Genomic DNA, 69,047 nt, shown 5'->3' with positions numbered 1-69,047 from the left:
GTCAATGTCATTTGCGCCGAGGAGTCTATCATTGATCCGGCTTCCTTCATATGTGCTGTGGAATCCGAAGAACCCTATGTCTGGAAATTTGAAGAAGAAGATCAGTGGGCAGAATCCGAAAGGCCGTATGTTTTATCCTGGAACGACCTTGATGTGGCTGGGCCATCAAACCAGTCATATGTTTTCCAGTGTGAGGATGAAGAGAAAGAATCCGAATCTCTGTACGTCTTAAGGGTGAGTGATGATGAGGAAGAAGAGATACAAACCCCATACATCCTTAAGATAGATGATGAAGATCTGTTACTCTTAAACGATCAATGTGATGAGCTCCGCCACGTCACACGGGGTGGACGAGTCTTTAAGCCAGCTGAACTCAGAGTTGATAATCCCGCTGAAGTTGCAAGAGGGGTTGACAATCAGAAACAGAAACAGAGGCTTGAGGAAGAAGAAGACAATTTGTTGAATCAGCTCAAGAAGACACAAGCTAATGTGTCCATTTGGGGTTTATTGATGGCATCGCCGAAGCACAGACAGGTTGTACTTCGTGAGCTGAACTCGTCCCAAGTATCTGTTGAAATTACTCCAGATGAGTTAGTCGGCCTGGTAGCCATGACCAAAGCTTCAAAAGCTTTGTCTTTCTCAGACGAAGATTTGCCGTCAGAAGGGAAGGACCATACTCGTCCTCTCAAAATTACCCTGCTTTGCAACCAGAAGAAAGTCTCCGAAGTACTGGTAGACAATGGGTCAGCTTTGAACGTGTGTCCTTTGAGCACTGCCACTACTCTGGGTTTTGGGCCTGAAGACTTTATTCCGTCTGAGCAAGGCATACTGGCATATGATGGGACTCGAAGAGATGTTATTGGAACATTGGCTACTGAGATTGTCATTGGAGGAGAAACCTTTGACATTGAATTTCAGGTGTTAGATATCAAGACTTCCTTTTGTCTCTTGCTTGGTCGACCTTGGTTGCATAAGGTTGGAGTTATCCCTTCCACACTTCATCAAAAACTGAAATTCATTCGAAGCAACCGGGTGATCACAGTCAAGGGAGATCCCGAGCCAGAAGTCGGACAAATATCTCAAGAGCTTGTTACTGAAAACACAAGAGATATCAGTCTGACAGGATTTTCAGTGGAGGTTTCGGCTATCACCATGAAAGAGGCTATGAGTGAAGAAATTATGTTTCTCTCTAGCACCAATACTCGGGTAGTCAAAATGATGCGCCGATTTGGATATCTCCCAGGGGCAGGTTTAGGGAAGAATATGCAGGGTCCGACTGAGCGGCCTGAGTTGAAAGCGGTTGACGGATTATTTGGGTTGGGATACAAGCCAACTCGCAAGGAGATGCAAGAAATGAGAGCTTACATGTTCAAATGGGCTGAGTGTCGCCGCAAGGGTTTGGAATTTCCAATGGGACCCTTCAGTATGATCATGAATGGCAGATTCCGGAAAGAAGGAGCTGATTGCCCTTATTACGGTTTTTCAGAGCCGTGGTATGATGAGAGCGGGCTAAAGCTGCCTGGTCTTGAGATCTTCTTCGCAGATGAGCTGCCAGCAGAATTTTACAGTGAGCAGATTGTAGAGGCAGTAGTGACAGAGGAACCAGGCTCAGACTGGGTTGAAAACTTCGAACCGGAACTCTTGAATTCTTTGTTTCAGACCGAGGCACCAGTCATTGCTATGATTGGAAGAGATGCACCTTTTCTGAACCCAGAGGACTATATCACCCCAGCCGAGGGACCTCTGGATAACTGGACCTCACAGGTTATACCCCAAGTAATCCCTCAGTACATTCCAGTCCCTTCAAAAGAGTCAGTTATTTCAAAGTATGTGTCAGTTTCTGAGTCCATCCCAGAGTCTGTCATTTCTAACTTTTCTTTTGATGCAGGTACTGTAGAAGTCGGGTCTACCTCTGGAATGGGTGACGAGTCTGTCCTTGGTGGTGTCGAGTCTGAGTCTGAGGGCGTATTCATTGATTCTTTGGCTGTACATGTTTCTCATCACGTCGATACTGATGTCGGCTTATTTTTTCATTCTGTTTCAAAATCTGTAACGCCTGATGTGGGCAAGTCATCTGATGTAATCATTCATTCTGATGAAATAAAAGATTCTTTTGCTTACATTCCTGTACTTGTCTCTTCTACTGATCCTGCTTCTAAACCTGATCAAGTAACTAATAATGATAATCAAGACTCCCCCTCTAATGAGGTAGTCGACGAAACTCCCCTTGAAATCAAGCATATGATTCAACAAGAGGAGAGTCGCCGCGCTAAACCACTTGAAGAGGAAATTGAAACCGTAAATATAGGTGATGAAACCTTAATTCGGGAAATACGAATTGGCAAAATTTTATCTCCTGAGGAGCGTGAAGAATTAATCACCTTGCTAAAAGAGTTTAAGGAGGTTTTTGCTTGGTCTTACGACGACATGCCAGGATTGAGTGAGGACATTGTCCAACACAAATTACCTCTAATCCCTGGCATCAAGCCTAAGAAGCAAAAACTCCGGAAGCTTAAAACAGAATGGGAGTTGAAAGTTCATGACGAGGTTAAGAAACTACTCGAAGTGAAATTCATTGAAGTAGTCGAGTACCCTGAATGGCTTGCAAATATTGTACCTGTGCCCAAGAAAGATGGAAAAGTCAGGATGTGTGTCGATTTCAGAGATCTGAACAAGGCAAGTCCAAAAGATGATTTTCCGCTTCCGAATATTGATCTCCTGGTTGACAATACTGCTGGACATGCACTCTTATCCTTTATGGATGGATTCTCAGGGTATAACCAGATCAAAATGGCGCCTGAGGACATGATGAAGACGGCATTTATTACTCAGTGGGGGACATATTGCTACAGAGTGATGCCATTTGGTCTCAAGAATGCTGGTGCCACCTATCAGAGGGCCGCGACTACTCTTCTTCATGACATGATTCATAAGGAGGTCGAGGTCTATGTAGATGACATGATTGTCAAAGGCAGGACTCGGCCAGAGCATACAGTCGCTTTGAGAAAGTTCTTTGAGCGAATCCGAAAGTTTCAGCTTCGCTTGAACCCTAATAAATGTGTATTTGGAGTCACGTCAGGGAAGTTGCTTGGATTCATGGTCAGTGAAAGAGGAATCGAAGTGGACCCTCAGAAGATCAAGGCTATCCAAGAAATGCAACCACCAAAAACAGAAAAGCAGATTCGTGGATTTCTTGGTAAAGTGCAATACTTGAGGAGATTCATATCTCATTTAACTATGACATGTGAACCAATCTTCAAGTTATTAAAAAAGAATTCCTCCAAGAAATGGAATGAAGAATGTCAGGAAGCGTTTGAAAAGGTCAAGCAGTGTTTGTCTTTGCCTCCTGTCTTATCCCCAGTCATTCCTGGTCAACCGTTGTTGATGTATTTGTCCATCACGGATACAGCAATGGGTTGTATGCTTGCTCAGCAGGAGGCAGGGTCTAAGAAAGAAAAGCCCATCTACTACATCAGTAAGAAAATGTTGGAATATGAAATCAAATACACTGTCTTGGAAAAGACGTGTTTAGCATTGGTCTGGGCGACTCAAAGGCTTAGACATTATCTTCTGTCGAACAAGATATTTTTGCTCTCACGGATGGATCCGTTGAAGTATTTGTTCGAAAAACCCGCTCTTACTGGAAGAACAGCCAGATGGTTGCTATTGCTGTCTGAGTTTGACATCACTTATGTTACTCAGAAATCAATTAAGGGGCGGGTCATCGCTGAGCAGCTAGCTGATGCTCCTATTGAAGAGAATGCTTTTCTGAAGGCTGATTTTCCTGATGAAGAGATTATGGACATTGAAGAAGAGATTCCGAGTTCCAAATGGCTTATGTACTTTGACGGAGCTGTCAATAATCACGGTCAAGGAATAGGGGCAGTTTTGGTATCTCCAAAGAAGGAGTACATTCCATTATCCATCAAGTTGCAATTTGAGTGCACCAATAACATGGCAGAATATGAAGCATGCATCGCAGGACTTGAGGCAGCTTTGGCTTTGCGAATTCAAGACATCGACGTATTCGGAGATTCAATCCTGATCATTTGTCAAATAAATGGGGATTGGAAGACAAAGGAGGCGAGGTTGATCTCATATCATACTTATCTCGAATCTCTGGTCAAAAAGTTCAGGAATGTCACCTTCACTCATCTGTCAAGGATGAGGAATCACTTTGCTGATGCTTTAGCCACCCTGGCATCAATGTTGGACATTTCTGCTACAATGGAGGTTCAACCTTTAGCTGTAAGGTTGCAATGGGCTCCAGCACATGTGAATGCCATTGAAATATCTGCCAGGTGTCCAGATGGAAAGCCATGGTATACAGATATCAGAAATTTCATTTCAGGCAAGGGGCATCCGCCTGAAGCTTCCAGCAAAGAGAGGAAAACTCTTCAGAAGTTCGCTGCCAACTTCATCATTTGTGGTGAAGAGTTGTACAGAAGGTCATTTGACGGTATTCAGCTTCTGTGTGTTGATGAAGATCAGGCTGCAGAGCTCATAGAACAAACACATGAAGGTGTTTGTGGTCCTCACATGAATGGAAAAATGCTGTCAAGGAAAATCCTTAGACTTGGTTTCTATTGGCCCTCAATGGAAACAGATTGTTTCGCATTCGTGAAGAAATGTCATAAATGCCAAGTATATGCGAATCTTATTCATGTGCCTCCGTCAGAGCTGCATTCTATGACCTCGCCATGGCCATTCTCAGTATGGGGAATTGATATCATTGGCAAAGTCTATCCCAAATCGTCAAGTGGACACGAGTACATCTTGGTGGCCATTGATTATTTCACGAAGTGGATAGAAGCTGCTTCATATGCTTCCATAACTTCCAATACAGTTGCGAAGTTCATCCGTGCAAACATCATTTGCAGATATGGAGTACCTCATGAATTGATTTCTGATAATGGATCTCATTTCAAGAAAGAAGTAGTGCACCTGTGCGAAGAGTTTAAAATCAAGCATCACAAGTCATCTCCTTACAGACCGCAGACAAACGGGGCTGTAGAAGCAGCGAATAAGAATATCAAGGTCATAATCAGTAAGATGACCGAGACTTATAAGGACTGGTCGAACAAGCTTCCTTTTGCTTTGTGGGCTTACAGGACATCGATCAGATCTTCTACAGGTGTAACTCCATACTCTCTGGTGTATGGAATGGAAGCAGTCCTCCCTGTTGAAGTGAGAATCCCGTCTCTAAGAGTTATGATGGAAACAAATCTGCCAGAGTCTGAGTGGGCCAAAGCCAGACATCAGGAATTGCAGATGATTGATGAAAAAAGGCTGAGAGCCTTGTATCACATCCAAGGGTATCAGAGAAGAATTGAAAGAGCCTTTAACAAGAAAGTCAAGGTCCGAGACCTGAAACCAGGAGATCTCGTTTTGAAGTCTTACAGGGCACCGGTGTTTGATCCCAGAGGGAAGTTCAGGCCAAATTGGTCTGGTCCTTACATTGTTGATGAAGTCCTGCCTGGAAAAGCCGTAAGACTCCTCAATGAAAATGGAGAAAAATTAACAGAACCTACAAACCTGGACCAACTAAAGAAGTATTATGCTTAAATACATCAGGAGGTCGTCTTTGATCGATCAGAGCTTAAAAGCCAACAACCACAAAGTCAAAAATCATTTGCAAACACTTTGAGCCTAAAAATAAAAACATTCTTTCTTTGATAAACTTAAACCAGGGGCATCTTTTATGACTTGTGTCATAAAAGATATTGAACCTGAACTACGTCATGACCTGATCCCTCTCTACAGGGTACGTAGGTAGCCTGATTAATTCGGGTTCGGTCAAATCCTTCAAACCTTTCAAATCCTTAAAAAAAAAAGGAAAGAAAGAAAGAAACAAAACAAACAATTTTTGAAACCCAAATGGGCGAACTACGCGGACCTGATTCTCATTTCTTTGGGGATACGTAGGCAGTCTGGAGGGCCAGATTCGGTCAAATACATGAAAACTTACCAAATGTTAACCTGTTTGAACCCAAGCCTACCTAAAAGTCCTTCTGGTGTACTTAGGCCCAGGTTTGTAGAGAAACAGAAAGAAAATAAAAAAAATATAATGGAGTCTTAGACCCGCTAGACTGAAAACCCGCAAGGGCGGTCTAGGCAAAAGTTAGGGTCATTTGCCCGCTAAGCTGAAAACCTGAAAGGGCGGCTTAGGCAAAAATTAAGGCATGCGGTCCGCCAAATCGAAAACCTGAAAAAGCAATTTGGTCATGGCAGTGACTTCATAAAGGACAGAACCTCTGAAAGCCAGCAAGACTTTCATTTCTTCGGCGGCACTACTTCAAAAGTCTGAGTAAGCACCGACAGAAATTCTTCTGACACTCTCAAGGCTAAGGGGTTAAGACTAAGCAATCCAAGGGAATAATAACCATGATGGAAATACTGGAAAAAGGAATGAAACACCTTTAAATACGGTTTTCAAAAGATTTTAAGAGTGGTAGACTGTACCATTTTAAAAATACTTATCAGACTAAGAAGCAGATTCAGTCTCTCTTAGAGTTTAAGTCATTGTGCCCGTCGAAGCTCTCATTTGCTGGTTGTCCAAGTCTTTTTCTATGTCGAGTCAAGTTTAAACTCCAAAGTCCTGTGTATTTAGTATCTTTCCCAAGGCTGGGGTGATAAAAAAATAAAAATGAGGAATTTGTATCCCCTCAAGGGTGATGCGCAGCAGAGTGAAGTTCAGAAAATGATTGATTCTCCAGTCCATATGGCAGGCTTTCAAGCCCATATGAAATGGCAGAGATCGTCAGAATTGAAAGGCAATTGTCGGGCAGATACAGCCTGTTGTAAATCTGAAAGCTTTGTAACCTCAGATGTTCAATGAAATGAAATTTTTTTTAACCATTTCCTATGTTTTGCTCTCTTATGAATCCGTTATGGAAGTATTTCATACTAGGGGCATCTTTTATGACTTACGTCATAAAAGATATCAAGCGTGATAATAACTAGGATAGCTATTCTCAGCAAATGAAAACCAGAGAAGCTTGAGCATAATCTTTGAGTCAGGCTCTTCAATCAAATTGTTTTCTTTTGAAGTCTAGTTTTCAGAAAATTTTATCCCTAATAGAGTTTAGAATTTGCTCCTGCAATCGTCAAACCCTCAGCAAAATGCTTTTCACTCATTTTAAAAGGGTTAATACCTGAAATTTTCTTCAAGTTCTTTGAGTTTTATCTTCAGCAAAGATCATGCATTTTCAATCATTCTTGGCAAAGAATGACTTATTCACCTTGTGAAATCGATCAAAATTGGTCATTTCTTTCACCATTTGAAAGATTTTAAAAGTTGTTTTCGCCAATGGCTCCGCGATTTGGAGTTTGGTCTTTTCTTTCACCATTTGAAAGATTTTAAAAGCTGTTTTTGCCAATGGCTCCTCGATTTGGAGTTTGGTCTTTTCTTTCACCATTTGAAAGATTTTAAAAGCTGTTTTCGCCAATGGCTCCGCGATTTGGAGTTTGGTCTTTTCTTTCACCATTTGAAAGATTTTAAAAGCTGTTTTTGCCAATGGCTCCTCGATTTGGAGTTTGGTCTTTTCTTTCACCATTTGACAGATTTTAAAAGCTGTTTTCGCCAATGGCTCCGCGATTTGGAGTTTGGTCTTTTCTTTCACCATTTGAAAGATTTTAAAAGCTGTTTTTGCCAATGGCTCCGCGATTTGGAGTTTGGTCATTTCTTTCACCATTTGAAAGATTTTAAAAGTTGTTTTCGCCAATGGCTCCGTGATTTGGAGTTTGGTCTGTTTCTTTCACCATTTGAAAGATTTTAAAAGCTGTTTTCGCCAATGGCTCCGCGATTTGGAGTTTGGTCATTTCTCTCACCATTTGAAAGATTTTAAAAGTTAAAAAATATTTTCATGGCATTCAAAGTCCGTTTTCACACGGCATTCAAAGTCATTTCAAGTCCATTTTCACATGGCATTCAAGTCCATTTTCACATGGCATTCAAAGTCCGTTTTCACACGGCATCCAAAGTCATTTGAAGTCCATTTTCACATGGCATTCAAGTCCATTTTCACATGGCATTCAAGTCCATTTTCACATGGCATTCAAAGTCCGTTTCTACACGGCATTCAAATCCATTTTCTCTCCAAATTTCAATATCATTTACAATCAAATTTGTCATTTAATGTTTTGCAAAAGAAGCTATCTCGTCAATATGTACTGAGTTAAGAGTTGGAGAGAGGCTATCTCACCAACGTCTGCATAGTCAGAGTCTGGTGAAAGGCTATTTCACCATGTTATCTTGTGGATATCATTTTCAAAAATAAATAAAAAATTTAAACTCTTTAATCTTGGGCCAGTCAAAATGTGCTGTCAGTTCAGCTTTGGCATTCGCGTGACAAGTACGCTCTGCCAAAGAGGGGCATCTGTAGACACCCCATTTTGACCGTACCCTGAGCCATCCAATTTTGTGCAAAAAACCCATCAAATCTTTGAGCTAGGGTCTCTAACTTCACCCTAGGCTAGCTTAGGGTCCCACTAAGGTCCCTGCAAAATTTCGTCGAAATCCGAGCGCGTTTGCCTAGCAAACGAGTCGAGCAATGTCGTAGGTCAAGTTCGCAGAAGGGGGGTAGATTATCCTGGATGAGACGTACCCAAGTCGAATAAGACAAGAATTACGGGCGCGCTATATCAAGTTTTTCGCGCGCTTTATCCACTTGGAGTGCGGATATCAACCACCAATTTGTCTTTAAATATCGATTTTCACTCGTTTTTGAAAAAAAAAAAAAGAGAGAGAGACAGAGAGAGAGAGAGAGAGAGAGAGAGAGAGAAAGAACGGAAAAAGGAAAGCAAGGGTTTCTTCTCCGATCGCTTTTTCCGGTGAAATCACCGGAGATCCGGTCATTATCTGGTTTTCTCCCATAATCAGATCCAGCTTTTTCATCTCCTCATTTTCCTTCTCCGGCAAACTCGCCGGTGCTCCGATCTGTATATTCTTCTTTTTTTTTAGAAACCCTAGATTTAGCTTAGGAAACCTTGTGTTCGAGGTTCTAATACTCAAATCTGAGCATCTCACTTTTAGATCGAAGATTTTCCCTATTTTTTAGAAAGAGAAGGCAGATCTAAACCCTAACCCTCTATGTCATCTTCTCCGATCATTTCCGGTTAAATTCCGGCTGTTCTCTGGCTAATCCGCAGTCAAATTCCAAGCTTCGGTCAAGATCTGGTCTCAGCAAATGCTTATTTGTCTCTGTAATTTCTTTGTTGGCTGAAAGAGAATAGAGAGGAGCTTCTCGGGTATAACGAGGTAGGATCTCATTTGATTGTAAAAGATCGTATAATGATTTTCTATTCGCAAATTTCATAAATGTTATTTGTGTATTTTATTTTTTGCTTTTGATTTTTATTGAGTGAAGGCTATGATATTTACAAACCAAAGGAGATTTTATTTTGAGTATGTGCTAGCATAAGACATAAAAATATATATATAAATATTTTCTGCAGGGAATGTGAAAAATTATTTAAAGTTAAAGACTAGATTATTTAAAAATATGCTTTGTTGAAATTGCTGGTTTGCCTTGTTGAAATTTAATTATGTCCCTGTTTAGCTATGCTGGTTTGCCTTGTTGAAATTTAATTATGTCCCTGTTTAGCTATGCTGGTTTGCCTTGTTGAAATTTAATTATGTCTCTGTTTAGCTATGAGTCCTTGTAACCAATAATAAATTTTTTTTTATTGTTCATTTCTGCATGGTTCCTATTGATCGGCATTGCTATGTTGAAGGTCATGTTTTTGAATTGTAATTTTGGTTCGTTGTATCGTTAAAGTGTATTTCAAATTTGGACCATGCATACAATCACGGCTACATGTTTATATACGCATCTAAACCAAGAAGTCATATTTTGTACATTATTGGTGGACCTTTAGTTTCTTAATCCCATATTTTTATAGTTAGTATATTGGTGGTGGGAATGGGAATTATTGGTTTGTTGACGACATGTAGAGATGTTGATGTGAGAGGGTTTTTATAGCTTAACTTGGACATTGATGGTCTTGGCTAATTGTGTTGTTTCATTTTTATCTTTGGAGCATGATTAAGTCAGATGATTTAGTGGTTGAAGGGAGGGCTGAAATCTTACTCTTATAGAAGTTTTGGTTTCGTTATTAAAAGGAAGAAAATAATGCTAATCACCTACCTGGAAATATTGAGAAGATGTCAAACTACTATTTCATTTGAGCTTATTCATGTTAGTTCAAATTGACCTTTCATAATAGGATTTTTTTTTTTTTTTTTTTAGTTGTGGTTTGCCTCAGTTTTATTGTGTGTTGGTTCGAAAGTCAAGTCACTTTTGATATGTGATTTGAAGTGCAGTGAATTCATATGAATGTTCCCTTGTATAGATTGATTTTAGTAGTACGTAATTGAAGCCCCTTCTTTTGTATAAGCAGCCTTTTTCCATAGTTGCTGAGTTTGAGTCATAGAGATGACAATAGAAGCCCTCAAATCACATTTTGATATTGGGAGCCATCCCCTTTATAGTAGCAGCCCTCACATTTTGATATTGGCAGCCATCCCCTTGATAGCAGCAGCCCTCATATTTTGATATTGGCAGCCATCCCCTTGATGGTAGCAGCCCTCACATTTTGATATTGATAGCCCCCATACCTTCGTGACAATAGCACCCCCCATTGTATCGCCTTCAACACCACCACCTGTTCCAAGCAAACCCATGATTCTACCCCTGTTTTACACATAATTTGTCCATAAATTCTAGCTTACATTTGGCAGCCACTCTCACTTTCAAAATATGTAACCCCTACTTCACTTAAGCATTTGGCAGCCACCTTTTCACTTTAAAAAAAAAGAAAGAAAGTATAGTCTGCATTTCATTTTGGCATTTGGAATCATTCTTTTGCTTAGGATATGTACAATACTCTTACACTCCTTAATATTTGCAGCCCTCATGGTGCTTTTACACGTGTATCTCTCTTTTACTTTGATATATGCAACTCTCATTTTACATTGCTCATGTGTTAGCTGAATAGGGTGAAGGGTTTTGAGTATTCTACATGTTTAGCATGTTTAGTATGCTCATGTTTTTCATGATTTTTGAGATAGTATTTTCCAATTCATAACTGATGGACAAATTTAACACAAGGATAAGCTTTAATCTTTGTCAAGCAAATGCGCGTCCCATATTCATTGTCTATTCGTTCAGTCCTATACATGTTTGAACCACTATAAACCATGTGTATATTGTACTTTGAGTATATGTGTTGAATTGTTTTGAAGAGGTTTATTTTTAGACATATAGCAATGAAGATTTATTTCTTGAAATCAACAGAAATTTTGGGATAACAATTCTTGCATGATTACTTGATTGCTTCGTATATTGTTATGAGCATTATATTCATTTTATAGTAAGGGTGATGAAGGAGTTATCCCAAGCCCATCTTTTAGGGCGATGTAGATATCATTTAATATGTTTCATTTAACCTACTGAATATTTAATATTTGTCTTTTATACTAAGCTTTGAGTTAGGGTTTGAAGACAATAATAAATGGATTGTTCAGGTGAGAATGTCTTGAGGCTTATAATACTTATTTATTTATTTATTTAAATAAATTGTTAATAGGAAGAAGGAGATCAGATGACTACTCTGATCGATAGTATCGACATGAGTACTGTCTGATCTCAAGGCGGGATTAGAAATATTATCATGTGTATTTGATATCAGATGATTACTTTGGCATCATCTGATTTCATTGGAGTCCCTGTATTGGGGTTTGTGGTTGGTTTTGAAGTGTTTGATATTGTTTTTACTTTATTAGGCTATCCAGCGGCTGGTCTGGACTAATTAATGTTATTTATCATTTTATGATTGCTATTAAATTGTATATTCTCCTTTGCTTAGAACTTGATTTGTTTTTAGAATAAAATTTGCGATTATCTGGTAGCATTTTCTTCTCTTTTTGATAGACTAACACAGTCTTATAGATTTCTGTTAAATCTCTTTAGATATTAGAATTCCCTCTCGTTGCAAGGGCGATGAAGGCGCTAGCCCAAGCCCATCCTTAGGGGACTTGCTCAGTCCAAGTTGCATACCTCTCCTTTGTATATAGGAGACTTGCCTAGTCTCATTCTCTTACTAACCCTCCTCTTTGTGCGTCGTTTGGTTTTGGGAGAACACCCTACTCGGCTTGGCTTCATACCCCTATCCTATATGGGTATCTGGTTGCACATTTGTTGCACCCTAGGGCTAGGTAGCTGTCCGGCCCGGCTGGGTGTTTTACCTTTGCCAAATATGCACAAAGTCTTTTTTTTTCCTTGTTAATATTTTTCTCTATCCTACCTCTGTGTCTAAGAGACTTACCTAGTCTCATTTTCTTGCTAAACCTCCTCTTTGTGTATCATTTGGTTTTGGGAGAACATCCTACTCGGCTTGGCTTCATACCCCTATCCTATATGGGTATCTGGTTGCACATTTGTTGCACCCTAGGGCTAGGTAGCTGTCCGGCCCGGCTGGATGTTTTACCTTTGCTAAATATGCACAAGGTCTTCCCTTATTACTTGTGAGTTTTATCTCAGCTTGATAGTCTCACTAGCACCCTTCTTTATCTCTTTTTCTTTTAGGAGACAGGCTTTGTCTCATTAGCACCTCCTTCTTAAGAATCCTATTTTCAGAGTCAGTCCTTAGCCTAGGAGTCTGTCCTTAGCTAGAGAGTCTGTTTTTTTTCTTTCAGGAGTCAGTCCTATCATCATAGGGGTTAGGATTTTATCCAACCTCTCATCAAATCTTGTGTTTTTTCTATCCGCTCTCGTAAGGTATAGGATGCTGTCCAACCCTTGCAGAGTTGTTATTCTGTTCATTTTCCCTCCGCAAAGCATAGGATGCTGTCCAACCTTTGCGGGATATCAGGAGTCTGTCTTCCCCTTATGATGATAGGATTTGTCTCCCTTGAGTCAAAAACACTTAAAAACAACAAAAACATCTGAAAAACCAAAAATCTCAAAAATCTTGAGTCATTAGGAGTAGTTAGGAAATCTGTTCCGAACTACGTTGGCTTGATCCCTTTCAACAGGGTACGTAGTGCAGCTTGGGATCCATATCCCAAGTCCAGCCAAACTTTTTAAAAATAAGCATTTTAAAATCCTTCAAAATTATAAAAATCTTTTCAAAATATTGTTTTCTTCGAAAGGATCTTCCTCTAGAGTTAAGAAGTTGTCCTAGTTAGAGAGTTTTTTTGAGTCGGGAGTTGCTCCCCCGTTCATTTGTTTGTTTGTTGTGTGTTTTATTTGTTTGTGTTAGAGTTAGGAGTGAGTCCTAGCTAGGAGTTTTTACGCCTCCGTCCGGTCAGTTGGCAATCCACATCGCCAATTGATGACTAGGTCTAAGATGCGATAGATCCTACTGTTTTCCTTAGGATATACAGCCTAGCTACACATAGATTATAGGAACCACCTGCATTAGCTTAGGGCTAACCTGCATTTAGTTAAGACATATAGGGTGTCCTAAAATCTACAATCCATTGGAATTTAAATAATCACACAAAAAGCTTTAAGAACTAGTCCGGTCTTTTAGATCGAGTCTAGGATAGAGGTCTAGATGTCTTAGGCATCACAGCTTAGAATAGGTGCGAAGAACTACGTTGCCTTGATTCTCGTGGAGGCGGGGATACGTAGGCTTCTTTGGATGAACATCAGATCATCTAAAGACTCGGGCCTAGGTATAGATTAGAGTTTTAGGGTTGTATGGTATCGAGTCATTTTCTATGTTTTGCAGTGTTTTCTTACTTTATTGCGCAGACCTTATATTTTTTTGGTGTGTCATGCATGTGTTTGTTCACCAGAACTTAGACACCCATTAGGCATGTCACTTATAACCTAGTTATTCTCAGGTGACACTTTTATTTCTTTTATGTGTGTTTATTATTCCTCCGAGACATGCATGATTAGATAGACGTCTTCTCGGAGATTTGTGTTCCCATTTCATATGATTTTCGCCTAAAACTCTTCAAAATTATTAAGTAAATGGCATAAGAGACCAGGTGTTTACACTTGGGCGGATGAGGTGCTCTTTAGACCTTCCGAATTCGTAACCAGGCACGAACCCTATTTTATATCTTTGGTTATCCGTTGCAACAGAGCATAGTATGGGATCCTTGGCCCACTTTCCTTGGATGGCGACTCTTCTTTGTTTAAGGTACGCCTCGAATCTGGGCTAGTCCCCGAATCGAGAGGTATCTCACCTTTGTATCGCCACTCATACTGTGAGAGGCACTTTCTTTCGAGAGTTCCTTGGTAGAGCTCTCCATTCACGTGGATGATCCAGTGAGACTTAGTGTGGGGCCCGTTCCCCGCCTCTCTCTCGGATCGGGGTCCACACCTGGGACCTAAGGTCCAAAGGCCAACGCGAGAAGTGTGTACAGCCTTTCGTTGGCAAACCATCCAAAGGGATAGTATCCCCGAATCGGCTCGGCATTAAATGCTAGACCGAAATCCGAGTCCATAACGCCACTACGTTTAGACATGGGTAGTGGGTAGTCGTGCGGCAAGGACACCAGCAAAAATGAGAAAGTCAGAAAAGAACTGACAGTAAAGTAAACTGGGGAAAAGCCGGATGTACCTGGGGAATGTGCTGTCTCAATTTACATAATCATTGCATACATAGTATAAACTTGCATCATTGTCACTCTTTTTATTTATATTGCCATGTATAGTGTAATTCACTTCAGTCTTTATTATTGTTTCTAGATATTGTTAAGGATTTGGATTATATTGTATACACTGTTTATATTGTCTCTCTTACTCTGCTCGGTCTCTGGAGGACCCTGCTCTAACGTTGTTTCCTCCACCACAGGGGTTGAAGCGTTAAATGGCGAATCATTTACAAATGAAGAAACCAGGGGATAAGGGACCGTGTGATCAGAGAGTTCGCTTCTGGGATTTTTGCACTTTGACGTCTTGCGTCATTTGCCTTTTTAATTTTGTCAAGACTTTCTTTAGTTTGGACTTTGGTGATTTAAAACTTTACTTTTCTTTTGAAGTATGAGTATTGAAATTGTTATGGTAAGACTTATTTAATTTGGAATAAGAGTTTGTCGTGGTTGCTGATTATCAAACAAAAAAAAAATATTTCCATAATTTTCGCGTTGTTCTTTTGCTCGTAGCGACTTGACGGAATCGGTTCGTTACACTACAAGAAAAGAATAGCCTTAAAAAGAGCTTTTCAATATTGGTTTTTGTACTTTTTTTGTATTTTTTGTGAAAGGATATGGAGGACTTATGGTTGGATTTGTTGTTTTCAGGATGCCATCATCATAATGTATGCTTTTGGGACCGCAAGTGCTGCAAATGCTTATTTGGCTAGTTTTGCGTTCGTTGTTGCAAGCCTGGCGAAGAGCTCCAATATCCCTACGTATTTTTTGGATATGTAAATGGTGGTTGTGGACAAGCAGTAGCACTCTTTTTATCCATTAATCATTCCTTGCTTACCATTGAAATGGGATTATGATATAATAAAATGTAATAAGGAATGACCGTTTCCGCTTATCTTTGTTCTTTTCTTCATTGTTTTTGTTGTTTACCTTTCTTCTACTTTTTCATTTGGATTTTGTGTGTTAGAGAGAGAGAGAGAGAGAGAGAGAGAGAGAGAGAGAGAGAGGGATCGAGGTAGGAGTTCATTTCTTTTACACTAGAGAGGGGAGTCCCAAGTAAAAAAAAGGTGGATATATCACTTCCCTTAATTTTACACAACTATATAAAAAATAAAATGCAACAAAATGGGAAAGAGCAAAGGGAAATGATTTTTTCACCCTCTTTTCAGCTTTTCAACTCCCACTTGTCTGTCTTTTCTAAAACAAAATGCCTACATTTCCACCCTATTTTCTTTCTCTTTTCTTAAAAATGATTTCGTATGGGAAATAGCTCCCCATTAGAATGAGACGCTCATGGGAGTGGATGGACGATCCACACAACTTGCAAATAAGCAAGGATATTGTGAGAGCTATCTCATCCAGAGTGAGGGAAGATTTTTCGAAGTTTTCTTATGATTAACTCTAAATTTGCTATTTTGCTTCTTTTTCTAAAAGTACAAATAAAAATAAATAAATAAAAGAAACAACTAATCTAGTTTGGACATGAAGTTAGCATAGGCACGATTATAGGAGATTTCCTTCCATACGATTTTAGGAAGTGAGATGGTAGGGCAGCTAGTTTTTAGGGAGCCTCTCATTTCGTTGTTAGAGAGAGAGAGAGGAAGGGATCTTGTGAAATTTAATTTATTTTAATTTGGAAACAAGACCCGCCAAAAGGGATAAGATTCTCTTCTTAATTCTTATAAGGGAAAGATTTCTAATCTATGGTGAAGACGTCCAAGTGCCAGTTTTGTTTTAGTATCATTTTGATTGCAAATTCTACATGATTTTGACTTATACATATTTCTTTGTAAATAACATAACATCTTCATAATTGGATGATCTGGGTGATTAGAGAGAGGCTTGTATGAGCTAAGAAATAAAGTAATTTCTTTAGAATAGAGTATACTTGGGTTGTAAAAGTAAAACAATCTTCTTGCCATGTTATGACTTTTGTAGAGAAAGAAAGAGAGTGTTAAGATCCTGAGTGGGGGCCCGCCTAGGTATAGGACTGGATGGGACCCAGCCTATTATGGGACAAGTTTAAAGGGCCTTGACTAACATGTTCCATCAGCTTTGGAGCTTTGGCGTATTGGTAAGGTACCTAACATTTTGAATTAGAGCAGCCACTACGTCCCTTGTTCAAGTCCCGGATCCAACCAGATGATATGTGAGTGCGACTGAGATTGATCACCCCGGATACCACCACTAACATCTCTGGATGATAAGGTCCCTCCTTAGAAGGACGGGCCGGCCAGTCAACTTCGAACTAATCAGTTGGAGGATGACGACCGACGCGCACTACCACAAAGGGAATACCCGAGAAGTTGTAGCCTTGATAAAAAGGCCCAATGGAGTGTATACCCTCTCAAACATAGGAAAAAAGGAAAAGGACCGAACGTCTGTCCAATCCCTAGAGCGAGTTCCATCCTCTTATCTTAGAGAAGGTAGGGCGGAAGGAACCCCCAGCACTAACCAAAGTAAGAGAGGTTCCACCTCTTTAAAAAGGAACGGACACATGGGTATGGTATAAACATAAGAGTATTCTTAAAAGAAACTAAAAGTATTCATAAATACTTGAGACGCCAATTAAGGCGAGAGTTTCACAAAAGTTATAGTCCAAAATGAACAAAATATACAACCCATCGAAACCAAATGTTTTAACATCCAAAAAACCGTGAGAATTTTTATTTATTTTTATTTTTTTTTGAGAAGAAAGACTTAAGGATCTAAGTCAGTAACCAGAGGAGAATCAGTAACAACTTCGTCGGCCTTAGGAGCAATAAATCGATCCACGGGGAAACTTGACATGATATCTAGGACCTACCGCTTGCACTCAGCAAACCCTCGCACTTCAAAGTCAAGCGCGTAGAAGGCCAGTTCGAACCCGAACTCATCACTTCCCTTAAATTTCTCGATCGCTTGGGCCTCTAATTCCGCCCAATCTTCAGCAGACTTACGAATAGCCTCCCTGGACTCATCGAGCTTCTTCTCAGCCTCTTCCAAACTTTTTGTTCAAAGATATGGTGGCCTCTTCGTCGGCCTTCCCTCTTCCCTCCAATTCCTTAACCCTAGTCAACAAAGACTTGTTCTTACCCCCAAGAGTATCAATCACGCCCTTGAGATTTACGTTCTGAGCAAGGCTATCCATGATGGGGTTTGAGGCCATAGTACTAAGGTCATTGGCCTGTAAAAAAAAGGGGGAAAAGAAAAGGGAGCAAAGTAAGGCCATATAGTTACAAAAGAAGAAAACCCGATAGATGTTTACCTTCTTTTGTGCACGAAGGATGGAACGGCTCAAGGCACCAGCACTTAACCGCCTCAATTCATCCCTATCTCTCGGATGTATGCCCGCTAAACACATCTCTACACCAACTCTTTGATTATGAAATGTTGAATCCTTATTCCTGACCTTCCAAGAAGGATTGAAAGGTTCGCCTTGCACCCAATAGGGTGGCAACGGGGCGGGTCGGGGCCGGATGTTGGGGTCCCCTTCCCCTTCCCCTCTGCGGGGAATTTTCCCCCTCCCCTTCCCCTTCCCCTCTGCGGGGATGGTGGGGAATCCCCCTCCCCTCCCCGCGGGGAATATCTAATCCCCTTCCCCTTCCCCTCCCCGCATCCTTCGGGGACAAAATCCCCGCCCCGCCCCCTCTTTGGAACCCAACCAAACCAGCAAACAGAGCTTCTTTCTTCTACGTCCATTACAGACAATATTGTGATGAATGCTATGATTCTATTCATGTGATCAACAAACAGATGGACAAAATCAGAAATGCATGGATGAGACAACAAACATAAATAACAACAGGACCTCATCTTTCAGCAATTTTCTGCATAAATTATGGAATGATAAATAGGAAATGAGCACCAGGATTACCTTCATTAACAGGCAGCCAATGTGCAAAAAGTAACTATTTCAGTAGTCACAATGAACTTTAAAAGTCCATAAGTGGGCGCTCACACACGCAAAATAATGTTCATTAGTTCATTCTGTATAGCATGTTAACCCCCAGATGAGCATGAGAAATGAGAATGGAGAAGAGAACAAAATCAACAAATGACTTATTTCTTTAACTGCAATTCAGTCTAGTGCTGACATGAAACAAATTTCTAGTAGCTAAAGTTTTCTTGTTGAAAATTAAAACTTGCAATCCAACCCTAAAATTCTGTTGGCACTACGATTTTTTGATAATTGCATACACTCAGCATCTCAGGCTCTCAGCTTGTCTTTATTATTTCAACATCTGTGAAAAGGTTATTATAGTTCCCAAAATGCTCTCAGAAGCTAATTAAAAGGAAAAGACAAGCTAAGTTTATGTTTGGGGGAATCTTGTAGCCGATCCACAGAGTTTCTAGTAGTTTTCCTTAAAAAAAACACTTAAAAATTTACAAAAAAATGGCATTGATTAGCGGGGCGGGGCGGGGCGGGGCGGGGACAACTCCAATCCCTTCCCCTTCCCCTTTCAAATCAGGGAATCCCCTCCCCAAACGGGGCGGGGCGGGGCGGATCCCCGCTTTTTCGGGTGGAATTGCCAGCCCTAGGCCACCCATGCGTCTTCCTCCGATATTTCGACATGGTGAAAAATAAGTTGTGCCCTTCGGCACCCATCTACCGTGAAAAGAGATGGAGCAGTACTAGAAGCACCTTCGGTCGAAGAGGGAACTGGAGTTTCCTTAAGCCTCTTCCCCAATCTAGGTTGATCCTCGCCAACCAAGCGTTTTGGTTTTTGTAAAAGGACCTTCGAAGGCCTAGGACGATGGAAATATCGGTCCCCGACTTAACTTTTCAAGCCTTTTCCAATACTGCAGCAGATATAACTACGGTCGGTTTGGTAGGAGCTTCAGGTTTTTTAGGGGCCACACCTGCACAAAGGCAAGGAAATTAATCTTCCTATGATAGATAATAAGTCGGGACAAATGAGAAGATCAGACCAAAAGAATTACCGCTTGATACGGCTCCGATCTATGAGCTTCTCCTCGGTTCTGAACTCTAGAGTGTCAATTTTGAAAACCGTCGAAACAGACTTAAATATTTTGTCCCCCATCACACCCAGGGTCGGAAGGACATCCATCTTAGTAGCGGAGGGTTTTCTCCAGTCAAAAGGAAACTTCCATCCCGCGGAGGGGGGAGAGATTTGGGAACTGAGATTTCCTCTTTCATGACCTTCTTCCCCATGGAGGCCCGCTTGGTTCTCTTAGCCACTGGTTCTTCGGCGTACGTTCGGGAAGGTTCTCCCTCGGATAGTGAATCCACGTCTACAATCTGAGTAAAAAAAAAGGCCGGGGGTGGAGAGATCAAGGTCTTGTGCCATTGCTGATTGGTAAAGAACACAAAAAACTACTGACGAAAGAAAAACGTAATATGTGAATGGAAATAAAGGAGAAAGTATCCTATAAATAGGATACAGAACGAGAAACGAAAAGCCAATAAGATGACAATTCGACTTTGCCACCTTCAAGAGATGTGGCAAAATCTTACTTGCCACAGAAAACAACGCCTTATTATGAAAAGGTCCTTTCCCATTACGCCATTATTCATATTGCCGTCACTCCTTTTACAAAACTAATTTGATGGTTCCCCATGACACGTGGCTAACTACAAAAAGACTCCCCAAATTCTCGCTTCTCGAATACTTTCTCCGTATGTTCATCAGAAGAGTGTTATCTGACTATACCCATCATCTCCATCGGTATTGGATTATCATTCAAGAGCTTGGATCACGCCGAGCGAGGGCGATGATTCCTTTGAATATAAAAGCTCACTTAAATGATTCATGAATATCCAATAGGCTCGGGTACACTAACAACAGACTCCACGCCATAAAGCCTCATATTGCCGAGTCTTAGCAAGCTCGGCTGAGCATATGAAAAGCTACGCCATTAAAGGTCGGTACCGAGAGATCTTAAAAGATCTCCATAGCTCAGAGCTACTTCCTCAATCCAAATATGGCTCAAGGAAGTGGGGGGCAATATGTTGGGGGTAAAATCGGCACCTCCCGTTGATTGGCGGCACGTGGTGCTACCTATAATTAGAAACCGACCCAGTAATATTATGAGTAAAGATTTCCATCGATCTTTCTCTACCCCCTGAAATTAGCAACGTCTCCAGAAGGGAAACTATCCCCAAGGAAGATACCTTGAGAGGTGGCAACCTTTCGTATTGGATGGATCTCCATTAAGGAAACCGGCTTGTTAAGGGAAACATAATACCTATCGAGAAAAGAAGAAACTTATCTCCGGGGAAAGTCGACCAATTGAGTAAGAATCCCAAAACAGTATGTTTCCTATAATGTTATGGACTCCTCTCTATAAAAAGGGACCCCACGCTCATAACAGGGACGTTCACACCCATTGGTAACACATCTTAGCTCATCTCTTTCCTTTCACCTTCAATGTGTTAACGATTTCTGACTTGAGTGTCGAAGTGGCCGCCCGGAGCCACAACTCCGGGCCCGCTAACACTTTTTTTGTGAGTGCAGTATTCTTACAGGACTATCTTTACTACCGCTAGATCGTGTAAGCAGATTTCGGCATCATCAGGCCCCACTAGTATACAATTCATTACCGTACATGAACCCATGGGTATTTGTCATTGGGCTCTCAATATATACCCACTATCAGACGAGTGATTAGTATACATGCATGTGAGGTCCATTCATTTTTTTGGCCATTATGCAGTTTATATGGCCCCGATGGTTGGATGCAACTCATCGCTATATATGGGGTTTTTTATATGTGGAGCATCCATCATAGCCTAAACAATAGATTAGTTATTAGGATACACATGCACGGGGTGCTTTACTTTTTTTAGTCATTAAGCCCTGCATGTAGGCCCCGCTAATTTATAACTAACTAATATATATGTGGGCCTCATTCCTTTTTGGTAGGGCTGCAACTCGGGTCGGGCGGGTCGGGTTTTGGAGAACCCAACCCTACCCAAGAAATATCTTGGGTCGGGTCGGGTCGGGTTTTTTTTCGGAAAACCCACGATTCCCAAACCCGGCCCTACCCATGATAAATCTCGGGTCGGGTCGGGTCGGGTCGGGTTTTTTCACGTTGACGCAATTTTTAAAGGAAAATTCTTGTTTGGCAAGGCAACTCAACTCATAAAAGCAGAAATTACACTCACATTACACTTGAATCAAACAATGATGTAATTACACTCACATTACACTTGAATCAAACAATGCTGTAATCAAACAATGTTGTAATTACAATCAAACAATGCTGAATCAAACACTTGAATCAACTCAACTCATAGAAGCAGAAATTACACTCACATACAATAACAGTGGGTTTTCACTTTTAACTTTTAACTAACAATATAAAAAAATGTACATACTATAACTTATGTAACTCGGTTCGGGTCGGATCGGGCCCCTTCAAACCCGGCTCGACCCGAGATTCATGCGGGCTTTTGAATGCTCAACCCGGCTCGACCCGAAACCCACGAAACCTGAACCCAACCCAGGCTATTTTCGGGTCGGGTCGATGCGGGTCGGGTAAAACCAGGCTCGAGTTGCAGCCCTACTTTTTGGCCGAATGGGACTACATATTACGCCCATTAGCGTATCATTGGTTAGCATACATGTGTGATCCGTTGTCTTTTTTGCCTTTAGGCACTCAATATAGACCCCAACAGCACATAACCAAGTACTTTATATACTTTACATGTTGGTCCCATTAGTGTTTGGATGTTAGTCCTCTATCTCAGCCCCACTAGGAGATAATTTGTCAGGTAGATGATAATTCCCCCCGCATAACGTGAACAGTGGGCAAGCTTTAACTCTTGTTGATGTCAAATCACGTAAATAGGGGCGGATGTGTACTGCAGGGAGGTGAAAATATCATCGTCCAAAATTTATTATCTTTTTGGCTATTAGGCATTCTACATATGGCTCACTATTATAACATATAGCTCGTTAGCATACATGTGGAGGCCTCAGTGTGTCACTGAGTCTAAATGATGTGATCATTTTATTCTTTTCCATTAAACTAGCATCCGAATAGGAAAATTAATTCTCCCTCCATCTTGCATTTGTTGAACCAAACAGTTAAAACCGTATTCTAGGAAAGTAATTAACAAAAAGGAGAAGGCATTGCAAGGAAAGTCCTTTATATATGGAATGACCTTTCCTTCAAATTAAACCAAACAGGCTGAAAGGAAAATATTTTGTTTAAGGCAACACCCATATGTGACTGGACTTGGTTATTTTATAAGTCCCTTTTAAGAGAATACTTTAGTTTGTTCTATGTGGATAGCAGTGTGGATACTATATAGAGAAGACTTTTATTCAAAATTAACATTGTAGGAGGGGATACTTTGTTCCATGTAGATAGTGTTTAGTAGAGTTTTTGCTTATTTAAACATTGTTAGATACGGAAAGTCAGGCCTGAAAATCTTTCAAATAATTAATATCTTTGCATGCAGTTGGAGAATCTTAGCTTTATTTCTAAGACTGAAGAACTCCACTTTTGTCCTCTCTTCGTTAAGAAAAAAGAAAGAAATCATGTCACGTGAGCCCTCCAAGTTGTTTCCAGTCAAAGATAGAAACATTCAACTCTAGAAAACATAATTAAAAAACCATGGGAGTGAGGTGGTTATCTCTGCAAAAATAAATAAATTATGTAGGTCTCTATAGATGAAAGCTGATTTTACTTCATTCATTATATTATAATATAGTTTTGGAGCTATGATGGCAACCTCAAGTCCCCTTAAAAGGTTGTTGATTACTTGATTAAGTTTGTTATATCAAGTAGGCTACAAAGCCTTGGGATATGATTTCAGCCTTGAAATCTTTCAAGAGGAATCAAGGAACCATTAGAATTTTCTTTCCAAACAAGATTTCTGGAAGCAATTCATAGAGATGAGATAGAGAGGGAAAAGGGATATCTCTAGAAATAAGAGTTTGATGTTGGGTAGAAGGGTGTCCAAGGATTTTGATTGCAACTAGGGGTGCAATTTGCGTTGGGTCGGGTCGGGTCGGGTCAGATTGGACTTTTACTAAAATAAATGGGAAGTGATATTTACGCCCCTTTTGATTACCAGGGACACCCAGCTCCAATTTAGTGGCAATCAAATATTCTTCTACATTAGCCCCCCTTTAGTCATTGATACACTGGTGTTGGGTGTCCCTACTAATCAAAAGGGGTGTAAATATCACTTCCCAGATAAATGAATTGGAATAAACCCAAATTGGACCCGATCCGAATTCCGAAAAATCAACCGCAGTTACACCCCAAATTGCAACCACTTCCAACGTCAGACCATAAATTTCACTTATTTTTCACTCCTAGGTCGACGTTTTTGTCTTTCTCTTAAAACTTAAGAGCCTATTTGGCAACCATGAAAAATTATCCCATGAAATATTCATGTGCCCAAGTGTACGTAAAAGAGGAGGTGAGAAGGAGGGGGGAAGACTTGACACGGCACAAGTAGAGAGGGAATAGAGATAGCATGAGAAATCACGAAAAAAACTGTGGGGAAATAATAGATAGACTTTTTCGGGTCCTATTGGAATGACAAACTCCAATGAAGCTAAAGTGAGGGCGGTTCTCCAAGTTATAAGGTTGATTGAGATAGAGACTTAGATAGCTTAGTGAAGGGCGATTGTCGCAATAGTATTAGGGTAGAAAGCCTTATCCATGGAGATTTGCTCACTTTATCGAGGAGATCGATTTTGGATCATTGGCAGATTTTGATGTATCCTTTTTGCATGTCAGATGGCCAGCAAATAACAAGGCGGATAGACTTAATAGGCGCGTTAAAGTATAAAAGATTAAATAACGGCATCTCCAACAGCTTAAGCTTTTGGAGCAACTGGTCGTTTGACATGGTATCAGAGTTAAAGGTCCTGAGTTCAAACCTCTTGGATAGCAAAAATCCACATGCAATGGCCAAACCCAAAAGAGGGTTCACATGTGTCACATGTAGGCCAAACCCAAAAGAAGGGCCACACGTGAGGGGGAGTGTTAAAGTATAAAAGATTAAATAATGCCATCTCCAACTGCTTCATCTTTTGGAGATCGTTTGACAGAGCGGGAGTCCAAAAAGATAGTTTGGAGGTTTTTGATTTTGTACCTCCTTAAAGAAATTTATTTGTGTTTATTGCATGCAGTTTGTCTGTGTGCATTTCCTTACCCCGTCTCAGTTGGTCTTTCTGTATTTTGTTTAAATTTTTAATAGATTCCATCATTAAAATAAAATCGATCACTAAAAACAGTGAAAAATAATGCGCTACTTCAGATTTTTTTTCCTATTTTTCATGGGCTTTTCATGCTCCCCTCACACCTACCCTCTCAAGTCTCTCCCTATCCACCCATCTCTCACAACTGGCCCCAGTAATATTAAGTGAAATATTTTTTTCATGGTTTGCCAAACATGAGCTCTAAATTTGCACTAATACCTGAGGCCACCACATTCCTTTTCTTATATTTCGTAGTGAACGATGAATCTATCAAAAGTTGCTAAAAAACCATAATTCAAAGAGAGAAAAGGTGGTAAAGAAGCATGTGGGAGGTTTAATTCAAGTCGATAAAAAGGAGGAGAGAAGCATGTGGGAGATTATCATCATTACCACAGGGTGTATGTGAAAGAGGTTCCTTTGCGTAGGGTAGAACTCATTTATGTACCTACTGCTGTAAGAATGCAACAACTTTTCATCCCATACCACTTAATTTATGTATTATTAGGTATGTAGCAAATTGCTTGTGTATGCATGCATTCACAAACTGGTCTCGAGCACATACTATTCTTGTATGGGACCCAATGTTGGCTGTTAGGATCAATCCTAAAAGTGATCATCCGGGTAGTATGTCATCACACACGTGTGTCTAAGCATAGTATATCGTATTATTTCATAGCGCACATACTTGTTTACACATGCATCATAGAAGGAGCACAACATTAGTTACATGAAATTGCATTTTGTGTGTGTATATGTTGCACAATGTCCTCCAAAGTTTAATTTACACGTGTGCACGTGTCTACCCACATGCCTAGAAAGTCACATATGCACATGGAGGAGTATCAACTTAGGCTATGAGGTTCGAGGAATACATCTATGAGTTGCCAGTTCTAGAATTAGGGTTTCTTCTCTAAAACCATGAGATTGGTCTTCAAGTCAACAGGTTTGAATCCCAAACTCTGTTTTCACCTAGGGTTAAATTTTTATCATTATAAAACCCTAAAAAAGAAGATGAGGATTCCTAGGGTTTGCTTAAGGATTGGTTTGGGATAGGAGAAGCGACAGTCACAGACAGGCATGCATTAAACTAATCAAAGCCCAAATCCCACATCCATAAATTAAAACACCTCCCCCCCCCCACCTTTCTTATCTCGAACACCCCTTTCCAAATTCATGTTTCTTTAATCCTCTCTCGACCTTCGTGCATGGCAATATTCACCTATTCTTTCCGAGGAGGCACGGGCGCTCCGCCAATTTCTCCAAGGCAAAGTCAGTTTCTAGGGTTTGAATAATCTCATTTAATGGTTTAGCGTGCAAAAAATCCTCCTCTATCTTTTTTACTGTAAATTGCTAGGCAATTTCGTGGAAAGACATTTCTCGGCTGACTTTTGTATGAGAACAACCACATCAAATGAATTAAATTAATAGGGATTTGCTAGGCAATTTCTTGAAAAGACATTTCACGGCTGGCTTTTGCACGTGAGAACAGCCACACAGTTTGGTTTTTTGGCAGATACTGTCTTATTCATTTAATTCATATGAGGTGGCTATTCTCACATGCAAAAGCTAGCTGCGAAATGTCTTTCTGCAAAATTGCCTAGCAAATCCCTATTAATTAATAGGGATTTGCTAGGGACCATCACAGAACGCATTTCGTGGAACAGCTGTTGCATAAGAGTGCAGCTACATACAATAAATTAAATGAATAAGACAAAATCTGATGATAAGTGAGCCTATGTGGCTGCACTCTCATGCAAACGATTGTTTTGAAATGCCTTCTGTAATGGTCCCTAGCAAATCCCAAATTAATAGGATAGAGGAATGCTAATGAAAATTTTATAAAGGATTCATTAGCCGACCCAACTAGTTCAGGACAAAGACTTGGTTGAGTTGAGTTGAGAGAAATGCTAGATTCACGGCTGCCCGTGCAAAAAAATTGGGTAAAGGGCGCCCCCACTAGTTAAATTCCATTTAAGACGGTGTCATCTTAAATGGAATTTGATCAATGGGGAGACTTTACCCCTTTATTTGCAAGGACATGCACCTGTGAGTCTAGCATTCCTCAATCAGATAAAATATGTTGAAAAGTGAGCCTATGTGGCTGTTCTCTCATGCGAAAGTCATCCCATAAATTGCCTAGCAAATCCTTTTTTGTTTTTTTTTTTAGAAACTCTTAATCAATAAAAATAGGGATTTGCTAGGAATTTAATAGAAAGACATTTTGTGGCTAACTTTTGTTGGAGAGAACAGCCACTTCAGATGAATTAAATGAATAGGACAAAATCTGCTAAAAAGTGAGCCCATGTGGCTATTCTCTCGTGCAAAAGTCAGCCACGAATTGGCTTGCCGCGAAATTGCCTAGCAAATCTCATAAAAATAACACCAATAATCTCATTTAATCAATAAAAAATCCTCCTCTACCTGTCTACCATTTTACCTCCTCTATCTGCTTGAATAAAATAAAAATAACATAAAAATATATTCTAATTATAGTAAATGGGACAAAACCCAAAATCCCTTCAACTCCTCCCTATATTATTATTTATTTAAAAATTTTAAATATTTTTTATTTTATTTTATTTTATTTTTTAAAACTTTTCTTACTCTTCACTCTCCTTTGAAGCAACGTTGTTCTCTCCCAGGCGCCAACGGTTGGCCACTTACAATTTACCGGTATTTTTAAATCTGACAACCGGAAGGAATCCAAGACCAGGAACCGACATACCTCCACCTGCCGGTCACCAGTCGCCCCTCTCCACCAACCAAACCCTTTTCTCCCTTTGTTTTTTTTCACCCCAACCCCAAAACCGCTCACCCCACGAAACCCTAACCGAAAAAAAAAAACCACCTTTCTTACTCAAAACCCACCTCCTAAAACCGCCACTAAAGTTAACCTCGTTTTCTTAAACCGGGTTTTCTTAAACCGGGTTTTTGCATCAAAAGATGGAGAAAAAAGGGTAGTTTTCGTAAAAGTATGCCTGTCCATGTTGCATTTGGATTTTAGTAAAAGGAATTTGGAGTCTATCTATTCTAATTTTAATTTTTTTTTTCTTGGGAATTGGAGAGGAGTGCTTAACTGGAGTGAAGCACGTGTGCTTTTGTACCGTCCTACGAAATCACGTGTGGTGTACGCGTGCATGCATTGCATTGCATGCCCTTATAAGATAGGTTCATGCATCTATTGGGCACCATACGTGTCTCTTAGGGCAAAACTGATAGGTTTAGAAGGGCTGCTGATATGGGCACTGTCATGTTTTAATAATTGCACAAACTCAGCTTGTCTTTTATTTTTTAACCGGCTTCTTTAAGTTTTTTGGGAACTTCAATAATCTTTAACATCTGTTTAAGTAATGAAAGATAAGAAGAGTTAGTGCAATTATCAAAACATGGTAGTGCCAATATCATTAGGCTATAGAAAATATCATACAATGGCACTGGGTTTCTAAAACTACACCCCTTTTGGGTTACTACACGTCATTACTAAGCACAATGCGTATTGTAGCGTATTGTAGTAAGGCAGATTTACTACGATAAGAATGAAAGCGGTTTGAATACTTAGAAAGTAGTTTTGAGGGTAAAAAAGTCGTCTCTCTCTTTCTCTCTCTCTCTCAGTTGGGATGATTATGATGAGATTACCGAGAACATTTATTTTTACAGTGGTGCAGGCTTTAATTATATAAAAACTAGGAAGCCATGTGTTTTACCCTCTTTGATTCCTTTCTTGACGGTCAAACTTACACGGAGGATTACACTCACCGAGGTGAATTTTCTCTCTCTCCCTTCTGAAACCCTCTCTTTAAACAATCAAATATACTTAACAGCCGTACTATGATAGGAAGCAAAAGATATTGAGAATGAAAAGAAAAATGGGGAGGGTGTGAGAGGAAAAAAAGGGCAGAAGGAATTGTTAATGCCTGAATCTAAAGTAATTCCTTTGGAATCCTTAGATTTTCGATTTCCTTACAATCTGTCTCCAAAGGTTGAGAATGAAATAACACTCTAGACCCGGAAGACAAGGGTTTGTGTCCTCATATAGGGGTGCAGGTAGAGAACCCTTCTCTTTCACACTGATTTATTTTTTGGGAAATGATATATTAGCCCCCATTTTTACTTGGTAAAGACCCATCTAGTGTAAAAGAATAGTGATAAATATATTAGAGGGGGCTGTCCCAAGTACAAGGGGGGCAAATATATCACTTCCTTTTTAAAAAAATTTGCCTACATTTCCTTTTCAGGTTCTAAGGTGGTGAGTGGTTTTTATTTTCTCGTGAAAATCGAAGAGATGCATGCATGATGGTTACTTACTATGGTATAGTGGGCCCCACCCATATATATACCATTTTAGCACATCTTTAGCAATGAAGGTTGTAGAGAGAGGCCGGGTGAAGCGGGGGGACTTTGATGGTTAGGAGGGGATAAGAGTAAAATAATGAGAGAGATGGAAAGGTGGAATGGGAGAAAGTGATGGGTTTAAAGGGTGATTGAAGGGTGTAGCAGAGCAAGAAGCCAATGAGAAGGTGTTTGTTAGGAGAGTAGTGGGGGCCATATTGCTGACATGAAATGACTTGTGGCCAACTGTGTTTGAATTAATGGGCGTGGGCGAGGGACTGCTTGTGGGCTTTTTGTCACACATTGTCAGACACCAGCTTATAAAAGTTTGCATGTAGGGTAGAGAGAGAGAGAGTTTTGGGTAATTGGGTCTCTTTGGATTGCAAGAAAAATATTTCTTACGAAATTTTTGTTTCAATGATTTAGAGGAAATTAATATTTTTATGGCTTATTTAGAGGGATATCAATATAGATTGGAGGACTTTGTAAATAAAACTTGAACAGTGGTGGTTCAAGTTGCATTTTCTATGAGTAATTAAACATTAAAAAACAAGAAATTCAAGAGAAGTTTTTCTTTTCCAAACTTTTCCACAATCCAAACAGGGCGAGGGAGATGATAATTTAAAGTTGATCAGTTTAACTTTAATAGGGTTAAGGGTGATGATAATTGAAGAATGGTTAGTCAGAGAAAGAATTTCCCACCACTAGTAGAGAGAGAGAGAGAGTCGAAGTATAGGTAGTGAAAGAAAGAAGTTCCTAACTCTGGTAGAGAGAGAGAGAGAGAGCTCTTAGCTTAAGGGATATGAAAATTTCAAGTGGGAGCTTATCTCTAAACGGGGTTAAGGGTGATGATAATTGATGTATAGGTAGTGAGTGAAAGAAGTTCCTGACTCTAGTATAGTTAGTGAGAGAAAGAAGTTCCAAACTCTAGAGAGAGAGGAGAGAGAAATCAGTACATATAAATTGTAAATTTATTACATACTCTATTTTTATCTCATACAAGTTCTATTTTGTTAATTTTAGCCTTTTGAAAAATCTGTCATTAGTTATTTTGAGAGAGAGAGAGAGATGCTTATATATAAGCCTACCGTATGCTTAGGTTGAAATGTTTCCTTCTCTTATTTTCTGACCTTTCCTCTTCTCTTCCGAACCCCAAGGCACCTCTCTCTGCAACTTACCTCTCACTGCATCACAACCACCTCTTTGTTCTTCTTTCTTAATAACACTCATGTATTCTCTTTCACCTTGCTGCAGGGATTGAACCCACAACCCTTTTCTTCTCTTTGATTTACATTAAACCTTCAAAAGACCTCTCCCCCTCTCTTTATCCAAATCTCTTCAATGTCCTCCATGAACAATTGGTTGGCTTTCTCTCTTTCACCTCAAGAGTTACCTATTCAGTCTCAAACCCTAAGACAAGATGGTGGTTCCGGCCATGGTTTCAACACCGACGAAGTCTCCGGCGACTGCTTCGATATGGCCTCAAACTCAACGGTTCCACCACTAAACATTCCAACCCTAAGACCAGATGGCCCTTTTGGTATTCTTGAAGCTTTCAACCGATCACATCAACAACAAGGTCTGCAAAACAAACTCAACCCTCATCTTTTTCTCTTCATTATTTTTTGAATGGGAAAGCATAATATTAACAAATAAGAGATACATGGGTAAGACCCGGCTATAGAGATGATCAAAGCAAAACAAACAAGAAACACAACAAACAAAAACCTTATGGAAATAGAGGCATCTCTTCTGACATGATGAAAGGAGATGGGTATTGCTTTATTGATTCTCCTAACTATTTTCTTCTTCTATGTTTTTTTTTTGCCAGATTGGAATATGAAGGCCATGGGAATGAACTGTGAAACCAACTTCAAAACAAGCTCTGAGCTTTCCATGCTTGTTGGGTCGAGTAGTAACCAAACCCTAGATCCCGATGAGCCGAAACTTGAGGATTTCCTCGGCGGGCATTCGTTCTCCGATCATGACCAGAAGCTCTCCCCGTGTAATGGGATTCCGGCTGGTTACGATAATTCAGGAGACTACATGTTCTCTAACTGTTCTCTACAGCTTCCTGCCTCAATGCCGGAAAATACAACGAATGGCGGCGGAGTCACCGGAAACGGAATCAACAACAATAACTCAATTGGGTTGTCAATGATCAAGACATGGCTGAGGAATCAGCCCGCACCGGGGGAGAACAAGAATGAGAGCAATTGTGGGTCAGCCATGAATGTTGGAACCCTAACTAATGCTCAAACATTGTCTCTATCTATGAGCACTGGGTCACAGTCAAGCTCTCCTTTGCCACTTATTTCAGTGAGTGGGGGTGATGGTTCATCCTCTGAGAATAAGCAGAAGAATAGTACTACTACTCTTGATAGTCAAACTGGTGCTATAGAAGCAGTACCCAGAAAATCTATTGATACTTTTGGGCAGAGAACCTCTATCTATCGTGGTGTAACAAGGTGTTTTTTTCTTACTGTTCATCATGCAGGCATAAAATGCATTTTGTTTTTAATCATTTTGTAATTTTTACTTGGTTTCTTGTTTGTGATACAGTCTGGGACAATTTTACTAGACTTGTAGAACTCATTGGTTTTCAGTTTTAGTTTTTAGGGTTTTATTTAAACTCAGCATTCTTTCTTTTTTTTGAAATGGTAATATTTTAAATGACGGAAAAACTTTAAACTCAGCATTCTGACCCAAATCATATGTAGTTTTTTTATCTACTTCTAAATATTTTTGGGATTTGAGTAGGTTTTGTAGAAATCATTGATTTTCAGTCTTATTGGCTTTCTTTTCAGTCACCATTCTTAGCCCAATAGATAAGGTTTTTAGTTTTCTGATCTACTTATATTCTAAATATTATGGGGATTTGGCTATGTCTTTTAGGGCTTTGTTAGCTTTCATTTTTTTAATTTTCTGATTTTTCTTATACAAATTAAAACCCTATATTTATTTTGGGGTTTCTTTTATTCCTTGTACTAACTATGCTTGATTTGCTTATCTTCTAACTGATTATGAATTTTTTACAGGCATAGATGGACTGGTAGATATGAAGCTCATTTATGGGATAATAGTTGTAGAAGGGAAGGACAAACTCGTAAGGGTCGTCAAGGTACGCTTGCATAGTATGAAGGAAATTTTATTAAAATTCTGTTATTTTTAAACTTAGCTATCTGTGACTGTACTTCCATTAACTTTTCTCTTTTCTGCTTCCTGGCATACCCTTTATTCTGGAAATGGGTCTTATTCAACTTTGGTGGATGCAGTGTATTTGGGTAAGCAAAATGTTTTGCCTTTTCTTCTCCTATTTAGGAATGCCTTTTTGCCTAATTTGAATTTTTTTAAGTCTTCTTTTTCTAGTACTGTTTAAAATACTCCTTTTTGAATAGGTGGATATGACAAAGAAGAAAAGGCTGCTAGAGCATATGATTTGGCTGCTCTCAAGTATTGGGGTTCAACTACAACAACAAACTTCCCCGTATAATTTTTTCCACTTTTCTATAGGAAGGGAAAATTAGGGTCTTTTAAACTGGTTACTATTTATTTATGTTGATTCGGTGTACAGCTCATGTGAAATGGAACTCGTTAAGTAAGGTATGGCTAAAGAGTTTCCTTTTCTTTGCTTAGGTATGTAATTATGAGAAAGAGCTGGAGGAAATGAAGAACATGACCAGGCAGGAGTATGTTGCATCTCTTAGGAGGTAATACATGAAGTTTTCATGTTGCGTAAATGTTACATAATTTGGAGAAAGTGATGAAAATATATGCATGAAGTTAACTGCATTTGTAGTACTTCTTTGAATGCAGAAAAAGCAGTGGTTTTTCTCGGGGCGCATCAATTTATCGCGGTGTAACAAGGTATTTTGTTACAAATTGTATGCAGATAGTAACACAGGGTTAACAAGCATGATGATGAAATTTCATGTGATTGAGTAATAAGCTATATTTGCCTACATGATTTCTGATGACATTTAAACAAAAGAATAATGGAGTTAGTCACTAGAAGAAAAAGCATCTTAGAGAGTAATAGCCACAATGACTTATTGCATCTGGGCTGGGATATTAGAAAACTCATAATAGAGAAGGTTTGCATGGAACTGTGGTGAATGATGAAATGTGATGACAATAACAGTACAAGGTGAAAAGCTTATGAGATTTAATGTGTCACATCTGTTGATATATTTCAAAAATCATAAATAATTGTTAGAGGAATTATAGATGCAAGGGACCTCTTTATGCAAAGTCTAGAGAAGCGCCCTTGAATAGATCCACGTCATTTTTAAAGTCGGTTGAGAAACTGAATTCGGTTGCACTTAATGATGTGGATCTATTCTAGGGCCCTTCTTTAGCCCTTGCATAAGGAGGGCCCTTGTCTCTATCACTCCTCTAATTGTTAACATGGAACGATGGTAGATATGGTGAAGAATACTTGTTGAATTATGATTTACACCAAAACCCTTCTGTGATCTGCAAGCACATAACAAGTTTATATACATGAAAGATTTAATATTCCTGGAGTGGAGGATTTAATCTGTAAAGTATTTTAAATCCAATTGGGGTAAAGGATTTTGTTATTTCTTTGATATGTTGCAGACACCATCAACATGGAAGGTGGCAAGCTAGGATTGGAAGGGTTGCTGGGAACAAAGATCTCTACTTGGGCACTTTCAGTAAGTTGAACACCCATTTAACCAAAAGAGAAAATAACTACTTCACATGAGTCTACTCAGGCACAGTATAAAATCTCTCATGAATGTACAAAAATAAATATACAAAAAAGGCCCTGTTTTGAGAGCAAGAAATATATTTCTGATGGAAATTTTCTTTCCATGATTTAGAGGGAAATGATAAGATTATTTTTTAATTTAGAGGGATAACATAGTAAATAAAAGGCCCCTCTAAATAAAAATTGGACTGGGTTAGTTCCAATTATCTTTTTCATGTGTAAAAAACGTACGGAATTTTAGAAATGTTTTTCCATTCCAAACTTTTCTACAAAATTCTTTCAATCCATACAGGGCGAAAATGAATCATACACAAAATTAAAACTTGCAAGTTTATTTTGTATTCTCAAATTTGTTTATTTTCTATAGGCACCCAGGAAGAAGCAGCAGAGGCTTATGACATTGCTGCCATAAAATTCCGAGGCCTAAATGCTGTAACGAACTTTGACATGAGTAGATACGACGTCAACAGCATAATAGAAAGCAGTACATTGCCGATCGGAGGAGCTTCAAAACGTTTGAAAGAAGCTGAGCAGACTGAAACCAGTGTGGAGGGACTTAGCACAGACAATAACAGCATAACTTCGCAACTGACCGATGGAATTAGCAGCTATGGATCACACCATCACGGATGGCCCACCATCGCATTTCAACAAGCACAACCATTAAGCATGCATTACCCATATGGTCAACAGAGAGGATGGTGTAAGCAAGAACAAGATGCTGTCACGGTCCATGGTTTGCAAGATCTCCATCAATTGCATTTGGGAAACACCAACAATTTTTACCAGCCTTCAGTGATACAAAATTTGATGGGCTTGGACTCGTCGTTGGAACATAGTTCTGGGTCTAATTCAGTGATGTATAGTGGAGGGGCCAATGGGAGTTATCAAGGAGTTCTAGTTGGAAACAATGGGTATGTGATGCCTATGGGTAATGTGATGGCTGATCAGAACCAACAGTGTCAAGGTGGGTTTGGAGAGAACATGTTGGCTGATCCATATGAAGGGAGAAATGTTTATTACCTCTCACAACAGTCACCACAAGGGATTGTTAAGGCTCATAATAGTTATGATCAAAGCTCTGCTAGTAACGACTGGATGCCAACCTCAGTGCAAAGTCTTGCACCTAGGTCAAACAATTTGGGAGCTCCTGTCTTCAGCATATGGAATGATAGTTAGATTGGGTTTAGAAGGTAAGAAAAATGGGAGGAATAGAAAGAAAAGAAGGGTAAGAATGGTGGGTCAAAGGGAAAGAGATGTATACAACTTAGTTCCTGATTTTGATTTTCTTTCTTTTTTTGTTCTCAGGAAACTGACAAGGGTTTTGCAGGAAAATATTTTTACATAAGGGCTTTAGCTGAAGTACCTCACTTGCTGTGAATTTTGGAACTTCGGATGGATGTGTCCTCGGAAGTCTTATGTAAATTCGAATAATATATGCATGATTATACAAAAAATCGGATTTTTTGTATAGATTTTGGACGACATGGTTGCAGTTTTTTTTTTACTTAAGAGTTGGGATTAAAGCAAATGAGTATTAGGTGTCTTTTCTTTTTTTAGTGGCTTCTTAGAGCTTTTTGGGTATATATGGCAGCTGTTTAAAAAGGAAAAGACAAACTAGGTTTGTGCAATTATTAAAACATGGTAGTGCCAGCATCAGTAGTAATATTTCAAGGTAAACCATATCTACACTCCCTTGTTTTGATAATGATACTTCCCTTTTAGCTAAACCCTTTTTTATTGACCGTCAATACTTGATAGTCTTTGGAAATTGCAATAAATATTTAACGAGTGTTGTAAGAGAAGCTAGTGAGTGGCTAACGATCCTAAACAACTTGTCCTATTTGTAGCTTTTAAGGCCTAATTTGTAACAAAAAATATCCTATTTGTATCTACTTAATAACAACAATATGCTTCTCAAAGGTCAAACCAGTTAGCCATTTTCTCGATTCTTGATGCAGGACCGATCGAGTAGCAACACAGGGAATCACGCAGTAACCAAAACTACCGTAACTTCTTGTATCTACTTAATATTATCAAAATGATGGGACCCGTATCATGGCTGCATTTTAAGCAGTCTCTGAAGATCCACTTTGGTACAACAGACACGGATGATCCAGGAGGTACCTTATCCAAACTTTGTCAAACAACCAATGCCCGTGATTATCAAACCTAGTTTGAATAATTAGCAAACCAAGTATCTTGCCTTTCAGAGGAATATCTCATCAAACCTAGTTTGAATAATTAGCAAACCAAGTCTCTTGCCTTTCAGAGGAATATCTCATCAAACCTAGTTTGAATAATTAGCAAACCAAGTCTCTTGCCTTTCAGAGGAATATCTCATCAAACCTAGTTTGAATAATTAGAAAACCAAGTCTCTTGCCTTTCAGAGGAATATCTCATGAGTTGCTTCATTTCTAATTCTGCCCTTTACCTTTCAACAAACCTTTATTCTTTTTGTTCACCAAGAAGAAGCTTAAGAAGAAAGGACAAAAAATAGCTGCCACACATCTACCCGAGCCATTCTTTTCAACCTAAATCCATCGACCACTATATTACTCCATAACTAGAAACCATCATCCCACACCAATGAAGCACCTCTAGTTAAGCAACTTACCTATGCTGAAATGTTGAAGAGGCACCACAATGGTCTTTGTTTCAATTGTGACAAAAACTTATGTCCGGGACATCGTTCCATGGCACAACTAGCACTCATTGATAGAGATGATCAGTGATGGAGCCAAAATTTTGCTCAAGGGGGCAGAGAGTGGTTGTTATAGCATGATGGGATTGACCGGTTTACACTTCATGTTTTGATAGTTGGGGCCCTATTAGAGTATGTGCCTTAAAAGCCAGTTCTACTTGTATTGAAACCATGTGGGAGAACTGGTCACAATTCCAACAGTGTTTTTTTCTGATTTCGCCCTTGCAACTTTGGTTCCGTGTGGTGGAGTGGTTGGCGGTTCTTGGCTCCTGGCCAACTCGGAACCGTGAAGTGGTCTTCCTGCTACACGTATCTCACGTGTCCTTACGCTATTGGTAGCCTGATTTTGAGCCGACAACAATCAATAAAGGTTTAGATAATTTCTGCTACTCTCGAATTTAGACGACTTATTTATCTTTCTTCTTGGGCAGTGATATCTCCCCCCCTCCTCTTCTACTCTACAGCCAGTACAACACCTCTCTCTCTCTCTCTCTCTCTCTCTCTCTCTCTCTCTCTCTCTCTCTCTCTCTCTGCAACATGAACGGTTGGTGGGCCCAACGATTAATTTACTTAAATATCTGAGGAGGGTAGGCTCCCCCATGCATGTTTTTCAAGATGAACCGTACGGCTCACACCATACGATAATCCAAGCCGTCCATTTGATGGGCCACAACGTAAATAGGTTGTGCCCTCAAAATCATTTCCATAGGATGATCGCAACCCTCCAATCTATAAGGTTTCCATAATACGCAGTTTCTCTTTAAATCGGAGGGCTAGGATCATCCTGTCGAAATGATTTTTTGGGACACATCCTATTTAGGATGTGGCCCATCAAATGGACTGCTTGGATCATCCTATGGTGTGGACCGTATACTTCATTTTGAAAAATATGCATGGGGCTTACAATTGGGCCTTAATGTTACTGTACGACCCACACCATAGGATGATCCAAACCATCCATTTGATGGGCCACATTGTAAATAGGTAATGCCCAATAAATCATTTATCATTTCCGTGGGATGATTGCAGCCCTCCAATCTATAGAATTTTCCATAATATGCAGTTTATGTTTAGATCAGAGGGCTAGGATCATCCTGTGGAAATGAGATTTTGAGGCGCAACCTATTTAGGTTGTGGCCCATCAAATGCACGGTTTGGATCATCCTATGGTGTGGGCCGTACAGTTTATTTTGAAAAATATGGGGGGAGCCTACTTTGTTCAAACAAGAAATTAATTGTTAGGGCCCACTAACTGAGAGAGAGACCGTTTGTAGTGGAGTTGTATCGGTTGAGAATCAACAGCCGGTAGAGGAGGTAGGGGATTTATCCTCGAATTAGAGGGGAAATATCACTGCCCTTCTTTTTTGTTATTTTAATCTTCAAATTTTTGTTATTTTCCCCTTCAAAATCCTGCATGTTGTCGAACCAAAGGGGTCGAAAATCCTAGGGAGATGATTTTTTCACCCCTAGGATGGTACACCCTCCTTTCACATGAATTGTGGGCAGACTTTAATGCTTTTTGACACGTTACAAGGGGGTGTATTCATCCTAAAGTAGGGTGAAAAAATCATCTCCCCAAAATGTTTTCTAGTTTAATTTTCAAGTTTTATAAGATAAATGAGGAAATTGGAGTGTTGCGACTCACGAAGCTGATTCCTTGGTGCTGAACAGAAGACACAGAAATCGCAGTTGTTAGTGTTTTGATATTTTCAGGGGATATTTTGGAGGCAGTCGACACCCCCACTTTTGCCTCGGGAATATGATATGTGATTTAACCTCGAACGTAGCGATTCAGGCGCGTTATAAAATTCTTTCCGCTGCCACAGAAAAGGACGAGAATTCCTCGGCCATGAAAATTTTTGTGGCGTGGACGGTGGACAGGATAGTGGGCCCGCCATAAATAGAAGAGGACTATGTTTCCAATTAACAAGCCCATGCATGTTTCAGAGGAAAATATTACTCTCTTTTGTTTTTTTCTTTGAAAAGGCAATAATTATATATCATAACAAATTAAGGACGCCGAGATGGACCACCCATATCCAAGGTTTTAAATTTCGGTTTCGGTACCGGTTTTGAACCTTGAAATTTCGAAATTGCGGTCGAAATATGGTACAAAACCCAAATTCAATATTAAATTTCGGTGAAATATTAAATTAATATTTTTTAAAAAAATATTTTTTGGGTCAAATTTCGGAAAAACCAATTTCGACCGAAATTTCGGCTTAAATAAATGACTGTTTCGTATCTACAATAGGAAGCAAGAAAGAAACAGGAACGAAGAAAAAACAAAATACAGAGAAAACCCCTTCTCAGGAAGGAAGGTGGTCGAACCACATAATAGAACCACCGGAAATACCACGCTTAGCTATCACATCCGCCTTATCATTTGCCGATCTTTTAACATGCTGAAAGTCGATAGCGGACCCCGCAGTTAAGTCCTCAATCTCATAAAAAATGGAAAGAAATCTCCACGGAGGAGCTACCCAACCTTTCAGCCAACGAATCACATTTAACGAATCTCCCTCAACAATTGTCTGATCCATCAACCTTCTATCAATATTCAAAATGCCAAAATGTGCCGCCCTCACTTCCGCATCTGAGGAATCAGACATACCAATAGAGCCGTAGTATGCCCACACAACATCTCCCTTATCATTGTGACAAACCCCTCCCACTCCTGCCGGACCCGAATTGTCGGAACTTGCACCATCGAAATTAACCTTATACATGTTTTGAGCACGGGGCTTCCACCTTTACAAAATAAGATCTCTATGCTCAACAGTAAAGCACACCTCCCGCCATCCTTCCCAAAGATCAAAAGCCGATACAAACCGGAATTATGAGAGGCATTTCACCTAAGATATAATCAAGGTGATGGTCTTCAAGTAAATCCAATGAGGATTCTTGGCTTTCCCCTCAAAGACTCTAGAGTTCCTCTCCTTCCATATAGACCACCACGTATCTGGTAAACAAAAATTTCACAAGGTTTTTCCTTTTTCCTTCCAAGGAACCCCTCCCCATCGGTGCAATAGCGACGGAGTAGATTTTAGGAAAACCTTTTTCCTCTCTTTTGTTGCTCTCTTCCTTTTGATTTTCTTCTATTATCATGGTCATTGGGTCTTTGGTCTTTGATGGGTTTTTTTTTAGGGCTGTAGCCATTACCTTCTTAGGGTGCAACCCATAGCTTCATGCTTAGAAAAAAGGGGCAAAAATATGATTATCCCACACTATTTTGACAGGATTTGAAGAATCAGGCTTTGTGAGCCGTGCTTACCGAACATTGATTTTCTTTTTTCATTTTTCACATAGAAAAACAAAAGAACTAAGGCAAAGAATGATTGCCAAACCCGAATTTTTTGTAAAAAAATCTTCTCAGTCTTCACATAGAAAACAAAAGAATTGCAGTAGAGAATAATCTTCAAACTTAAGCTTGGTTATTAATGCTTCATTACTTTGATTGCTAGACTTCTAATTTTGGTAAGAAGACGTTAACTTGTGTGCTTTGTGTTGCTGCTTTAATCTGGACTGAATCTCTCGAGTGGCAAGCGGTGCTGAGATGGCTATGGGAACAAAGATCTGCAACCTGCGAGCACATAAGAACGTCAAAAAACCGTCGAAGTTTGCACTATGGGGAGGCTCTCCGATGCCTAAATCAAAATGGGCAACAGATAAGAATTGAGCTTTCTGCGGGCTCTGTAAAATGTACTTCTCATCAAGGAAAATGTGATTCCCACATTTAGAACTACGATTCTAAAATTTCTGGGAATCACCACGAATTATGCTGCTTTGTCTCAAGTACTCCTTTTTTGCTTGTTAGAAAATAAAACTGAGAGCATGAGTTGATTTATTATTTATTATTATTCCAATTATAATGGTTTTTGCTTTCAAAATTAGGAGGAGACAGAGAAGGTGGGAGGTCGAGGGCACTTTGTCGTTTGTAAACTATGGGAGAATAATTTTAGGGAAGTGATGTATTTGCCCCCTTTTCTTTCCTTGGACAGCCCCCTCTAGTATATTTATGACTGCGATTTGACACTACAAGGGGTTGTCCCAGGGAAGAAAGGGGGCAAATATATCATTTCCCTAATTTTACAAAGGGAAGTGATATATTTCACCTCCTCTAGTGTATTTATGGCCACTCTATACTAGAGGGGGGCTGTCCCAAGTACGTGGTCTAAGTCTTCTTCTAGATCGTGGATCCCACCTATGGATGGTTCGCTGAACTTCAATGGAGTGAAGTTTACTTCAGTGGGGAACATAGGCAATCAATATTGCTGAGTCATTGGTGTCGCCTATGAAGGGTTACTATTAGCTAGGGAATCCTAGGCTGGCGGGAGTAGGTGGTCTTCTTCAAGATCAAAGAGGCAGACAGGCTGGGTGTTTTCAGGCCCCCATTGGGATTGCAGACTGCAATGAGGCAGTGATGAGAGCTGATCATCAAGGAATAATGTTGAGGTTGAGATGTGAGCTGTTCACCAAGGAATAATGTTGGCTGATTTTAATATCCTTGATCAACTTATAGTGGAAGGGGATTCCCTAAATGTTATTAAGTGGTTGAAGGGTAGTCTACCTCATCCTTGGCAGTTTGCACATTGGATGGACGGGATTTCGGATCAAGTAGAGGGATCATCCATCTCTTTCTAACATATGAGAAGGTCAATAAACGGTGAGGTAGATCGGCTAGCAAGGAGGGAACCTCAAGGATGGCTTTGGAAATGTTAGATTTCCTCCCCCCTTGATGTTTATTGTCTTTTATTCCTTGTTTTTCTTTTCCTCTTCTTGGTTGTAACTTGATCATATCGATTGCCGCGTTGATCCCTAGTTATCTATTTTTTCTTATACAATTATTTATCATTCAAGAAAAAAAAACCTAGAGGGGGGCTGTCCCAAGTAAAAAAAAGGTGAATGTATCATTTCCCTTTTACAAGTAGTCAGTGGTTTTGCGTATGTGATTAAGATCCTTTATTGGGCCCCTTTTGTGAATAACATCTCGAATTTAATTAATATGAAATGATATTTGCACTCTTGTTTTGATAGTGCCACTTCTTTCTTTATTAAACATTTTTCCTTATTTGATGCCGATTGCTTTGTGGGAATTTTTACTTCTTTTAATAGCCAGCTAGAAAAGTGCAAAAATGAAAAGAAGAGTTCTATTCCTAAAACAAGGGAGTGCATATATAAAGAAAATATTCGAGGAACTGCTACTATTTCTCTCTCATTTTCCTATGGCACCCCTTCCCATCATATTTTTTAACTATTCATAGTGACCTCATGGTTATTCAGGGTAAAGACAAAGATAGAGGGGGCGTAGGGAAAGACAGAGACAAATATATGAGGTGCCTAAGAAAAAAGAGGGAGTGTCAATAGCAGTTCCTTACAAGACCACTTAAATTTTGTATTTTTTAATTGATACCTCAGGGAAAACCTGAAAAAATTATCTCATGGCCATGTCTGGTAGCCAGGATTTTAATTTTTTCATGATAAATAGGTATCTTCAAGTGGAGACAGAGTGGGTAGGGCGGTGGGAAAAGGAGAGTGATGAGAAAATCCACTGGCAAATCCGATCTGATCTTGAACAATTAAACGGAAAAGTAAAACAATAAAACAAGCCACAAGATGAACACCAAGATTTACGTGGTTCGGCCAAGCCTACTTATACGGGCAAGAAACACAACCTTCCACTATGAAAAAAAATACAATATATAAGGATTACAATAGATTTAACCCAAAACCTGCAACCCAAAATCCTTTCCTTACTTCTCAACCCATTACCATACACAAGAGATAACCCAAGAGATAAACCAGAGAAGAAAACCCGTGAGGAACCCGAGAAGAAGAGCAAAGAAGAAACCCTCTCTCTCTCTCTCTCTCTCTCTCTCTCTCTCTCTCTCTCTCTCTCTCTCTCTCTCTCTCTCTCTCTCTCTCTCTCTCTCTCATATCAATTTTTCTTCTTTATACCTTGAGGTAGCCGAACGCACCTCCCATCTTGCTTTGCCGCACCCACAAGAGAAGCCGAGAGCCCTTTTTATTCCTTAGGGTATCTAAAAACCCACTTTGCTAATTTGCCTTAACCAACATTTCACCCATGGGAAATAAGGCAACTTTCCCAACTGAGAGAGATTTGAGAGGGCACATTGAGATGGGGGTGAGAAGTAGCTAAAAATAGAGAAAAAGTAGATCATATTTTGAGGAGAGTTTTTTGTTTCCTGATTTTTAGCCACTTTTCAACACTTGACACTAGTTTACTGATTTTGTTTTCTGATTTTTAGCCACTTCACCCGCCCTAAACCTCTCTCATCACATGGAGACACCGATTTATCATGAAAAAAAAATCTTGGTTTTCGTACATGCCCGGAAGGATTTGCTAGGCAATTTCACCTAAAGCCATTTTGCAGCTCACTTTTGCAGGTGAGAACAGCCATGCTGGCTCACTTTTTAGTAGATTTTGTCTTATTCAATTAGTTCATATGAGGTTGTCGTTCACTCCTACAAAAGTGAGTGGTGAAATTGCTTTCCCCAAAATTGCCTAGCAAATCCCTTCATGAAATATTTGTGGACCCAATTGCAAAATAGTGGTTGAGTAGGAGGGAGGGGGAGAGACTTGAGATGGCACAGGTCCATAAAGATAGGAGAGTATGAGACACCCATAAAGGGGCAGCCGAGTGCACAAGGCTCCCGCCATTGTGAGATTTGGGGAGGGATAGATGTGCGCAGCCTTACGCCTGAGGGCTAGTTGTACGCAGCCTTACCCCTACTTTGTAGAGAGGCTGTTTATGAGAAACCTATAAAGAGTGGAAAAATTGCACTACTTCAAATTGGATATTCTTTTCATGTTTCTCAAGGGCTTTTTATGCTCCTTTCTCTCGCACCCTCTCAAATATCTCCCTCTCTGCCCATGTCTCACAAGATGGCCCTACTAATGTTCCGAGAAATAAATTTTCATGGTTGGACAAACATGCCATAAATGTTAGTCACCAAGTTAGTGGCATGGATGTTAGTGTTAATTGAAGTTTTAAAGGCAATAAAATAAGCACCCATTTCATATATAAAAAGCCACTTTATTTTGAACATAAAGAAAATGTAATTATCCCTAACACCCATCTAGCTCCAATCTCATCTCTCTATGCATCTCAAGTATAAACTGAAACTTCACTACATAGACTGGAGCATTCTCCATAGATATAACATACAAAAAGAAATGGAAACCCTCAAACCCATGTCTCAACTCTCAAGATGAGTGACCTATTTGTACACTTCTTATGAGTGACTTTGAAGATGAAATAGTTCCTACCACCCCAAACAAAAACCCAATTGCTATGAGGATTGAATTGAGTACTAAAGTGGGCTTTGAAATTTGATACCAACAAATCTTCATGTAGAAAGCACAAGGAAAAATTATTGAAATGCTGATACTAACAAGGGAACCAGTGAGGCCAAGAACATGTTGGAAGTAAGGGATTGTGAGAGCTAAACTTAAGATCCCTATAAGCAGAAATGACCCAATTGTGGCCCTAATTACCATCCTTAACCTAGAACTCATTGAAAGAGGAAGGTTATGCTCAAGTTGCATGGCGATGGGAGCGAACTCCAACGCATACTTTGTCATCGGCGTGAGCACTGTCGCCCAAAGTGCAATCTTTGTAACGAGGAGATGGCGAGGCATGCTGAGAGTAATTTGAGAGTTCACTTCAGGGCCAAACAACTTGGCTCCCATGAAAGCAAGAGATGTATAAAGTACAGTAACTAAAGTGAAGCTTACAATTGATACCTGAAAAAAAAAAAAAAAAAAAAAAGGAATCAAGATGTCGTAATGAGATTAAAAACTAAAGTGAAATAATGTACTCAATGAAAACAAATAAAAATAATAAACATGATAAAAAATGGAAACTGGTATTAACACCTTGTTCGGAGAGATTCATTCGTTTCTTTCTTTTTGAACTTTTTTTACTAGGGCTTTGCTTATTTCGACATAAAATGGGCATAAAACAAATTTTACACTACTTTCAAAGTGGAAAAATGGGTGTAAATTTATTTTACAACCATCAGTAACCATTGGAGGGAGTTTAAAGGAAGGGATTTTTACCTATGGTTCCTTATGGCTCTGTTTCTTTGGACATAAAATGGGCTTAAATTTTGTTTTACTCTCATTTTGAAGTGGAAAATGAGCATTAAATTTATTTTACGCCCATTTTACATCAAAAGAAATGGAGCCTAAATGTTAAAATATATAACAATTGGTCATCAATAACCATGATTTAGCCAAAAATTAGAATTCTTAAAATATTTCCTAAAAGTCCCTAAATGCTATTTATGTTATCATATATTAGATACCAAGCTTTTCTTCTTTGAAAAGAAAAATGCCCTTCGAATGACTCTACAAGCATGACATTTAGCCCAAGACTCTTTTGCTTTTATATCACTGCAGTTGTTTTCAATATGAGAAATACCAAGGCCAAAAGGCTAAAAAATACATGGTTCTAGAAGTGATTGACGGGAATTTTCATAATATTTAGTGAATATTCGGAATTTTAGAAAAAGTCAAGTTCATTCAATATTTTAAATGGCTAATGGTGAAATATTTTGAAGAATAGGGATTTATTGTCAAAAATCCCTTATGGCTCTGTTTCTTTCGACGTAAAATGGGCGTAAAACAAATTTAATTTACACTCATTTTGAAGTTGAAAAATGGGAGTTAAATTTGTTTTACAGCCATTTTATTCCGAAAGAAGCGGAGGCTATAAGAAAGGCAGGGAGTGTAAATATCAGCTACCTAAATAAATTGAATATAACAAAATAAATTACCTTAGTGAACTTGGAAGGGTCCTTCATGGCTTTATAGATGTTAGGGAAAACAATATGCCCAGCATAACTAAAGATGTAAAGCCCTGATATCCCGGGAATCTTGTGGAGTTGAAGAACAGGTATTTTTTTGTTAACTTTAACACCACTAAAAGCTGCAGTCCAGCCAACTGTTGTGAATATGAGAAGTGACATGAGAATGCCCCCAGATGAAAGGAATGATATGGAGGAAAGATCTCTAAGCCAGAGACTAGGCAATGCCACTAAGACTGCCAAAACTGTTAGAATCTGACTTGTGGGTAAGTGAGGCCAAGATATGCTAAAGTGGGTCCCACTAAAAACTGTAGTTAAGTTGTCACTCAATGAGATGGTGTAAGAAACAAGGGCTAAGAAAATCTCCAAGTACAAGAAAGTAGAAGCTATGACCCTTCCCTTCATTCCAAAAGCTTGTTGTCCAATGTCTTGGAAGTTTCTTGACTTGCCATTCTCTTTGAGGCATTTCCCCATGACATGTGAGGTATACGCACAAGTTATTCCAAGCCCTACAAGGAGGAACGCAGAAACCCAACCTCCATTCTCTAGAGCATAAGGAGTTGATAGTTGCCCAAGACCTGTAATCCATGATTAAAAGGTTGATTAGTCAGAAGATTACGAGATTTCATATACGTAATAAATAATGCTGTCTTTGAGGAAAGTTTGTTTATTGTCATATTTTTCTTGTACTATGATGGGCTAGAGGCAAGGTTTTATGTCCTCCTCGAGCAGGGGCGATGCCAGAAATTTTGCACAAGGGGGGCAAAAATTATAGTAATTTTTTATCTATCTTGAAATTAAGATAGAAACAAGGGGGCAAAAATTATAGTAAATTTTGCACAAAAAAGGGAGATAAAAATGGTAAAATTAAAATTTTAAACTTATTTTCTATCTTAGGGATGATTGGAAAGGGGGGCATATTTATAAAAAAAGGGGGTAAGTATTAAAAAATTATTAAAAAATAAAGGCATATTTTTTTTTTCCAAAAAAATAAGGGGGGCAATTGCCCCCCTTTCCTCTCATGTGGCATCGCCCCTGTCCTCGAGTATCTTTCATTCATTTTAATAAAAGTTAAGGTGCCGCTCCCGAGTCCAAGATAAATTTCGGGTTAAAAATATAGTAAGAAGAATATGAGAGTTTCATCAAATCATTGTTATAAAGTTCCAATTCGGAAAATCCTCAGCCACACAAATGTTTAGAGAATTTCAGAAAATGTTTGAGAAGATTTCATTAAAAATTCAGAAAAATGCATGTTTGTTTTTTTTCCTATTTACTACTATCACATCTAATATATAACAAAAAGCAGGGAAGGATGGTTAAATTAATGTATCTGTTTTCTAGGTGATGATGTGAGTTCAAATTTTATTTTGAGTTTTTCATGATATTTATAAGTTACATATGTGAAATTGGTGAATTATTTGTCAAATCTTCATTTAATTGGGGTTCAAGAACTTCTCAATGATTTAGAGAACTTTCTAACTCTGCATTAAATGATGTATCGTACCTTCCTTATCTATGTAACAATACATTGAAGATAATAATTTTCATCTTGTGGATAAATGTATGAAATCTTAGGTAAAACCCATGAAAAAGGAGGACCAATGAAATTAAACGAGCATTATTCTTACCTATCAACATTCCGACCATGTTGATGATAGAGTGAACAAAGGAACTATTAGCCTTCCCATGGCTCCCATTATCATCTATGCCATTAATCACAGTCTTTAGATCACATACATCATCTCCATCCCTGCACTTACACACTTTGGTCTCCTCTACGCACGCTCCACAGTTCGACCACGCCGCCACCAAGTGAGCACCATTCACCGACTCGCTCGCCACCTTATTCTTGTGAGGCGGTTCTACTGAATCTAAACAAAGCAACTTTCTGATCACCTTCAATTTTCCACTCAACATTTTGTTACCACAGTTCAATTAAACTTCTTCTAATATTCGAATTTGATAGGATTATCGAAATCAGACACTTGTTCAACTCACTATGGGCTAATTCTTCACAAGCTTGACTAAGGAATTAGGGGTTGATGATCTATTTATAAGCGTGGAGGTGGTGTAGGTATGAGAGTAGGACAAAATGGCAAGAATCTCAGAGGGAGAGTGGGTTACTTGATAGAAGACTTTGATCACAAAGTGGGTATGTTCCAGCAAATTGGTTGGAAATTTCACAAATTGAGAAAGTGGGTTTTGTTATAAAGCAAAGCAAAAGTGAGGTCATGTCTCATTTGTTGTACCATTGCATATTTGAAGGTGAGTTGTCTTTATGTTACAGTTTCCCCTTTCTATTGTTTATTGATTTTGGTTTCTCTTTCTAAAACGCCTTTCCATCAGTTTCCATGATTCAGATCCCGTGAGAAAATTATGCTAAACTAACTAGAGAGAGAAACACCTATAGCTTGATCAAAATAACCTTCCCAGTTAACATTACATTTACCACCGTAATAATCCTCCTTATGATATCATGTACATTGTAACTCCGTGTATACACCATTTTCACCAGCATCTGTGCTGTATGCACAAAAAGTATCCACCAATCAAATGATTGTGCCCATTCATGCGGTGACCCATTTGATCCAACACACAGAGACACACACGTCTTTATATTATAGTGGGGAATGATAATTTCAGTAGTATTTTCGCCCTGCTTTATCACCTCTTTTTACTTGTCTTTTTTCTCATAATCAAGTCATTTCTATGAAAAGACAAACAAAAGGGGTGAAAATACTGAGAAAGGGTGTAGAAATTTTCATTCCCCCTATAATATAGACATGTGTGTGTATGTGCCTGTGTGCGTCGGGTGGATTGGTGTTTGTGCGTGAAGAATGCTAAACTGAAGGGTGTCCTTGCAAGAACCCAGCTGAAAGGGCACCCAGTTAAACCAATTGCTTTTGTAATGGCACTGAAAAACACAAAATTATAGCAGATATAAATGCAGCTGGGTGATGTGGATCCAATGGGGGTGCCCTTTCAGGTGGGTTTTTCCAAGTGTGACCTTCAGTTTAGCGTTACTCTATTTATTTATACATATCAATATGACAAATCACAAGGTGGCTGGTCTGACATGCGACAAACCAGCCGCGAAATGCCTTTTGCGATGGACCCTAGCAATTCCCTATAAATATACACGTGTGTCTGCATGTGCGCGGGTGTGTGAGGAATGCTAAATCCTAGGGTGCCTTTGGAAGGCGCCCCACTATAGACCCATGTCACCCAAATTCATATATAACACTACTTAAAAGTGTAAAATTAAAGGAAATTAGATAGAGGGTGGATGATATGGATCTAATGTGGTGATTATTAAACTTCATGACTAAGCAGATGACTAATGATATTGTGTTATGAATAGACAACGAGAAATCATAAAAAAATTCTAATTAATATTTAATAAAAGTGATATGGTTTGTAGGATTTAAATTTGTTATACTGTAACTGCATTTTTAAGTTTAGAGCGGCCACCCACCAGGACACCAACGCACCCTTGAACAAGGGTTAGACTTTGGTGCCATGTATCTAGTTTGTCTATGAGTAGAGTAGTGTTTTCTTAAAGAAAATATTCTAATTAACATGCTTGAATCATTGTTCCTTTCTTTACCTTGTCTTTATTTGGGTATTTTAGACTAATGCCTCTCACTACTTTTGGAGCTAAGTGATGATAAAGATTAATGCAACCTCCGATTCTTGCCTAAGTTGAGACTAATGATGTATGAATTTCATTGGATTAGTGTCCGCCACTTATATAACCTTAAACAGGCATTTGAATTGAATGGTTTTGGCTTTTTATCCACCAAATTAAGAGGTTGTGTGATGCTTTGTCCATGATTGTGATGCTTGATCCATGATGGTGAGACTTTGATTCCCACTTGAGGATAAATTACAGTTAAGGGCCTATGTTATCTTTGGCCACAATTAGCGTTGGATGCACAAAATCCAACGCCAAAAACATTTAAACCATGTTTGGTAACCATGAAAAATTTTTCATGGAATAACTTACAAAGTGTTGGGAGAAGTGAGAAGGCACGAGCGAGGAGATGTTGCCAAGTGGCTAAAAAGTAAGGAAAAAAAAAACTCTATTTTTTTAGTAGAGTTTTTCTTTTCCCTATTTTTCCTGCCGCTTCTCACCCCATCCTCACTCATGGCCTCTCAATTCTTTCCCACTCCCACTTTCCTTGATCCTAAACTAATATTACATGGAAAAAACATTCATGAGTACCAAACTTGGCCTTAGCGACCCTACATATATGTAGGGTGGAATTGTTCCATCATGTAGGCCACGTTTGGCAACCATGAAAAGTTATTCCATGGAATAGTCTTAGGTCACACTGTGTAAGTGGATCTAAGGAAGGAGAGGGAGAGAATTGATTGAGCGGGAGCGGAGAAAGTATCAAAAGATCCTAAAAACTATAGTGAAAAGAAAATACCATTTTAGAACTGGGCTTTTTTTTCCTGATTTTTAGGAGCTTTTCATGCTCCACCCACCCACCCCACCCCCCCCCCCCCCCCCCCCCCCCCCAAGTCTCTCCATCTCCCGCCCATCTCTTTCAATTGACCCATCTATTTCATGGAATATTTTTTCATGGTGGCCGAACATGGCCTAAATATCTTTGGCAATGGATTTTTCTCTTGTAGTCCTTACACACAAACACCATATAAAAACTCAATGCTCGTGCTTGAACTACCTTATCATTATCAAGATAAGAGGGATTCTAGGAAAATGGGAATTCGTTTTATATTAAACTTAAAATTAACTAGAGATGGGCTAGGAGAGTGCTTTGGGGAAGGTTAAGGAAACCCAAAAAGAATATTTTCCATGCACATTTGAACTATGTATAAAGTATAAAAGATTAGACAACGCAATCTACAACAGCTTAAGCTTTTGGAGTAATTGGTTGTTTCACCTGGTATCAGAGCTAAAGGTCCTGAGTTCAAAACTCCTTAATCTTAAAAATACACATGTAATGGCCAAGCCAAAAGAGGGACAACAATGATTAAATAAAGTCATCTCCAACAGCTTAACCTTTTGGAGTACTTGGTTCTTTCACAAAAATGACATCATAACTATTAAAGATGGTATATGAAGCTCTCCTTTTGAATTTATCAATGATATTAATCTTAAATGTTAAAATATATTCCATTCTAGAGAAGTGGGGAGAAGAAAACATTGACAGATCGATTTCAAGTACAGTTAAATTAATGTAAGCTTAGGCAGAATTTGCTTATATTAAAACAAAAGTATGCATTGAGCTACATCAGCATTAAGATTCAGAGTCATCTCTTGAGAATTTCCCATAGGAGATTTAGGATTTATATGGATGCCACCACTATTGGTCTTTATGGGTCAAAAAAATATTATTTTAATTTGATCTTATTCGCAAATAAGATACTAAGAGTTCTTTGGAAGCCATTAACTACAGCATTTCTAAAACTACTATAATCTTTATTTGTAAATAATCATATTGAACACAAATTCATTTTTCGAGTTATATAAAGAGATACTCTATAGAAGTTATTAATTCTTATTTACTTATCATATTACGTCTTTTTAAAGCAGAAATAATCCCAGTTGCAAATAGTGGTTATAGAGGCCACTCCCCGTGCAACCTAGCGTGGAAAGGTTCTTCACCCTTTCCATTTTCCATTTCTGGTGATATTCTGTATAAAACTTTTAATTTGATACTGAGAGAATGAATGCCAAGGCATTTTTCAAGTGGGTGTGAACCTTGTTCTATGAGGAGATGACACAAGTGCGTTTGCATGGTGGGTGGCCGATTTCGAATGAGATACGCATGGGGACCATTTGATGGAAATTCAAGCCACATGAGTTTCTCTTGTCCCCATTTTGCCATGTACAGATGTACTATGGATTAGAATACGACATCTTCCTCTTCCTGCTCTTGATAAGTTCAGTTGCGTATGGAAACTGAAGTCTTGCTATACAAGATACTTCACCTTCAATAGAATCATACAACACAAGCAAAATAGTCCTTGCAAATTCCATGGGAGATCGGTGGGAAAAAAAAAGTCCTAGAAGTATCCTGGTAAAATAAAAATCCCATGTTTGGTTGACCGGATTATGGTGGGAAAAAAAAAACCTTTGTTTGGTTGCTTGAATTGTTGGGTAGAAAAAAATTCTTCTCAAGCTTATTTTTGGCTCCTGAGTTTATTTTTGTTCCTGGGGTTATTTTGGGATGGAAAAGGCAATCATTACAAAAGTAGGATTAAAAAATTCACCACACAAGCAATCATTACAAGAGTGGGATTAAAAAAAACCTAGTGTTAAAAGGCAACCAAACATGGGATGGGACCAAAATTTAACTAACTCTTCTTGGGACAAAATTTTAACTGGCAACCAAACGGGTTTGGTTAACCCGACCCAACCCGGGTTTGTTTTTCCCCAACCCGAACCCGACCCGACCCGACCAGATTTCCTAAGTCGGGTTGGGGTTGGGTCGGGTTGGGGTTGGGTCGGGTTGACCCGCTAAGGCAGGCTCCACCATTTTACAGTCCACGTGATGAGAGGCAGGAATGCTGTTGCCACAGGTTTCTACCCGAAAGCTAGTACGTAATCCATGGAATGTTGTTGCTACAGGTTTCTACCCTTCAACCAATTATCTTCAAGAACACCAAAAAATTCATTTTCATATAAATTCCCGAGGGAAACATTTGAAAGCACAAAACATATCACTATATAGTCGTGTTGCGGATCGAGTCGGGTTGCCCGGTACCTCAACCCGATTTCCGGTCGGGTTGACAATTCCCAACCAGGACCAGGACTCAACCCGGAAAAGTTCAACCCAACTCCACCAAAAAATCGGGTTGAACCCGTCGGGTTTGGGTTGACCCGACCCAAGTGGCAGCCCTACTCTCACTGCCATACACATGTATTTGTTGGAGATCTTCAAAATAAAAGTGTATTAAAAATTATTTTTTGAGAATAAAAAAATATTTTATAAAATGGCCAAATGGGTATTTTCTGAAAGATAAGAAAAAGTGCTTATAGGACGACTAAAAGTTTAGTCCCTTTACTCTTTCCTCTTGCTTAAAGCACATGCCATTTTGCAAGTGGTGGGGGCCATTTGACGGTGCTGCTCAGTTCTCATGCGCATGCACGCGTGACGTGGATGTTAGAATGTATGCCTAAAAGCCAGTGTTTTATTCTAGGGCGCTGATATTTTCCCCCTCCTTGTAGGCTATTCCCCCCCCCGACGGCTGGCTAACGTTGTCCCACCATTTGAGTCATTTGACCGGTCTCTCTCTCTCTCCACACACACAACAGGAACAGTTGGTGGAATGGTGGGCCCATCTGTGAACAACGTAGGCCCCGCCCATACCACACCATAGGATAATCCAAACCGTCCATTTGATGGGCCATAAACGTAAATAGGTTGCGTCCCAAAATATTATTTCCATAGGCTGATCCTAGCCCTCCGATCTAAATAGAAACTTCATCTTATGCAACCTCTATAGATTGTAGGGTTGTGATCATCCTACGGAAATGATTTTTGGGGCACAACCTATTTACATTGTGGCCCATCAAATGGACGGCTCGGATCATCCTATGGTCTGGACAGTATACTTCATTTTCAAAAATATGGGTGGGGCCTAAATTGGTACAAACCACACCATAGGATGATCCAAACCATGGACGGCTTGGATCATTCTATGTTGTGGACGGTACGCTTCAATTTGAAAAATATCGGTGGGGCCTACGATTGGGCCTTAATGTTAGTGTACTACCAACTCCATAGGATTATCCAAACCATGGACGGCTTGGATGATCCTATGTTGTGGACGGGCCTTAATGTTACTGTACAACCACACAGGATGATCCAAACCATTCATTTGATGGGCCAACCCTTTTGGGGGCACAACCCATTTACGTTATGGCCCATCAAATGGACGGCTCGGATCATCCTATGGTCTGGACGGTACACTTCATTTTCAAAAATATGGGTGGGGCCTACATTGGGCCTTAATGTTACTGTACGAACCACACCATAGGATGATACAAACCATGGATTGATTGAATACCAGTTAGTTCAGGGAATTGTGACAAGGGTGTTATGAAAAGCTAGGTTAGGGATATCTCGATCCAACGGCATCAGTTAGGGATGGCGGTTAAGGATGATTCGATCCAACGGCATGGGTAAGATTCTGCCTCTCAAATTTTATGCCCACCCCTAGCATGTGTGGAACTCCAAAATGGAGAACATAACACCTAAAGAGCCTAGCATTCACATATGAAACCTCATTGCTCACCAAGAATGTACTAAGAAACAAAAAATTAGAGAGCCTCTCAAATACAATCATATGTTTCCAACCACTCACTATCAATCTTCTTGAGGTGATGTAGACAATATATCCTCTATATAGTTGTCAAAGCCTCCAAATTACTTTGTTGTAAACATTGGGAAATCCATCAATTCAGCAATTATTTCCCTGGGCTTTAAGAGGCAGTTGTTTATGTCGCAGAGAAAAGTATGTGAGGTATGAACCCACTTGCAAGCTTTTCCAGGTTGGCCTTCACATCATCTAATCTTGCAAGGATCTGAAAATTTATGAACTTCGTAAATATTGAAAGGCCTAGAGTCACAAACAGCTGGAAAGGCTGAACTCACGACCCATAATCAAAATCAGAGTATGAAAGTTTGTCAACATAAATAAAGCCAGATTCCAACCACTTTCTTAAGAAAAGAGGAAGGAAACAAAACCCAGAAAACTTACATAATTTAATTCAAGTTACTAAGAATTTTCAAAGCATTTAGTAAAAGAAATGTTTGTGGCCTTTCACACCACATACCCATTAGATTGAATATCAGAATGCTATGGATCGTGCTTATCTATGGAAGGTATTACAAAAGCCTGAAACTGCAAGAAAATGGCCATAAATAGAATATAGGGCGGGCTTTCCTAATGAGAACACCCAGAAGACAACAAATTGAAGAAAAATTCTCAAATCACATGCCATATTTTTCCATCAATAATCTGTAAACCTTCAATTGCAGCGTTTGGTAATGGAAATCTGTAAAGACATGATGACCACCTATGAAATTTTCAGAAGATTGTTGGTCTGTTCACTGAAAATTGAAACTATGGGCATCCAAATGATCCAAGGAAGTGTAAAACAAAACATGAAATATTAGATAATTTACCAGTCAAAAAAATCGTAATTATGGCCTCAAAGAATCTGCAAATTGGTTCACAATAATCAATTCATATTAATCTTCTTGTTTTGATTTCAACAAACAAAGTGATTTTTAGTTTTGATTTCTTTTGTGGTCAATGGTTGGAACTAAGAAAGGAGATAAAAAACAGTATTTCTTGCGTTTTTCATGCAAGGATACAGCAAAACAGATCATCCAAAAAATAAATACATTCAGCCAAACTCGACTAAGAATTGCATTATTGATGTGGAGTTACTAGTTTAGGAAACATCCATTTCATAAAAGGAAAAGAATACACATTCATGTCTTTAACAGGAAATCAAAAAAGGGGAAAGGGCTCTCCACAGATCCAACAAAAGAAACCAGCAACACAATTTCTCCCAATTCACCTCACTGTTTTCCATCAAATTTCAACACCTTAACAACTTATTTTTTTTCAAAGATAACCAAATTTCAACTCCTTAACAATGAAAAGCAAGAAAAATAAAAAAACACAACAATAACAAAAGAGGAGGGAGGGATTCATCTCAATGAAAGAACCCAGTTGAATTTGAAGAACTGAATCACATATCTCAAGAGTTCTATACATGATAATAGTGCAACTTATAACCATCTTCAAATTACATAAATCCCAATTTCATCCATCCTCTAATTCTCCTAAAAGCCCAACCACATTAAAAACCAAACAAACATATAAAAATGACTACATCTATAAACCACAATAAAACCAAAGAGATCAACCCATTTTATCAAACTATCTAAACCACAACATAATAAAAAAAACAGAACAAAGAAAAGGCTCAAAAACTCAAAAAACCTTAGATTTTGATAATCTTAGCTGGTTTGATTAAAGGATTGGCCTTAGAAATCTCTTCTTTACCAACAGCCTTGTAATCAAAAGAACACTCATGCGTGTCCGAATATCGATGTTGACCGCAGAACAGATCGCCACATCTGCACCTGAATCCGGTCAATCCCACCCTTTTCCGACAAAGCAAACATCGATTTACAGATCGAATTACTCTGGGAGATTCATCATCTAACCTTCTCATGGATGAAAATTTAATACCCAATTCGGAAGGTGGTATTTCAGTCCTTTCAGATTTTTGGATTGGGATTTCTGAACAAGATTTTAGGAACAATGGAGGAGGCGAAGAAGAGGGTTTTAAGACCTCGAGATCGGTTTCATCTTTATCAATTTTCAAACTTTCTTGTGCCATTTTAGGGTTCAAAGATTAATAAACAATAACCTAGAATTTAAAGAACTTGAAGATAAAATGAATCTAATGAAATTGAAGAGGAAAAACAATGAAGAGTTTTAGGGAAAAAGATTGATTTTTTATGGAATTTTCATGGGAATTGATGATGAGAAAGCTAGTTGTAACAAAATTGGGAGGAAACGTGATTGTTTGGTGGATGAATCCCTAAAAATTGCAGAAAAGCAGGAGTGAATTTGGAGATTTGAGGAGGAAGATTAGAAAAACAGGGGAAAATGAAGGGCAAGAGGAGAAAGCAAAACAAAAGAAGAAAACGTATTAACTAATCTAATAAATAAACCTTTTTTTTAGTAAATGGTATATTCGCCCCAATCTAGTGTGTTTATGACTACTATTTTAGTCTTTTATTGTGGACGGGGTTGTCTCCAGTAAAAAAGAGGGTGAATTTATCATTTCACTTTTTTTTTTCGGAGATGATAAATTCGCACCCAGTGGAGGATAATTCGCACCTTTGTAGAGGAGGATATGTCATATGTGGCAGACGTTAACACTTTTTGACGTTAGAAGGTAGTGAATTATCGTATAATGGGTGCGAATTTATCGTCACCCTTGCCTTTTAGGTTTTTGAGCGGCGATGAGAAAGATGAGGCAGGTGCGCATCGAGAGGTGCCACGACATCTTTTGGCCGCCCTTGCTGACCACGTAGGAAAGCTGTCAGAAATGACGCGATGCTGACGTGGCTAATTTGTCAGCTCGTTTGATGACGTGGCATACACTTCGGCAGTGCGCGAGAGAAAAAGACAGACACCTCAATTTATGTCAAGTTTCTCGTATAAGCTGAGACATCTAGACCGTTCAATTTCATGACAGGCGATATCTTTTATTAATAGATTAGCCATTTGCTAAGCAATTTGAGGGAAATCCATTTCGCTGCTGACTTTTGCAGGATAGAACGGCCACCTCAGATAATTAAATGAATAAGACAAAATCTATTAAAAAGTCAACCTCTGTGACTGTTCTCACACATAAAAGCCAGCCGTGAAATGGCTTTTTGACGAAATTTCTAGGACAGAAGTTTCAAAGTTCATGCATGTTCACCATACTACCATAGAGCTTAGATGTTCATGCATTCAAAGTCCAAGCCACGGCTCTGTTTTGTTGCAGGTATTTACCTGTTAACCTCGTAGAGTAGTGGTATGGGTGTCATTACCAATATAGAAGAGAGAGAGCATCTTTCCAAAGAAATCCAAGCACAATTATACCAGGAGACATCGTCGGCAGTCTCCAGGGATTTCGATGCTATACTGGCAACCAAAAAAGGAGTTTTACTAACGTGGCACCCAAATGCCAAGCAAAACCCCTAAGCCGTCCTGACTTTTGTGCAACCAGTTACACAAGACAGTTTACAAGATTTCACACAGCCTTCGACATCCTACATGAGTACGCCTTTATGTTTCTCAGAAGGGGATTGATTACACAAATTGATGCAGCTGAAAAACCCAGGAGATTCCTGCAACAGTTGAAAAACCCAGGGTTTCCCAGGCTTCGACTCTTCGAGTAGTGCTATCTCCAATTCCTGTTGTTGCTCGATGGTCCTGCATCACAAACAATCACCAAAAGGGCTTTTTACCACAGGGATAGAAACACTTGAATAAGCTATTTTTTGGTTTGGCTACCTTGTTTGGATTAGTCAACTTCAGATCCCACATGGCACATAGTGTGGGATTTGGGCCGTTGATCTAGTGGGGCACCATGAGGTGACCTGAACGATCCTGGTCTCGTGACAAATGGTGATGAAAATGTATGATTTAGATTATCTTGGTAGAATCCTAAGGCACCACGGAAAAACTGCATAGGGCCAAATTTGTGGCCATCCACAAGATCAATAGATGAGAACTACAAAGATCTTTGGCAATTAACATTGAAGAAAACAATGGATTTCATTCATTATCAAACGTAAACAAGATTCAGTAATGGGAACCGACTTTGTAGCTCTCCTTTGACGTGGATAACAAAGGAAACTCAAAGCATATTTACGTGCGTAAGCAGGAGACCCAAGGAAGTATTCTTATAGGGCTTTTGGGAGGGTGGAGAAGTGCTCCACATCGCGCAAATTATCCACACGATTTCTCCTAAATATTCGCTCACGTCTTCTACTTTCAAGATTCACGTAGTTTGTTTTTATCAAACAGTTATGTTGTTTTATCACCAATTGATCCTAGCACTTGATTATTGCAAGCTCATTTTAAAGGCTGGGATTTTAATCCCAACAGCGATCACATACATGTGTCACACATGGGCCCTGGGGCTGATCATTAGGGCAAACTAATAACAGTGACTTAGGATACCATTTTCTTCTGATAAATGGCAATGTCAATTGGAATTTACAGTATGGTTTTCCAATTTCTCTTCATAGCTTATACATAAATATTAGCTTAGTTATTATGAATAAGCAATAGATACATTTTTCCAACTTTTTTTAGGAAAAATGTGATACAACAGGGATTATTTATCTTACAAGAACAGAAATGGAGGGATTATTTATCTCACATTAGGCCACTAATCTTGTCTTCGTCTCCTCCTCTTGTGCTGCGATGGTAAGTAGGGATCAAACCCTTGCACTGTCAGCTATCCCTACATTCTAATCTCGCGGCGCACAGCTCAAACTCAACTGTTGGTTGAAGCTTTCTGTGCACAAATGCAGGGCATTGGAGAAGTGGAAACCGCATAGTAGAAACCACTCTCCACAAGTAAAATTCAAACCATATGAGATTGGTCGAACAAATTAGTATTAGATGGACTTCGAGCCTTTCGTTCCTCCAGTGCTCTTTGCAATGCGTAGTTACATCTGTAAACAGTGAGGAATCATTTCATCATTTACAGGTAAATAGACTGATAAAGATCGAGTCCACAATTTTTCTTTTCCTGTTTGTCAACTGCAATATATTGACAGAAAGATTCAAGCCGGTTCCGAATTCTAGGACTAAAATTGCGTATTCCATATGAGTTATCGTTAAAATATGTAAAAAAATAATAATATTGCCATAAATAACAGTGTCAAACCTAACCCAGAATATAATTTTTGCCTTCAGAACATCGTATAGATGATGAAATAAATGGAAACAATGAATAAAAATGCATGGATTGTTACCTCCAAGGTAGATGATCGAGGAACATGTACGGCGAAACAATGATATCCTTGAAGCTTTCCCTATGTGATATATAGGCTTTATAACTAGGTTCTCTGTCATGAATATTCCAGCTTTTCCATAAAGGAAAAAGGCTTCTTTTCTGTTCTGGTATTATATGAACGATGAGGCCTGGCAAAAACATCTCTGGGGGATCTCTGTTTGACAGTTCAACTGATGATGGAACATCATCCAACTGAGATATAGTATCTCCACATGAAATAGTATCATTATGGTTAGGTTTATCAAAACTGTCTTCAAGAATATCAGAATAATTACTCGTCATATCCACGTGGTTAAACCCATCAAAACTATCGTTCAAAATTTCAGTGTCCATGTTGTCAATAAATGAGGTTTCTTCCTGAAATAGAACTTGGCCCGGTTCGCAAACCCCTGCAGGGAATGCAGAGCCCTTATGATCAGAAACAACCTTGTTGTCAAGAATATCAGAATAATTACTCGTCATATCCACGTGGTTAAACCCATCAAAACTATCGTTCAAAATTTCAGAGTCCATGTTGTCAATGAATGACGTTTCTTCCTGAAATAGAACTTGACCCGGCTCGCCAACCCCTGCAGGGAATGCAGAGCCCTTATGATCAGAAACAACCTTGGGTTCTAGGGTTATAGTCGATGAAGGCTTAAAATCCTCATCCTCCATTAGAGAGCAAGGGTGATTACGAACACTAGGCATATTCAGCATGCAAGAAACTACATGACAACAAAGAAAAACCCCACCTTTAATAGCATGCTTGTAGGGCTTCCGCCTATACATACGGAGACCATCATTGGCTGTCACAGTGCTGGGCTGAATAGGATTATTGGATATCCTTTCATCCCCTCCATTTTCATCGTACTTATTTACATGCAATATTCGTCGGGCTAGTTTGCATATCATAGCAGAGTTGGCAGACGAGTCCTGTGAAAGGGCTGTGACAGCAGCAGCACGAAGCCGGAGAATTGAGGTAACTGAAAGGCGTGATGAAAATTCGTCATTGTACACAATGCTGCAAATAGTTTCAAACTATGTCAGCTAATCTAAACAGCAAATGCAGGATGATTAGAAAATGAATGAAATTGTACCAAAATACCAGATATATCAATCATGAGCTATGTCACAAATATCTCCAATATTTTTAAAACATCGCAATTTTATCATAACGACAAAATCTCCAAATAATCCCAAGATTTTAAAAAATATAGCAATAATTTCATTTTTAATCATTTATCGCGATATTTTTTTACGAAATTTTTTATTTTATATTTTCTTAAAATATGTCTTTTTAAATAATTTTATTTTTATAGTTATTCCCGAAATAAAAAAATTTTAAAAATAATACATCCGGAGATTTGCCCTTGCCGAGAAATTCCCGAGAACGATATTTGCGACTTAGATCACGAGGAAAAGAGATAACTTGCTGGAAGGATCTCCCCACTAAAGCTATGGGTGCTACAAGATGTGATGCTTTGTGCATTCCAGTACTTGCTGTGTGAAGTGAGTATTTTGGGGGTTTAGACTTTAGAGGTAAGGCAGCATGTCCCCCTCTTGTAACTCTTTTAATTCATTAATAAAATTTAAGGTCTCACCCCGGATTCCTAGATAAATTTCAGGTTAGAGAGAGAGAGATAACCTAATGGAAAATAAATTCCATTTCTATGTGTAAAAGGAAATTACATTAATGAACCTGAAACCAAATACCCCTAAAATAAAAACAGTGCCATATATAATCACCTAGTCACAAATCCTGAACATGCTTCAGCTATGATTGAATCCACACACGGAAGGGTTCCATAGGAGTAAACATGTAAGTTTGGGTAATGCCGATATAACTGTAGCAAGAAAAGGCAATATAATTAGAAATAGTAAATTTCTTATATTTGAAAAACAACATAAGAAAAACAATCTGGTCTGGCACACAGTAATAAAATAATTTGGCAATTTCTAGCATAAAATCAAATGAGCTTATATGACAAACCTGAGATATAATAAACCGCATCATAAAGACTTTTCACATTTAAGTTGATTAAATTTCTGCAATGAATGTACAATGGCCAACAGTAGATTGTTTTGTATGAAAGTAATACTTCACAATCCGCAACTTAAAACTATTCAAATTTAAGTGATTATTTTTCATGACATTAAAAAAAAAAGTGATTACTTTACTGAAGCACAAGTCCATTTCCAGGTGCTCCCATGAGATACCTTAGAATATGTCAAGCAAGTTCGCAATGATCCACGGTAGGGCTTTACATGAATTGACCAACAACACTTAAGGGAAAGAAGATACCACGGCGTGTAACTGTGAGGTAGATAAGTTTTCCAACAAGACGTTGAAACGGGATTCTTTAAATAATTTTCCTTTCTCCTTGAGAATGAAGAAGAGGTCGGATTTAGGGAATCAAAGAGTGAAAGGGTAAATGGAAGGGAGATTGTTCTTTTGTTTTTAATGGGTCTTGGGAAGGAGGTGGCGCCCATGAAGGGGGTGGAAGATGGGTTTGGGGCTTTGGTGAGAAGGCAGGGTCCACGAAGAGGCAGAAGATGGGATGCGAGTTTCAAATTGGGGCGGTGGTATAGATATAGGGTGTGGAATGCTAGATCTAGGGTGTGGAAGGTGTAGATGTAGGGTTTGCAATAGTGTACCTAGGGTTTGGAAGGTTAGATCTAGAGTTTGGAAGGTACATATTGGGTAGGAAAGGCTATTCCTAGGGTTTGTAATAGTAGAACTGGGGTGTCAAGCAATCCGCAATACCTGATGAAAGTAATTTCAGATCATAGTCCTTATCTTAAGACTAGAAAGCCAAGGAAGAAGACAGAAGAAAATAATGAGTGATCCCCAAGGAGAAAATGCATGAGAAGCGGTCTTCAAGAAGGAGAAAACCTATGATTTGGCTGACACTTTGAATTTATCACTAACAAGACCCCCATGTCCACACCTGCCAACAGTCCTTTGGGCACTTGTAAATGTAGTGCTGAAGTGTCAGGCTACTTCATTGATGAGGGATGAAATGGCAATGGCATACACTCTATTATGTGCACTTGTAGATGGAAACGTATGATTCATACACACATACAAACATATAATTCTACATCATTCATACAAACATATAATTCATACTCTGGAATAAAGAGAAACAATGGAAGTCATCAGTTAAATGAAGCAAATAGAAGAAACTAGGGTACACAATTGTTAAGAGCTGAATTGGGACAATAATACCAATAGATTACCATTCAAAAAAATACCAATATATAAAAAAGGGTGTACCAGCTTGTGCATAGAGTAGTGTTAGTTGAAGTGAATAAACTCTTACCCTCAGTCCTAACAATGTGCCAACAGCACCTCCTAAAGAGTGCCCCACAATGCGAATATTGTACCCATGACATTCACATCCAACTCCCAGTAATGAAGAAAGGAATCCAGTTGTTCCAGATGGAAAATCATCTGGAAAGACATTCATTCCAACAATCACAAAAGAGCAAATATGAAAAAATGATGCAACTATTTAAGGACAAAATAACAATATATGAAAGAGACGTGTAGCGCCAAAAAAAAAATCCAAGCCTTATAACAGTCAAAGCATTTCACTATAAATTTGTAAATACAAGCTTACACAAGCATGTGGCATTTGGGTTATGTTTTTTAACAATATTAAAACATTGAACTAGTATTATCACATGCCAATTTCAAAGGGTTGTCAAAACGAACAAATAATCAGAGAACAAAACATCGCCTTGACAGGCAACTGTGTGGTCGTCGAATGGAAGCATCGTAACACAATCCAAAACCAACTTAAAAGGACACAGAATACACCTCAGGCTCCTACTACACAATTTTTTTAGGATTTGGCCACAGCATGGGTAACGTCAGCCCTTCTTGCAAGCGAAAAGATAAAGAAAGCTACCGGCGAAGAATCCAAGACAGCTGGGCTTGAGGTATTTTGTTTGTTCCCTCTCTCATATTAGAGGCTAGATAGGGTAAATCTTGATCCAAATCGTAGTTGAACGTTCTTGATGCCATGAAAAGGGGCACATCAAAAGAGACTGGAGGAAGCATCAGACAGATTTAGCAGAGAAGAAACAAAATACCTCAAATCAAGTATTACGGCGAAAAAATTTAACGAAGATGAATTGGATGTTTTATCAATGTCTATATGTAAGGATTAGTTCCGAAAAATATGGATCCTTGATTCGGGATGTTCCTATTAAATGTGTTTGAACAAAGACTGGTTTGATAATTACAAAGAATACAATGGAGGAAAGGCTCTTATGGGAAATGATGTGGCCCCTCAAGCTATTGGGATAGGTACAGTGAAAATAGATGCATGATGGAATTATGCGGACTTTATCTGAGGTGTGGCATGTTATAGAGTTAAAGAAGAATTTAATTTCTTGGCGCATTGGATTAGTGGTTGTCAGTACAGCACAGCAGGAGTTACGAAAATTGTCACGGGAGCACTAATCATAATGAAAGCGTAGAATTTTGGAAATTTGTACAAGCTATTAGGGAGCACCGTGACGGGTGGAACTGCATCAGTTGAGGCCAACGAAGATGATTCATCGTTATAGTATATGCTTCTGAGGCATATGAGTGAGCGAGGGTTGTTGGAACTTCATATACAAAAATTGCTCAAGGGACTTCGGGATTGCAAATTGGATTTTTGCAAATATTGTGAAGATGGGAAGCAGTGCGAAGGATAGCAATGCATAGCAGTTCACTCAAATATTTGGGGACCATCACCAGTGAGATCACAGTGCGGCATGGATTACCTTCATTAATGACTACTAGAGGAAGGTACGGGTGTATTTCATGAGAAGAAAGTCTGAAATCTTCTCCAAATTGAAGGATTGGTTGGCAGAAGTCGAGAACAAGACGGGAAAAAGACTGAAATGTCTACAGGTTAATATTGGCATGAAATACAGCGACACTAATTTCTTAGCCTTCTGCAAAAACTGGGGAATCAAGTGTCACTTCACTAATCCAGGTACCCCACAACAGAACGGTGCGTGTGAAAGAATGCAGAGGACCCTTCTTGAGAGATCCAGGTCTATGAGGCTCAATGCAAATTTATCAAAGACATTTTTAGACATATGAAGTAGAGATGGTATATCTCCATATGTAGTAATTGACTTCAAACTTCCATAAGAGGTATGAACTAGAAAGTTAATTGATTTCTCTACATTTCGTATCTTTGGATGTCCAACTTAAGTGCATATCCGGAGTGTTAGGATCTGGTTTGAAGTTCTGGACAAAAATAAGGATTATAGGACTGGTTTCGGGATTGTTGGTGTTCGAACGGTCTAAGAAGGTTGGCCAGCTGGGTTGACAGTTTGACTATTTAGGTAAGAGTAGGGTGGACGAGCGTGGAAACATGGGTTGTTGTAGGTATAGTGAGGGTTAGGATGAGGAAGTAAAGGATTAAAGGGGTATACAGGCTGTATTAGGTATGTAGGGGCGGGGGAAAGAGGTTTGCACAGGTTTCAGGACAGCAAACTTTGCAGGTTTCAGAATTACAGGTTGCAGGTGAGAGAAAAAAATTAAGAGAGAGAGAGAGAGAGCAGAGAGCACACTTACCCCTTAGGGTCTTCTCCTGAGCAAGGGTTCATCGAAGCTTGGGAGCAGATTCTTTAATCTTCTATTTCCTTCTTCAAAAGAGGCCAATGGCCTTACATTTATAGACAAGAAAACTCCTACTTCTAATCAAACTTGGACTCCTAATCCTATTATGACTAAACTAACAACTTAACACAAATTAAAACTCTTAATTGAGACTTAGTATTTTAGCAACATGCATTTACTATTTTTAGTAAATCCACACTTAGTATTTTTAATGAATCTGCACTTGGTATTTTTAGTAATTCCACACTTACTATTTTAGTAAATATGAAGTTACTTTATTTAGTAAGTTTGATAAGGACGCCCTAAAAATACTTTAATGCCCCCTTAATTTGATAACACCCCTTCTGTAAGGGACACTTAAAGTTAAAATATAAACTTGAGGATGGTCCCCATAAGTTAAAATATAAACCTTAGGATGGTCCCCGTCTTCAACAGCTTGAAACCTATGGGCAACTTTTCAATTAGATCCTTCTCTCCTTTCGAATACCAAGTATTGTACTCCACTAAATATGGGAGCTAGCATCCTTTCTTGAGGGCACGGTCAATTGGTTCAACATGAAATTCAATTAGCCCATGTGCCTTTCGTCAAAAATATCAAAGAGACATCCTTCAACATATTCATCAGTGTGCACGGTGGCCATATAAGGCATGCTTTCATTGTCAAGCTTATTTAATTATTTATTAATGCATATCACCGGAAAATTCATTTCGTGATGTGAAGTGGGGATTTAACAACTCGTACTTGGACAAGAACTCTTCGAAGATAAAATCATGGAATTGTAGAAAGTCATCAAAGGCATTAATTATCCTTCAAGTTTCAACATATTCCTCAGTGTGCATGGTCATATAAGGCATGGCTTTCATTGTCAAGCTTATTTAATTCCTTATTAATGCATACCACCGGAAAATTCATTTCTTGATGTGAAGTGGAGATTTAACAACTCGTACTTGGACAAGAACTCGTCGAAGATAAAATCACGGAATTGTAGAAAGCGATCAGAGGCATTATCCTTGAAGTTTCAACAAGACCATTATTACAATTTAACCTTTGTAGGAGTCACATTAGCCCAATTGCCAAAATTTTGAAGAGGGTATCGGGCAGCAAACTCTCATGGATGACTCAAACTGCCTTTGGCAATACCAAAGGAAACTCAAGTTAAGCAAGCTTAGTTGATACATTCACTAACAATAACAAATAGGATGAGGTTGTTATCAGCTATGTAGGACAAAAATGTAACTGAAGTTGTCATTTTAGTATTTCAGTACAAGGTTGTTATCAAGGTTTAAAATTTCTGTTTCGGTTTCGGACCTAGCCGAAACTGAAATTTTGGCAAAAATATCGAAATTCGGTAAAAAAACAAATTTCAATAATGTACCGAAATTTCAGTTGAAATTTTGGAAAAAAAAAAAATTACATTTCCCTGAAATTTTGGCCGAAATTTTGGACTCTGGCTGGAATTCCAGATTTTGGTGGTTTCAGTTTCGGTCCCAACCGAAATCCAAAATTTCGGCCGAAATTTAAAACCATGGCTGTTATCGGCAATGTAGGACCATAAGTTTTAATAATGCAACTGAAGTTGTAGTTTTAGTATTTCGGTATAGGATGATGTTACTGGAGTTATCCCACAATTATTTTGGCTCGGGTGATTAGCTCAATGTTTGATGGTGACTAAAGTGAAACTCCAACTCCATGGCTGCCCTTTCCAAATTTGGAGAACAAGTAATTCTTGTCCTTGTGCATCACACATACTTGTTGACAATTTTTTGGCTTTCTTGATGAAGCAAAAAGAAATAATTTCCTCTTGGTCTATATCAATTGCTAATATGCCTCTCTTATCTACAACGACACATGGAACTGATGTCTACCATAAGCTACTAGGTACAATATAAGAGCAAAATGTAGTTAAATGTTATGAGGCTTCAGTGGAAAGGATGCATTATACAATATACACGAGGTAAAGGATTATAATCATACCACTGGTTTCAAATCCATGGCCATTATTTGCTGATTGTCCATCAATTTGCATGAATAGCTCTCTCGCAGACTCAACTATTCCTGAATGCCCGTAGTGTGGAAAAGAAAAGAGAACACTTTGCTTCACCTCAGATGCTAAATGTTCACTACTGTAAGCACGAAATAGAGTTTAAATCAGTGATATGCAGAGGAAAGTGGTTAGTAGCAATCTAGATTTAAGGCTAAATGCAGATATGCAAGTTGGTTAGATTCTGCATAAAGAATCAGTCCCTTTATCCTATCCAAATAAAAAAAAATCAATGAAATGAGTGTGCAACCATATATCATTTAATCATAGACTTCATAAGTAAATTGCTGAATTGAGGAACCCAAAGGAATGACTATTACAACCGATACTTGTGAAACGACCAGTTACCCCAAAAGCTTAAGCTGTTGGAGAAGGTGTTATTTAATCTTTTATACTTTTAACACTCCCCCTCATGTGTGGCCCCCTCTTTCTTTGGGTTGGCCTACACGTGGCACATGTGGCCCCACTTTTGGGTTGACCATTGCATGTGGATTTTTTACATCAAGTGGGTTTGAACTCAGGACCATGTGAAAACAACCAGTCACTCCAAATGCTTAAGCTGTTGGAGAAGGCGTTATTTAATCTTTTTTACTGTAACAATACTTAAATTTCCTTGTCTATGACATGGCAAATGAAATCAGCAAAACAGTCTCACAGGACAATGTCCCAATCAAGGATGAACAATACACAAAAATACAAAACAGTGCATAACATAGAACCTCAGTCCGTATGGAGGCATAGTAGCCGACATTCCCACAAAGAGAGGAAGCAACAGTCCACTTTAGCGTGTAGAACAGTGTCACATCACAGTCCGCTATTAAAAATTAATAATGTTATTTTTAATGCATCCACGTTGAACTTATCATTCAAAAAAAAATACATCTGCCATGAAATAGAACTAGAGAAAGGATATGAACATGTTAGGCCTCAAGGAACATGAACAACCCCGTGGAAGGGCCAAGGGAAAGGGTTTGGCTATTTAGAAGAGGGGGCGGAGTGCAGTGCTTTAGGGTGCATTGAGTGCTTAATGATAAAAAAAATGGAATGGGATGAAAAATAGGGTTTGGGATGATATAGTGGTGGGTTGTAGAATTTCGAATGGTGAGAGGAAAAAAAAGGCGTTTGAATGCTGAAGAAAGGGAAAGTTAGGGTTTCGAGAGGGTTGGGAGTGAGATTTCGAATGAGATTCAAATGAGTGACGTTATGGTCTTGAGGTTGCGAGAGATGTGGAGATGGGTTTAGGGTTTTCAATGCTTGAGAATTGGGGTTTAAGGTTTATGAGAGGTTGAAATATGGTGTAAGGTTTATGAGAGGTTGACAGCATTCGGACAACCTTGCAAGAAATGAGGATGATATCTTCTTAGAAACATTATTTGGGGGAGAATAATGCATACCTAATGACGATATCAACCTAAAGCCTATGTCACATAAGTATCCATTGTTGAATTCATTGTTATAGAAGATGATCCTTCCAAGGTGTGATGTCCATAGACAAGGTCAGTTGTAGATGTAACTGATGAGAACTACGAGGCTTGCAAGGCGCTATATTGATCTTAGTAAATATCGGAAATGAGAACATTGCGTTGTGCAAATGTCTGATATTCTGGCATTATTCAGTAGCTTGATGGACTAATGTGCGCGACACACAAGCGGGTGGGAAAATGTAGTGGCATTGATATATAAGCCACGTATTAGGGTAATGGGTGAGAGATTTTCTTTATGATTTCGTGGCAGAGAAGAATGAGAGTTATTTTTTTCTTTATTTTTTTAATGGTTGAGAAGAATGAGAGTTCTGTAACCCTAAACCGAAATAATGAAACTCTTCTCCCGTGAACATAGGCACACTGCCGAACCACGTAAATCTTGTGTTCGTGTTTTCGTGTGATTGTATTTCTCTCATCTTATCTTGACGTTTTGCTGCACTTCATGTGTGATCCTATTTGAGAAGGTATTTCTCGATTTTCTACACATTACTTCCTTCACCATTGCAGGGGTCTTACAATTATCTGGGAGGATGCTTGAGGGAATAATTTTCATGGCGGGAGGATTTTATCCCCTGTATTACCGAAATAACAGAAAAGAGATCCCACAATGGCTTGATATCCACTAGTTTTCAAAGGTATAGTCACCGTTCCAAAGGATATGCAGGTGCCTCTAAAGTTACGTTTTTGCAAGGAAACCTTGTGGCAATATCATGACCCGAGTAATATAAGAAACCTGAATGTTTTAGGACTATCAGAAAGTGGACCCAATAAAATTTCTCTTTTAGGCCCATTTTGTCAAACTGATACCATGGGTCATACATCCTGCGTTGACATAAAGATCCATTTCTACTTGGGAGGTCGGGTAGCCTCAAAACCACTTCAACTCACTCACCCAAATCTACGCAAGATGGGTTTCAATTCAAAAGGGTAACATGATATATTGCATTA

General features: G+C 39.0%; 3 protein-coding genes across 6 annotated transcripts in view; 1 reads left to right on the top strand and 2 right to left on the bottom strand.

Annotated features, from left to right (window-relative positions):
- Window positions 1–30,272: 30,272 nt before the first annotated feature.
- Window positions 30,273–35,304, top strand: LOC143846014 (AP2-like ethylene-responsive transcription factor BBM2). Its single transcript, XM_077354424.1, has 9 exons — window positions 30,273–30,685; window positions 30,938–31,574; window positions 32,145–32,227; window positions 32,382–32,390; window positions 32,505–32,593; window positions 32,743–32,816; window positions 32,923–32,973; window positions 33,709–33,785; window positions 34,209–35,304. Exons 1-9 carry the CDS (start codon window positions 30,448–30,450, stop codon window positions 35,018–35,020), a joined length of 2,070 nt encoding a protein of 689 aa, XP_077210539.1. The 5' UTR covers window positions 30,273–30,447; the 3' UTR covers window positions 35,021–35,304.
- Window positions 35,305–43,564: 8,260 nt separating this feature from the next.
- LOC143845563 (amino acid transporter AVT1H-like) lies at window positions 43,565–47,421 on the bottom strand. Its single transcript, XM_077353944.1, has 3 exons — window positions 47,006–47,421; window positions 45,348–45,955; window positions 43,565–44,313 (listed from the first exon to the last, which is right to left on the bottom strand). The coding sequence occupies exons 1-3, from the start codon at window positions 47,292–47,294 to the stop codon at window positions 43,774–43,776; spliced, it is 1,437 nt and encodes a 478-aa protein (XP_077210059.1). The 5' UTR covers window positions 47,295–47,421; the 3' UTR covers window positions 43,565–43,773.
- Window positions 47,422–58,085: 10,664 nt separating this feature from the next.
- LOC143847145 (lipase class 3 family protein) overlaps window positions 58,086–69,047 on the bottom strand; it is a 25,453-nt gene continuing 14,491 nt past the window's right edge. For 2 of the 4 annotated variants that reach the window (XM_077355853.1, XM_077355856.1), the window contains 5 exons: window positions 66,549–66,697; window positions 62,268–62,398; window positions 60,691–60,788; window positions 58,922–59,965; window positions 58,086–58,618 (listed from right to left, as the gene is read on the bottom strand). In XM_077355853.1, coding sequence (XP_077211968.1) covers window positions 58,528–58,618; window positions 58,922–59,965; window positions 60,691–60,788; window positions 62,268–62,398; window positions 66,549–66,697 — 1,513 coding nt within the window. In that variant the 3' untranslated portion in view covers window positions 58,086–58,527. The remainder of the gene's footprint in view (window positions 58,619–58,921; window positions 59,966–60,690; window positions 60,789–62,267; window positions 62,399–66,548; window positions 66,698–69,047) is intronic. The other 2 variants (XM_077355855.1, XM_077355854.1) reach the window with 2 other exon arrangements.

The sequence above is a fragment of the Tasmannia lanceolata genome, unplaced genomic scaffold (assembly GCF_043159265.1).
Source record: "Tasmannia lanceolata isolate RefF3 unplaced genomic scaffold, GAP_Taslan_0.1 ptg000015l, whole genome shotgun sequence".
In the NCBI taxonomy this organism is placed as follows: Eukaryota; Viridiplantae; Streptophyta; class Magnoliopsida; order Canellales; family Winteraceae; genus Tasmannia; species Tasmannia lanceolata.
This window is presented reverse-complemented; position numbering and strand designations above follow the sequence as displayed.

Coding starts and splice junctions, on each gene's coding strand:
- LOC143846014 (XM_077354424.1), top strand. CDS start 30,448: ATGTCCTCCATGAACAATTGGTTGGCTTTCTCTCTTTCACCTCAAGAG. Junction 32,817..32,922: donor TATGTTGCATCTCTTAGGAG/GTAATACATGAA, acceptor CTTTGAATGCAG/AAAAAGCAGTGGTTTTTCTC. Junction 32,974..33,708: donor ATTTATCGCGGTGTAACAAG/GTATTTTGTTAC, acceptor GATATGTTGCAG/ACACCATCAACATGGAAGGT.
- LOC143845563 (XM_077353944.1), bottom strand. CDS start 47,294: ATGTTGAGTGGAAAATTGAAGGTGATCAGAAAGTTGCTTTGTTTAGAT. Junction 45,956..47,005: donor CATGGTCGGAATGTTGATAG/GTAAGAATAATG, acceptor CATGGATTACAG/GTCTTGGGCAACTATCAACT. Junction 44,314..45,347: donor ACCCTTCCAAGTTCACTAAG/GTAATTTATTTT, acceptor TTTTTTTTTCAG/GTATCAATTGTAAGCTTCAC.